The sequence below is a fragment of the Marmota marmota genome, unplaced genomic scaffold, assembly GCF_001458135.2.
Source record: "Marmota marmota marmota unplaced genomic scaffold, marMar, whole genome shotgun sequence".
NCBI lineage: Eukaryota > Metazoa > Chordata > Mammalia > Rodentia > Sciuridae > Marmota > Marmota marmota.
The window spans coordinates 644492-698453 of record NW_025999862.1 but is presented as its reverse complement, the minus strand read 5'-3'; the positions used below and the strand labels follow the sequence as shown (position 1 = coordinate 698453).

Here is a 53962-nt window from a genome sequence, read left to right as displayed (position 1 = left end):
TCCTCCTCCTCTCCTCCTCCTCCTTCTTCTTCATGCTAACAGCAATTTTAAATGTTTAGTTGCTTGTGTGAAATTTTCTGGTTTAAAACTTTATTTTAAAAATTCATTTGAAAAGTATTCTGAAAGGATATTATTTTGACATTCATTTTATGGACTAAGACTCTCTAAATCAAGGCTACTAAGGACAAAAAACAAGGAAATAAGAAATTTTTGCCATTCAATTATAGAAGATCCCTGTAATTCTATAGCTTATAATATTTTCCTTCATAACTTTTTGTTATAAAATCCCAAATAGTTGAGTTATGGCTTCTGGCTAAGCTCAGGATGATGGTCCAAAGGACATGAAAGGAATTAGTTTTGGTTATATCATGTTAATATTGTATAAGAGAATGCGTCTTAGGCGCTTTGGAATAACATTGTATTCTAAATAATGAGTTTACTCCTTGAGCATGAGCCTAATTTATTAGTGTATTTTAAGAAGATATTGTTCCCTAGTGATTTTTTAAAGCCCTGGAATCCAAGAGCCACCTCTTAATAGGCTGTGGAGTCTGGCCCTGCTGTCCCTGGCTACTTTTTAAAATGTTAATGGAACCAGGACTTATATTCACCAGTGCCAAGAACTCTACCTCTTATTCCTAAGAATGCCTCTGTTTGACACCCAGAAGACAATTCCATGCCTATTTTTTTTATTATTTCTTTGGTTTTTTTCATATCCAAAAAATAAATTCCTTAGGTCTCTTTGATCTTCCGTAGCCAGTTCCCTGACCAACCTACAACTAAAAGCTAAAGGGCATAGTCATAAACACTCTCTGAAAACATTTTAAGCCACACTAATAATAATAGACTCCATGTGAAAAAAATAGTAGTAATATGGCTTTAACTTATAAAAAATTTAGTTATCATATATTTGTGTATCTTTTCCATTCAGATGTGACAGTGGTTTATCAAAATGGGTTACCAGTGATATCCGTAAGGCTACCATCCCGGCGTGAACGCTGCCAGTTCACACTCAAACCTATCTCAGACTCCGTTGGTGTGTTTTTACGGCAACTGCAAGAAGAGGATCGGGGAATTGACAGAGTTGCGATCTATTCTCCAGGTATAGTCACCTTCGTTTTTAATTTTCACATGCTCTCATTTCTCCCCACACTATTTCTAGACATACAGACACAGGTCACTGCAAAAGAATATCATACTGTTAATTTTAGAAAGCTTTTTGCTTAGCAAGTGCCAGAAGACACCAATTTTTCTCCCAGTAGTTCTCAGGGTATAATTATTCAGTTTTAGCAAATGTATATGCACAGGGAGTCTCATTCTAAAGCAACTCACACGTAATGCCATGGGCAAGGATGAGCAGTCAAATCACATTTTATGTTATGGAGACCTTTCTCAGTACCTTAGGCATTGAATAAATTTTTCTAATAGTTGAGCCCTCATCCCTGGAGAAATATTAGATCTTCTTTTTAGATCTTCTTATGTTTTTCACATAAATAGAGCATATAATTTGAAAAGAATATAAAATAAGTCACTAAAAATTCCCATTTGATATATAATATGTTTAATTAATTATTTTTAAGTGCCTTAAATTTTTTTCTTTTGAAAAATTCAAAACCTACAGAAAACTTGAAAAACTAATATAATAAGTACCTATTTACCTTTTACCTGGTCAGTTATTAACAACTGCCACATTTCTGTTTAAGTATTTTAAATATATGCCCAATTGATCTAGTAATGTAATTAATAGACCAACTTGGTGTACTTGGCTCACCCTATCATCCATCCCTGCTGAATTAATTAGCAACGAATCTTGAGTATACAGAAAAGCACCATATGCTAGAAAACATTGGCTTTTTTAAAAATTAACTTAGCCAGCTTCCATCATAGACAAATGTAAGAAGTCCATTTAGCTTTCTCAGTGACCCTAGATTTCCAACTGACATCTAAAATATATAGTCAGAAATTATTTCACGTGTTAATACAGTTGCAGTAAAAATGTTTTGTTAAATCACTTTTGAGACCTATGAACAAAGAGCTTCAGACAATCTAAACTTTGACCATAGAGCTGGGGTGTGAAGCAAAAGATTAACTGGAGTTTAGAAGAGAAGAGATAATTTTAAAAACCTGCTTTGAGGATTGCTTTTTCCTGACCATTCTTGAATAATTATGGACATATGACAAATTTAATTTCAAATTTTCACAGATGGCGTTCGAGTTGCTGCCTCAACAGGAATAGACCTCCTCCTCCTTGATGACTTTAAACTGGTCATTAATGACTTAACATATCATGTACGACCACCAAAAAGAGGTAAAAAAAAAAAAAAAAACGTAGCATTCATAAGGCAGGAAGGGTGTTGGGGAAGAACTTTATTTTATGTGCTTCCATGTTCTCTTAAACATTGTAACTGGCATTAATCTCTCTCTCTCTCTCTCTCTCTCTCTCTCTTTTTTTTTTTTTTTTTTTTTTNGTGTCTGAGGCACCACTGATCTCTTTCAACTGAGTGCATTAAAGTAAGAGAACAGTTTGAATTTCTGTATTTAAGAAGGATGCAGTCCATTCTAATGAGTAAGTAGGTTCCCCTTCCCCACATTGTAACTCTTTAGAGAAGGCTAGGTGGAGGAAAGAAATTGAAGGCAGTATAAAGGCTTTGAGTGTCAGATGATGAAGATTAATACTAGGGATTTTATATACATGGTTTTTGCCAAGTAGCTGAGATTGGCTTTGAATTTACAATCCTCCTGCCTCAGCCTCCCAGGCCTCCCTGGGACTATGGTGTGTGCCATCTCACCCAGCATTCATTTCTCTCTCTCTCCCTCTCCCCCATTCTCTCATTTGTTTTTTTCCCTGTTGATGGGAATCTTGGAACTAAAAATACCCTATGAGTGTCATATAAACTATAATTTCACATACTTATACCAGACACTGAGGCCAGAGGCTTATTCATATAGAGTTTAATATAGCAACATTCCATGATTTTGTGAGATTGGAAGTTTGTTGTGGATCCTTAAGTGTTGATAGCCTGACCAAAGTTGGAACAAGGAAACATATCACAACAGTAAGGCTAGCAGCTCCATAATATTCTTTTTTTATATTTTATTTTAATTGTAGTTGGACACAATACCTTTATTTTTATTTTTTTTTTTATGTGGTGCTGATGATTGAACCCAGCTCCCTGCATGTGCTAGGCGAGCGCTGTACCACGGAGCCACAACCCCAGCCCTCCATAACCTTCTTTTAGTAATCAGAGCTGTATTTAACTGGATTCCTCTCTAACCACTGCAGGACGAGAGGAGTAACCTATCTCATTTAGATGGTTTCAAAATGTAATTAAACCTAAAATGGAAGAAAGATTCTAGAAAGGATCACAAAAAGCCCTTCACCCAGTCTATGCCAAAGTAAAATTAACTACCTCTCTCCTATTCTTAGAAAAAGAGAGAACATATCCTATATCACTAGAAGATAGAATGTGTGTGTGTGTGTGTGTGTGTGTGTGTGTGTGAGAGAGAGAGAGAGAGAGAGAGAGAGAGAGAGAGAGAGAGAGAGAGAGAGAACAAGAATGAACCCAGGGCTTTCTACATTAGAAAGCATACTTTTTGTGCTAAGGAGAATCAGTCTGATTGGTACCACTAAATCCCTTCTCCTATTTATCCATCCAGAGTATACTGAAGACCTTGTTTCTCTCTTAATGATATAAATTATTTAAGCAAAGAAGTTGAGTAGACAAACCAAATACCAACAATAATGATTGCCTCATTAGAGCCCAAATATCCAAAATCCTTCCCAAACCACATTTGTGGCTGAAAAAAAAAAATTTCAGTGCCCGTTATATTAGCATGTCTCCCCTGTCTTTCTGTACCTTAATTATCCTGGAATCAATAGCCTGTACAGTAACATTAATAAACATCTAATTGCCTTTTAGTGAAGCATAACACTAATCATCCAGAGTGCTATTGTTAAGCTGTTTTCAGATTTATTTTCCCTTTTTCTATAACTTCATCTCTAAGTATGTGGGCAGATTTTTCAGGGCCAAGGATTTGTGATTATTATTCTCCTCCACTATGACAGTACCTTGGAACCATTTTTTTCCTGTCAAGAAAACCTGACAAAATAAATCATAAACTCTTGAGTCTGCCAGCACTTTACTGATGCATAATCAGAAAGATAACAACTGTATATTCAGCCAGGCCTCGTATTGGACATCTGTGAGCTATCATGTAGTTTATTATTTTCTCTTTTTTCATTGTTATTAGAGAGTATTGCTGTTACACATTAATTTTTTTTATTTGTTTAGAATAGATAATATACTTATAAGGTTCAACTCCCAAAGTCTAAAAGGAGTTTGGGGAAAAGTCACCTCATTTCCATTCCCCAGCTACCCATTTTCCTCTGCATCATAGAGCACTGTTCTTGGTTTCTTAAGTCTCCTGCCAGGACACTGTATGCATTTATAGGCAAATACGAATGCATGTTTTTCTCTTTTTATGCAAATAGTAGCATACCATACATACTGTATCAGTCAGGGTTCAATTGGAAAACAAAACTACATGATTATTATGGAATAAAAGATTTAATCTGGGAGTAAGACCTTGTACAATTGCAGATGAAGATGAAGAAGTAGGAGTTGGAAAGGAAAGGAAGAACTTGGACAGTCAGAGAAGGTCAATAATTTTGAAGCAGTGGCACAGGTGGGCAAATCAAAACATGACAGGGAACCTGGAAATCCAGGCCCATCCCATTTTTAGGGTAGAACTGTTGGAGCACAGAAAGAGAAATTCTTCAGTGTTATCAAGTAGAACTTTCTGTGGTGTTGGAAATGTTCCATTTCTGCATTGTCCCTCAGTCACATTTAGCCACTGAACCCTTATAATATGGCTAATGTAACTAAGGAACTGAATTTTTATTTAATCTTAATTAATTTAAATAGCAGCATGTAACAGGTTGGGGAAATGTTAGTCAAAGAATACAAAATTTCAGGGCTAGGGTTGTGGCTCAGTGGTAGAGTACCCGCCTAGCATGCCTGAGGCACTAGGTTCGATCCTCAGCACCATGTAAATGTAAAATGAAGATATTGTGTCCACCTAAAACTAAAAAATAAATATTAAAAAAAATACAAAATTTCAGTTCGGAGGAATGAGTTAGGACATCTGCTGTACAACAGGGTGACTACAGTTAGCAACACTGTATTCTCCAAAACTGCTCAGAGTAGATTTTGTGTTTTCACCACAAAAAAAAAAAAAAAAGAAAAGAAAGAAAGCCACAAAAAAGTATGTTAGCTCAATTTAGCCATTCCAAAATGTATACATATTTCCAAAAAAAGTATGTGACAAATATATGTACATAATTATTAGTTGTCAATTTAAGATAAATAATAAGTTAAAAATAAATAACTAGGTGTGGTGGTGCATGCCTGTAATCCCAGCGGCTCTGGAGGCAGAGGCAGGAGGATCACAAGTTCAAAGCCAGCCTCAGCAACTTAGCAAGGCCCTAAGTAACTCAGTGAGACCCTGTCTCTAAATAAATATGGAAAAGGGCTGGGGATGTGGCTCAGGGGTTAAGTGCCCCTGGGTCCAATCCCGGGTACCAAAAAATAAAATAAATAATAAATTAATAAATAGCAAATGTGGCTAGTGGCTACCATATTGAACAGGACATCTTTAGAAGTTTGCCTTTCAATGTGGCCCTGTTTTGCTGCTAATCAACAGAAGTAACAGTTGAAAAAAAAGAGATGGATACAGAAGAGAGGAGAACAGGCACAGCTGATATCTGCAGACACCTGTGCATCTGTCTCACTACTAAACACCCTTCAGGCTCTATTTCACTTTCACCTCCTAATCTCCCCTGAATTTCTCTTTTGGTTAACCCTGATTCAGGACAATACAGGGAAGGATATTGCAGGAAACATAATACCAATTTAGCAGATTTACCATGTTTAAAAACCATTAAACTGCAAGACTTGGTGGTACATGCCTATAATCCCATGATCCTGAGACAAGGGGATTGCAAGTTCAAGGCCAGCCAGGGCAAATTGGTGAGATCCTGTCTCAAAATAAGAACAACAACAACGAAGTAACACTGGGGTGTAGCTCAGTGGTAGGGTATTAGCACGTGTAAGGGCCCAGGTTGTATCCCCAATACCACACAAACACACAAAATAAATGAATACAAGAAACAATAAACTATTTTCTCATCTAATGGTAGATCATGAAGGTCTTAACATACCAGTACATAAAGAATTCTTCATGCTTTTTCACAGTTGCCATGTTGTACATTGTATGAACATCACTTTTCATTTAACTGTGTATTTCATAATTTACCAACAAATTTTTGTGTTGTTTTCATGTTTTGCTACCGTCTATAAACAGCATCAGATAACTTTGAATTTATGTGAGGAAGTATATGCATGCATACATGAGAAAATAAATCTGTTATCTCTAGAAGTCCTATGTCAAAGAGTATATTGATCAACAGCTTAAATTTTAAAGAAAATGATTAAAGGTGCTGAAAGAATCAAAAGAGAAAAATTTTTTTACAATCTTGGAGTGAGAAAGAACTTTCTGATTATAACATATATATACACAAGAGACCAAAGAAAAAAATTGACAGAAAAAAATAAATTTCATAGTAGAACTATGAAAGAATTAATTTTTAAACTAAGAAGTCTTCAGTGAATGATAGTCTAACAGAAACTTAGCTTTCCTTGTGACACAAATGCCAAAGCTGATTTCATATTTTACAGATCCTCAGCTAATGGTTGTTCCTAACTATCTGGGCATTTTTAACATACCATGCTTCATTAGGAAAAGGAGAAGAGAGAGTTTGTTTCATTGGGTTCCTTCTTCTCTCCCTCCTTTCTTCTCTTAGATTTCTAAGCAGATATGGTGTGATCATAGCACTAAAAGTTAAAATGGAAAGAAGGGGCAGAGAGTAGGAAAGACACTGCATACCAGATCTTTTCCCACCTGCTCCAGGTGCTCTGTGAATATCATTACTAGACCTTTTTAGATTTTTATTTCTTTCCCCTCTGTAGTGAGGAGATCAGTACAAAAGTTTTCTTAATCTTATCTTTCTAGGATTCACATTCCTCATTCTTATATCGTGGACATCAAGCTTACTCATGCTGTCATCTGGAGGATAACATGGGAAAATATTTGTGAAAGGGTTTTGTTCACCATAGGTAATTTACACCTCCTTCAGGAAGTGTCTTTTTGACAGGGAACTAAGCAGTGGGAGAAATACAAATATCTGTATAGAAAGTATAGTAAAAGCACTGTAACTCAGCTCCAGGTCTGGGAATCAGGAAACACGGACTCCACCACTTCCCACCAACATTCTGGATAATTTCCTCTTCTAGTAACTTTGGAAAGTTCAAATCATATGTAAATGTAAACTGCAACTGTGGTATGAAGAAGACCCTGTTGACTTAGGTGACCTCTGCAACTCAGAGTATTCTTGCTTTTGTCCGTTCCTGTTAGTTCAACATACATTAATTGAAGCATGCAAGATGCTGTACTAAGTGCTTTATCCCATTTTACCACTTCAGCTCTTCTCTAGTTGAATTTTCTACCCTTTTTCAGATTTTCTCATTAATTGAATTTATGTGATAAGTGTCCTAAAGGACATCCCTGAAGAATATTTGAAATATTTGGTTAATTCTGACTGTGGCTTAGAAGAGGGCTGACCTTATGCTATGGCTAACAAAACGTCACATTTAAAGCTAATAAGATTCTTAAACAAAAACTTTGTATTTGGCACTTTTTTAAAAATATATTTGATAGTTTAGATTGAGTTTTTATTAGATATTCAAAACATAACTTTTAGATTTCTGAAAATATACTACTCACAGTAGAGAATATTGAATCAAGGAATTTAATCCTTTGCTCTTTCAATTATTCTTATAACTTCATGCCCTTTAGATATGAGGCCCATACACCTGTCTCTGTCTTTTTCAACAGGAATGTATAAAAGTTAATGTGGCAAGAGGAAGACGCCTGGGGGTTAAGATTATTAGGGTGAAATTATTTTCATTTTTACCTATGTATTTGCTAATTTGAAATACTGTATAATTTTCTCAGAAATTTCTAAAGGAAAAAATTAATTAAAATGGCAAGATTACAGATAAATTATAGATCAGCATTTGTATATTTGTGGAAAGGTACCCAGAACTGATCCCAGGGCCTTGTGCAGCTATGCATGCATTCTACCACTGAGTTGCATCCTCAGAACTTTTGTATTTTATTTTTCAGATAATCTCCATAAGTAGTTCAGGCTGGCCTCAAACTTGCAATCCTCTTGCTCAGCTTCCCAAGCAGCTGGGATTACAGGTGTGTGCACTGTCGCACTTGACTATAGATCAGCATTTTAATAAGCATGATCATCAGATTGATCCAAAATCTCTCTATTAATTTTTGCTGGGTATGGTGGCACATGCCTGTAATCCCAGAAGCTCCGGAGACTGAGGCAGGAGAATCTCAAGGCGAGTTCAAAGCAACAGCGAAGCACTAAGCAACTCGGTGGGACCCTATCTCTAAATGAAATGAAATACAAAATAGGGCTGGGGATATGGCTCAGCGGTCAAGTGCCCCTGACTTCAGTCCCTGGTGCCCAAAACAAACAAACAAAAATCCCTATCTACTAGTTTTTAACATTTGTTTTAATTTTGCCTTATCTAATGAATTTTATTATTTGTGGTGCTGGGGATCAATCCAGGGCCTTACACTAGCACCCTACCACTGAGCTACATCTGCCAACCTGAAGATTATTATTATTGGCATTATTTTTCTTAATATTATCCTTAACTGTAGCCACATTTGTAGTATCTAGGCTTCTAAGAATAATGGTGAGGGGAAGGGAGGGGACATGGGATTAGAAATGATGGTGGAATGTGATGGTCATTATTATCCAAAGTACATGTATGAAGACACGAATCGGTGTCAATATACTTTGTATACAACCTGAGATATGAAAAATTGTGCTCTAGGAATTTAATTGTATAATAAGTATATCTGTATATATAATATGTATAATAAGAATTGTAATGCATTGCACTGTTGTAAATTTTAAAAAAAGAATAATGGTAAATAGCACTTTCAAAATATTTGAGTTACCTAAATATGAATTTACTTTCTAGATTTGGGACAATTCATTGTTTAAAAATAACTGTTACTTTCCTTCAGTTTAACACTGAAGGTAGGACATCTATAATGGATGAATCTTCCTTGTAATCTTGTCATGTTTTTAATTTTTTTAGTTGTAGATGGACACATACCTTTATTTGATTTATTTACTTCTATGTGGTGCTGAGAATCCAACCCCAGTGCCTCACACATGCTAGGCAGGCGCTCTACCACTGAGCCCCAACCCCAGCCCCCTTGTCATTTCTAAGGCATACTTTTTTTTTTTTTTTAGAGAGAGAGAAAGAGAGAGAATTTTAATATGTATTTTTTAGTTTTCGGCAGACACAACATCTTTGTTTGTATGGGTGCTGAGGATCGAACCCGGGCCGCCTAAGGCGTACATTTTTAAAGGAAACTTAACCCCTTTCTTTCAGACCTCTTAAGCCATGAAAACGCAGCAACGCTGAATGACGTGAAGACGCTGGTCCAGCAGCTCTACACCACGCTGTGCATTGAGCAGCACCAGCTAAACAAGGAGAGGGAGCTTATCGAGAGATTAGAAAACCTCAAAGAGCAGCTGGCTCCCCTGGAAAAGGTGACCATGGAAATATCAGACTTTTCACCTACAAATACGCACATGTGTTTGTTTTTTCTTCTGAGTTTCCTGTAATTGAGTCATTATCTGTCAAATTAGCCCATTAGTTTATAAGGCTGAACCTTAAAAGTTCATATCAAATCTAAGAAAGGAATGGGAATAGTTTGGAACCTCGATAATGGACTTAGAGCTCTGAGGTCTCAGTGCACTGCCTTTAATCAGATTTACCATCTTTGAAACAAGGATTGCAATAATTTCTTAGTATAGTGGATAATGATTTTAGCCAAATTACGAATGAATATTGTAAGGAATATTATACAGCTCTTAAAATGATTATGTAAATCTAATTTGCTACAGAAAATATTAATGATAAACATGAATGATACGCTATGGAAAGTAAATTCTAAATTAATGTTTGTACTCTGATCTAATTTTTAAATGTGTTATGCATATAGCTATACACAGTATATATATCCATATTCACAATCAGAAGGAATGCTAATAGTAGGAATATGACTGATTTTTCTTAATACTTTTTAGACTGTTTTACAAGTTACCCTTAATTTTTTATGATGATGTCAGTACAGTCATGGTTTATTTAATGATAGGAATAAATGTGTCTCTAGGTGATTTCATTGTGAGACCTTGTTAGAGTGTCCTTACACAGACTTGGATGGTCTAGTCACTCACTCAACATGGCCTCTTCATGCAGAATGAGCATGAGATGTGTGAGGCTGCTGCTGATGTAACTGTAGAATTCTTTATAAGTAGGAGGAATGGCTCAAAAATAATGATTATAAAAAATATAATCTAGTAAACACATAAACCTACTGGTAACAGTGCATTATTATCATCAGGTGTACACGATACATGATTGTATTGCTATACTTCGTACAACTAACAGGGCAGTAGGCTTGTTTACACCAGCATCACACACACATCTAAGTAACGCACTGTGCTGTGGCGTTACAGCAGTGATGCTGTCACAGAGGATGGGAATTGTTCAGCTCCATTATTTCCTTGTGGGACCACCATCATGCATGTGGCCCATCCCTGAAATGTTGTATGGCCTGTGACTATTTTCATTGATAAGGAAGAGAATAAACGCTTATAATATTGTGCTTTTTCTAATTTCTTACAAATGTTTAGCATATGCCATGAATTGTACTAATTACTGGCATTCCCTTATTTAATCCTCAGAATGACTCTATAATAAAGTTAGTGGTGTTTTGCAGATCAGTGCCCTGAACCTACCCACTTGAATCCAGACTCCATGTTCTGATGTACCCTACTTTTGTGCCCCTAGTATAGCACTTGAGTTAAAACCGATAAGAGGTTAAATCTTATACACAAGAGTGAGAGACCATTTGGTATGTTTTCATTTTACTCTTTCAAAGAAGATAATCCTGTAGCTGGATGAAGAGCAGTTGAAGCTCACCCCTATATTTTCACTTATTTCTAGGATGAAATTTAAATAAAATACAAAATCTTAGTTGTCCCTGTAAGATATTTTATTCAGTGAAAACTATAGTTGCGATTTTACTAGAATTGAGTCTAACTTGTGTCTTGATTATAAGCCTTTTTTCTTTAGCAGGCATAGAATAGTTTATAAAAGACTTTTAAATTGGTTCCATGTCAGATGACTTACAACTGAGCATGTTTACCAACAGGTACGAATCGAAATTAGCAGAAAAGCTGAGAAGAGGACCACTTTGGTGCTATGGGGTGGCCTTGCCTACATGGCTACACAGTTTGGCATTTTGGCCCGGCTCACCTGGTGGGAATATTCCTGGGACATCATGGAGCCAGTCACCTACTTTATCACTTATGGAAGTGCCATGGCAATGTATGCATATTTTGTAATGACACGCCAGGTAAGACTCCTCTTCAGATAACTTTCTTATGAGACAGTAATAAAGTCTTGATTGTGTCAGTAGCTCTCTTTTCTCTCACATTTTTTTCCATGACTAGTTCTCTTTAAATACTCATTTATCATGTATGCACACACATATGTGCATGTTTGTCACTTATGTATCAGGCACTACTGTTGTTGGTGTTAAAGCTAGAGAGGTAGGTATGTGGCATGGCCGTAGCCCCTCATGCAGCTCACAGGTCATTAAGATAGCCGTATATACCACTGCATTCAGAAAAATAGACTCTAATAAGAATGGAATAGGGGAGCAAAGGAGAAGAGTGGCCAGTGTGGATAACTTGTTCACTGTGTTGGGCTTGATTTTTTTTAATGTGTCCTATAATTAATTGAACAGTTGGATGTCACACACTTTTATTGAGCTCTTGGAATGGAGAACTGATGATGAATAATCAAATACTTGAACTAAACCCTGAACTACTTCTATGTATATTAAAGGGTAAATGTTTTCTTGTTCTTTTTACTTCATGGTATGGAGGTGAAAATTAGATACTTAATCACTGCACACTCTTATTCTGCTCTTCATCAGCCAAGGCTCGTTTATTGAATATAGGAATCCAATCCAAACCAAATTTTCATTGTCAATGTTAGTTTAAGTATCTTAGAAAATTCATAGTGTCACTTTGGAAAATATGAGAGATAAATCATCTTTTTTTATTTTATTTTATTTTTTGTGCCTGAGGCTGGAACTCAGGGCCTCCCATGTGCTTTGCCACTGAGCTATATCCCCAGCTCCTGTTGACTCTTATAACGGTATCTGTGATGCCATCACAAATCCAACCTGGCCTTCCCTTGAATGACAAGCATTTAAGATAACTCAGGCACGTGAGAAGTGTCTTCCTTTCCTTATGTGCCGGGAGAAAGCTGAGGGGTGCTTCTCAGATTTTTCAAAGCTGCTAGTGAACATTGGCATTTTGGTTTTGTGGTTAGATCAGTGGTCATGAGCCTATTTATGTGGCGGAAAAGGAAAGCATGAGAATGTTATTTAACCTTTCTGGGCCTCTCAACTTGTCTAGTGAAGACAAAAGAAAGTAAACTGTTCATATGCCTCTAATGTTGGCCCAGAGCCTGACACATCTAGTCCCTTCTCTGGTTCATATTGTCACTGGATGAGCAAAAGTGAACAGCTGCATCATTCCTACCTAATCACAGTCTAGACAGGCTCCTGTCTGACTCCACTCTCTCCTCTTCAATCTGGGGATTCATGGCTGGTTGCTGTCTGTCCTTTTCAATGACTCTAAATTCCTCTGTGTCTGTTCTGTGTGTTCTAAACAACCAAATCATGGTCTCTGACCCCCCAAGACGTCCTGAGTTACCTGCAGCTTCATTTCCACTTCACACCATTCTTTCAACTAGAAAGTTCCCCTGTTGATTCCTTCCTGCCGTATTCCAGGGTTCACTTAAATGCTTATCTTTCGTGGACTTTTGACTCTTCTCTCCAGTTGACTTCTGTCGGTCCTTCTGAATCCCCGTGTAACACCATGCCTCCCATTTCACCCATCTCCTGCCTTCTTGAGCAACATCTTTTCCCTCATACTGGATTACGCTGTCTTTTGAGGCTGGGCACTTGGTTTTATTCAACTTTTATTTCCTCACCACATAACATGGCACCTTACACCTAGAACACTCTGAGTGAATTGAACATATAAAATAAACGACAGCCACAAACTAGAGCTTTTCCAGTTATCCCTTGAATGTAGAGAGCACCTTTGATACATCTCTTGCTAATCAAGAACAAAATGGTATTTCCTTGTAGACTTTGCATTTCCTTGATTACTGAGAAAAGATTAAGCATTCTTCACACTCCTGTGAAAGGCTCATGCCTTTTACTTGGTCTTACTGTGAACTACCTTTTCTTGAGGTTGATTATGTGTCAGGCATTTTATATCAGTACATAAATATGTACATAAACATTTCGTCTCAACTTTATAAGTTTGTACCCCCATTTTAAAGATGAGGAATTGAGACTCAGTGAAGATAAATAATCTTTCCAAATAGTATGTGTAGTTGAACATGAAATAAATGACAGCCACAGGACCAGGAACTGAACTCAGATGTGTCTTGCCCCACAGGCTGTTCTTTCCACTCAATTATCATGCTACCTTCTGTTAACTTTATTTATGAGTGGTTACCTCTGAAAACCATAATTAATCTGAATCTAGAAATCAAATAGAAACATGTTGGAGAAATAATTACTGCTGATTAAAAGCTGTTTTGTAAATGTTTTCTTGAACTAAAGATTAATGCAAGGTATTGGACTTGAACACATGTCAGCACTTTTTTTCTTCTCATTATCATGTGGTAGGATCTTTATTCAATACCTTATCTTTCCTATTAGTTAAATGTTCCACTTCTGATTCCCAAAACATTGTTGCTGCCCCCAAGTGACAAGTTGCAAAATAGCAGTAGTAAACAAACAAGTTAGCCACTTACTCAGTTATGAACCAGGAATCACTGACCAAATAAAATGTAAACATTTGTTTCTTATGTTAGATATTCTTTTACCTAACTGCTATTGTAATTAACACCATGAAGCACAGGGCCTGTTCAGTAACATTAAACTTCTATACTGTTACACTGACGTGCTTCATTTGTTAGCAGCCTAAATATATCCCAATAGTATATTAAGCTACAAAAAATATATGATGGCAAGTTCCTTGAAATAATGAAACGCAGTGGAATATGGAGCACCTGAGTACCAGGTGGAAAAGGAGACTGACAATAAGAATCGACAATCAGCATGCAGGCTGCCCACCCGTCCCACATACCAGCCTGGTCATTTGCAACAGAGGGGATGTTGCCTCGAGGGGGTGAATAGTGGTTCTTGAGGAGTAAAAACATCTCAGGTGTTACAGTACATAATAAGATATACACTATAATTTTAGTGTTAAATATTCTTTGGGGAATGGAACAAGCAGGGGGAAAAATGTCTAGAAAAAGAGTCTGGGGGTGGGCAGTAATGAAAGACAATGTTAAGAAACAATAGGCTGCCATTTAATATCCTTCTTCTTTTCAGTTTCTTCAATCATCATTTGTATTCTGCTCCAGTAAACCACCTCCATGGCCATCCAGAACCTTCTTTCCTGGACTGTATCACTATGATATAACCAACATACAACTTTGTGATCACAATTTCTTATCTTTCTGGCCCTTTTATTCCCTCCCTCACTCCTTTGACCTCATCCAGACTTTTAGGCTACTGACATCTTTATCTCAACTTTTTACCACAACATACCCTTCCCTTTCTTCTTTGGACCTATTGCCAGTCTCTTTGTACCCTAGAATCCCTGTCCTTTGCCTTCCTGCTGTAAGTACTCCATAGACTCCTAACTTGGGGTGCATCAGGCCCTTTATCCTGTACCCAAGCTACTAAACATTGCTAGAGAAAAATCATATCATAGTGTAGAATGGGCCACTGCTTGTGTTTATTTTGTGTGTGTGTGTTCCCTGTTTTCAACCTCTCCCATTCTGACTCTCATAACTAAGCTGTGTCTTTTTGCACAGAGTCAGATAGTGAAATTTCTAGAATAGATTCTAACATGTAATTGCTCAGTTAATGCCTGATGCCCAAAAGAGAGAGCATAGAATATATTTGAATAAATTTAGCTTATATTTCTATTTACATCCTAAACAAAGACAGGTAAACAACCTAGTAACAGCAATTTAGATGACAGTAGAGGGCTTTGCCTCAAGTGCTTAATCCAACAGTTATTCCTCAGTCAGTGTTAGTGATTCGGACCTCAATTTTATCCATTTTTAAAAGGCTTCCACGGACTGTTTTTCTACTCTTCAGTCTAAATTTATCCTCATCGATAACTAAATATTGGGCTGGGGTTGTGGCTCAGTGGTAGAGCACTCACCTCGCATGTGCAAGACCCTGTGTTCGATCCTCAGCACCACATAAAAAATAAAATAAAATAAACAAATGAAATAAAGGTGTTGTGTCCAACTACAACTAAAAAATAAATTTAAAAAAATAACTAAATATTTGCTGCTTCATATGAGGTAACCACACAATCCCATCAGGATAAGTTATGTTAGACAAAACATAATCCACGTCTGCCTGAAAATAATAGAGACTAACAAAATGACAAAAACAAGCAGCAAGGATTAGAAGAAGAGGAGTCCCAAGCAGGCGGGCATGGTGTTCAGGTGGGCCTTTCCCTCTGGGGATTTGATTAGATTGAGGAGAGTGTTATGGAGAGACAGGGACCTGAGTCATACTTGATAACTGTGTTGGTCAGCTTTCTTTTGCTGTAGCCAAAATACTCGACAAGAACAACTTAGAGGAGGAAGGGTTTATTTTGACTCCCAGTTTCAGGGGTTCAGTCCATGGTAGCTGACTTTATTGCTCTGGACCTGAGGTGGAGGGGAGCATCATGGCAGAAGGGCATGGAGGAGAAAGGCAGCTCAGCTGGTGGCAGCTGGGAAGCAGAGAAGAGGAGGAGCCAGGGGACAAGATATGATCTCAAGGCCATGTCCTCAGGGACTACCTCCTCCACCCACGCCCCACTGCCTACAATTACCACCCAGTCAGTTTATTTGAATTATTAATCCATAATGGATTAATCTACTGATTAGGACATAGCTCTCAAACTAATCATTTCACCTCTGAGCATTCCTGCATGAACACAGGAGTTTGGAGAGAGGGGCACCTCATATCCAGACCATAATAATAACCTAGAGGGACCAAAGCCACAGAGCCTAGTGTCCAGGGCTCTCTTAACATAGGTCAAACACTCTTTCTTTGGTTTGGAACCTCTGCAGGCCCCACTGCAGAAGGATAAGCCTGTTATAGGCCCTTTTAGAAACCATGCTGCCCCTTTAATTCACTTCAGTCCTATAAATTAGGTTGGGGTAGTTGCAGAATACTGGTAACCCCACAGGGCTAGTGCTCACAGGCCCCAGGCAGAAGAAGCATAAACATCCCTGAGAGGAGATTACATTATCCTAAAGTTTAAGTTATTTTACTAATGACTTTGTAAATGCAAAGTTACACAGTAAAAAAGCACAAGGAAATTTCTACAGAAACAATAAACATTAGAATCAGACACAGATGAGGGATTAGATATTGGCATTTTCAGATATAGCCTTAAAAAGAATTATACTTACTACATTTAGGGAGCTGAAAGTCAAGGTTGAGCATGTTGGCAAATAACTCAATTTTACTTTTAAAGAAAAAAATGAAAATTCTAGAAATGAAATATAATAGATGGATTTAATAACAGATTAGACCTAACTAAAGACAAAAAATAGAGACCTGGAGTAAGCCAGAAACTATTCATATATGTATAGGAAAGTATTCAAAATGATGTATGGGAAGACAAAAAGATGTAAAATACAGAAAAGGCATAGGATATAGTGAAAAGTTCTAATGTAGATTTAATTTTATTGGAGTCTTAAAGAAGAAGAGAGAAAATGAGAAAAAACATTTTAAGAGCTAATGGCTTAAAATTTTCCAAAATGCTGAAGTACATCAGTTTACAGATTTAAGAATCCAGATAAACACCAACCAACATAAAGAAAAACAAATCCACATCTGGACACATCAATAGCAAAACTTCAAATACCAAAGCCAAAGGGGAAATCTTCAAAGCAGCTGAAGGATAATAGTAAAGCTTGTTTTCAAAGGGCTGCGCCGACTGCCCAGCAGCACTGAGCCCCAAGACGGCGCAGAGGCGGCTTCAATGTGTTGGGAGCAGATGACTAGGAGAATTCTGTGCTCAGCAAAATACGTCCTTTCAGAACAGGGGTGAAATAAAAGTATTTTCAGACAGAATCTGATACCATCAGATCTACACTAAAAGAAACACTAAAGGGTGTTGGAAGCAAATATTCTTCAAGCAGGAGGATCTCACAGATGAAAAATGAGAGAAACAGGAAGGCAATAAGAATGGCAGGTCTGGGAGTGGATCGAAGGGAATATTTTTTTTTTTTTTAGTTGGACACAATATCTTTTTTTTTTTAATATTTATTTTTCAGTTTTAGGCGGACACAACATCTTTGTATGTGGTGCTAAGGATCGAACCCAGGCCGTACACATGCCAGGCGAGCGTGCTACCGCTTGAGCCACATCCCCAGCCCCACAATACCTTTATTTTATTTATTTATTTTTATGTGGTGCTGACGATCGAATCCAGGGTCTCACACGTGCCAGGCAAGCACTCTACTGCTGAGCCACAACCCCAACCCATGAATATTAAATGTATAAAACAATTACAACTGTGGAATTTAAAGTACAGAGAGAATGAAGATATTCAATGGAGCAAAGGAGTCCAGAAGTGTTCTTAGAAGCATATTCATGCATACTAACTCAAACTGAGAAACAACCCAATAGTCTATCAATAGCAGAATAGATAATAAACAGTAATGTGCTCATATAATATAATATAGCATGGCAATGGAAATGAATACATCATATCTACAAAAGAGGAATCTCAGCCTGGTGCAGTGGCATAAGACTGTAGTCCCAGCTGCTGCGGAGGCTGAGGCAGGAAGACACTTGAGCCCAGGAGTTCAAGGTCAGCCTATGCAACGTAGCAAGAACTTGCCTCAAAACACACAAAAAAAGAGAAAATATTTAAGAATCAATACAGAACATTTCAGTGTCTTTATATGAGTGTTTGTATTGAATCTAATCAACAGTAAATACTTACTTTGTGAGGATAGTATGCTAAGGACTAATAATTTAATTTCTCCTTTATTTTTGTAGGAATATGTTTATCCAGAAGCCAGAGACAGACAATACTTACTATTTTTCCATAAAGGAGCCAAAAAGTCACGTTTTGACCTAGAGAAATATAATCAACTCAAGGATGCAATTGCTCAGGTAAGTTTTGAAAAAATTAAAATAAATCCCAACCCCATCTTCTATGACCTTATTATTATCCATAACCACAGTACTTCACCTGGGTAAACTGAAAGAGTGATCCAACCAACTTCTTCCTGTATAAATTACTCCTCAGTTAATAAAAATGACTATTTTAGCAACAAGCACCTCTGTAGGTTTTACAACACAAATTGCTGAAAAGATGGTGCTGCCTACCCTGCTAACACTTACACACGGAAAGTTAGGCTTTCCTACCTTTTAAAAAGTTTGTTTCTTTCTTTTTTTCCAGGGCTGAGGACCAGTCTCAGGGCCTTGAGTGTGCTAGGCATATGCTCTGCCCCTGAGCTAAATCCCCAACCCCAAGTTTGTTTCTTTTGAATGATTTTTCAACTAGAACTCTCTACTTTTCTCTCTTCTTTTTAATATTTCTACAATAATTGACACAAAGACCACAATGTGTGATAATAATGGGGCAAACATAAAATCCAGATAAGAAGAACTGTCAGGCACAGGTCAGAAGTTATTAAACTAGAACTTGCTTTTTAAAAAGAATGATGTATTTTATTTTTCACAGAAGCTACCTCTTGAAACTTCTGGGTGCACCTCCTTCAATCTGATGTCTTTGATTTGGGTGAATAAATTCTCACTCCTAATCCTCGTTCCTTTTCCCTGGAATGTTTTGTGGCCTTCGCAGTTTTTCATCAGTCCTTAGAAGGCCTTCCATCCTCTTCAATGCTTTTGTTACACTCCTCTGGACCTCCTCTGCCTTTTTTTTTTTTTTTTTTTTTGTGGGGGTCCTTTATGGTGATGAGAGATGCTTTGAATAGACTTATTCCATCTTCCTGCTTCAACCTTACTGCACTGTATTCTGTTGCTGCTCTGATGGTTCTCAACTGGAGGGGGTGCTGATCACATCCCTGGAGCTATTACAAATACAGATGCTTCAGTGCCACCCCATGTTTATTACTCCAACTTGAGGATGAGGTTTAAGAATGGGGGAGGTTTTGAAAGTGCTGCAGTTGATTGCATTTTTTTGTTTTAAAATTAACTAAGTTAAAAATTTAAACTGATATTAGCGATATAGAGTCTCTGGATAAATAAAAAATCTTGGAATTCACAAAAGACTACAGAAAAATGGAATGAAAATGTATTCATCAAAATCAAGTAACCCAAGTTAAAGTTTTGGATCCTTGCAAAGTTTGTGGGTGGGCTTATCACTGGACAATCATCATCAAACATGTATATTTTGATGTTCCCCAGAGCATCTGAGTCCTGCCCTTTTAGTAGCACTGACTTTTCTGGAGGCTTTGTGGACAGCTGAGACTGCAAAGGACTTGTTTTGGATTCTTTGTTGTCTTCTGATTTTCAGAGTAATTGGGATGATGTCTTTGACTCATAGTAATGGAGGAAAGAGTCTCCTTTTCTCAGTAGGCAGTAATGTCACTGAAAGTTTCACTAGTCAGTTTTACTTACCTTTTGTTTCTATTTTAGGCAGAAATGGATCTTAAGAGACTGAGAGACCCATTGCAAGTGCATCTCCCCCTCCGACAAATTGGTGAAAAAGATTGATCTGCAAAGAGCCTGTGAATCCCGGCAGAAAGAACACCTGTTTATAACTCTTGCCTTTTTAATTAAAGCATTGCAGGTGGAAGCTGGGAGCCATGTGGGGGTAGAGGGTTTTTACCTTTAATTATAAAACAAAAAGGATCTTAGAGAAAAAAAGAATGTTAAAATCTGAGGATCAGGCATCATGGAAAATAAGCTCAAAGGGCTTAGTGAATATTGTCTTAATCAAGCATCTTAATTTCTGAATGAAAATGATGCATTTATATAGTTGAGAGATTCACAAAGAGAAAACAATGCTGGGGGTGTTGGTTTCTTGAATCTTCTTCGCAGGGTCAGCAAAACAGTAACACACCAGCACCCCACCGAGCTCTATTTTTTTTTTAATTTAACATTTCTTATTTTTGACATAAATAAATATACCTGAAAAGCAAATCCTCATGATATGTGGGTGGCAACAGAGTCTGAGCCCATATCATTAGCATTTATTTTAAATTGAACCCAGTCTCTGCAAAGTTACTAGGAATCTCTTCCTCTAGTCCCCCTTTCTGACCAACTACCTGTTGGTTACACTAATTTTATCCAAATGATGATTGGAACTGACTATGACTGATAATTGATACTTTGGATTTCCCTTAATACCTTCTTAAATGTCTATATATCCCAGTGCTCTGGATCAGTATCTAGAAATCATTGGCAATACTGCATGAAGTTTCTCTGTTTTGTTTTTTACAATTAGTCTTTCAGAGGAGGAAAAATTTCCCTCTAAATACCTATCCCTCTCCCTCCACAACTCAGATCAGAGGAGGGTGTTCAGCTGTATTACCAAATCAGGAAGATGTAAGGTTTACAAATTGACTAAAAATCATGGCTCTTTAGCTATTTCAGAACCAGAATGATCTCATTGCTGTTAATCTGCTTGTATGACAGTTCCGGGCCGCCCAGATGGCACTGCTGTGTCTGGGGGCTTTATTAATCTTAAAAGACACACTTCCACACTGTTTGTGAGCTCTCCCACCTCCACCACCCAGTCGTTATAAATCAAGTGTGTGGATCTCAAAGGGTGCAATTTATCTTTATACAGGAATACATTTCTATGGCTTCCTTCAGCCTCCCCTCTCCACCCTATTTTTTCTTATATTCAAATGAGAGAAAGAAAAATTGATCTTATACTCTATCAAAATGTTTTCTACCGCATTTCCAGATGACATCTGCACGTGAAGAGTAAAGGAATCTGTGTGTGATATGATGTTTTTAATGACTGTGAGGGCAGGATGGCCAGGAGGATGGGGGCTCGCTACACATCTGATTGTCTTTCTTTCACATGACTCATCCCTCCTCATGTGACAAGAAGTTTCTTTTTCTTCCTCCTTTGGGATCATTGTATATGAAGAGAAAACCTTTAAATGACAAACCCAGACTCCAGGTGCCTTGCAGAGGTCAAAGGCCAGACTGCTGCTCCCGCCACCACCCTTCACTGGCATGATGGAATGAAAGGATGCATGCCTGCCCCCAGCCCGCCTCCAACTTCCTTCCCTGTCCTTCAGCCCCTCCCTCATTTATTTTTGTTGTGTGGATTATTTTTAAACCATTTATCCTGTTTGTGTCAGGGTTTTTAAGAAGAAACAGCACAGTGCAATGAGCAAATCCTTTTGGGGTGTGTGGGAGGCAAGGGAGGGAGGACTCGGAGAAAAGTCCTTTAAACAAATAGCAAAATATTGAACATGTGTAAAATCCTGTATCATTTATGAAATATGTATAAAAAGCAATGTACCTTCTGGAACAATAAATACTTATTCAATTTTTGAACGATAGTATCTCATTCTTTAAAACAAAACCAGAAACTTATTTTCCTGTGATTCCAGGTGAAAAGCCTTTTACTTCTAAAATTAGTTTTATAAAAAATTCCATTACTAAATTAAGCTTTCTTCTTAGACCCTTTATTTCAAAAACAGACATTTCATTGACTCTTTCTTTACTTAAGATGGTCATTTTTTTTCCAGAGCTACCAATAAATCAAGTGATTTTTATAATCACTAACAAAGTGAACAGGACATGAGGATGCAGCTCAGGGTAGAGCGCACGCCCAGCATGCACAAGACCCTGGGTTCCATCCCCGGCGCCATGAATAAATAAAGCCCACAAAAGTGTTGAGGCTGTTCTCCTTGGCCTCCTCATCTATAGGAAAAATCTCCATTCTATCAGAACACCTTGATTGCCCTAGAATCCAGAAAGTTATTCAACAATAAATGAAGATTAAATATTTTTAGAGATTGTAACAAGAAGTTTACCACAATAACCAGTCAGGATATTACATGCTGCCAAAGCCATGGAAGGTCTGTCTAAAAAGCATGTAATAAGTGATTGCTTTAGTGCAGCATGTGGAAGGACTGGAAGGGCCTGCATAGCTGTGGTCCTTCCCCCAGGAGCTTATAGCAACCTAACACAGACAACCCTGAAACTGATATGAGGTGCAAAGGGATAAGATTGAAAATGTTAAGCTATTGTTTTTATTCAACAAATAATATGTATATATACTTTACACATTCTGTTAAACTTTACAGGGGATTTTTTTTTTTTTTTTGGAACAAAAACAAATGATTCCTGCCTCTAAGGAGCATAAAGTGTATTTTAAGACAGTGAGCAATAAAAAACAAAACTGAAAAATGGGCAAAAGACTTTGAATAGACATTTCTCCAAAGAAGACCTACAGGTGGGTTTCTGGAAGACAATACGATGGTTCTTCAAAAAGTAAAACAATTACATGATTCAGCAATGCCTTTTCTGAGTATATGCCAAAAAGATTTGAAACCAGGAATTCAATCAGATATCAGTACCTAACAACAGTATTCACCGCATCCCAGAAGGAGCAACCAAAGTGTCCATCAGCAGATGAAGGGATAAACTAATTGTGGCATGTGCATGCAATGAGTTATTTAGCCATAAAAGAATGAAATTCTTGCCAGGCATGGTGGTGCTCGCCTGTAACTGAGGAGGCTGAGGAGGCTGAGACAAGAGATCACAAGTTCAAAGCCAGCCTCAGCAACTTGGTGAGACCCTGTTTCAAATATAAATAGGGCTGGGGGTGTGGCTCAGTTGTTATTGAATCCAGACTCTGGATTCAATTCCTGGTGCCAAAATAAATAAGAATAAAATGAAATTCTTATGCTATAAACATGGATGAACCTTGGAAAAATTACACTAAATGAAATAAGTCACAAAAGGACAAATACTTTATAATTCCACTTTAAATGAAGTATTTAGAGTCATCAGATTGATAGAAATACAAATGGTGGTTGCTAGAGTCAGGAGAGAGAGGAGTGTTAATCAGGAAAGGGGTATGGAGTTTGGTTTGGGGAAGATGAAAAAGTTCTGGAGATGATGATAGTGATAGTTGTACACAATGTGATTGTACTTAACACCACTAAACCGAACACTTAAGAATTACCCATAGCAGCACAATTCACAATAGCTAGACTGTGGAACCAACCTAGATACCCTTCAATAGTTGAATGGATAAAAAAAAATGTGGCATTTATACACAATGGAGTATTACTCAGCACTAAAAAATGACAAAATCATGGCATTTGCAGGGAAATGGATGGCATTAGAGCAGATTATGCTAAGTGAAGCTAGCCAATCCCTAAAAAACAAATGCCAAATGTCTTCTTTGATTTAAGGAGAGCAACTAAGAACAGAGAAGAGAGGAAGACCATGAGAAGATTACCATTAAACAGGGACAAGAGGTGGGAGGGAAAGGGAGAAGGGAAATTGCATGGAAATGGAAAGAGACCCTCATTGTTACACAAAATTACATATAAGAGGAAGTGAGGGGAAAGGGAAAAAAAAACAAGAGAGAGAAAAGAACTACAGTAGATGGGGTAGAGAGAGAAGATGGGAGGGGAGGGGAGGGGAGGGGGGATAGTAGAGGATAGGAAAGGCAACAGAATACAACAGACACTAGTATGGCAGTATGTATAAATGTGGATGTGTAACTGATGTGATTCTGCAGTCGGTATACGAGGTAAAAATGGGAGTTCATAACTCACTTGAACCAAATGTATGAAATATGATATGTCAAGAACTGTGCAATGTTTTGAACAACTAATAATAAAAAAAAAATAAAAAAGAATGGTTACCATAGTGAATTGTATATTTTCCACAATAAAAAAAAAAGTGAGTGAATTTTCACTGGAGATAGATTGTGGTGTTAAATCTACTACTAAATGTGGTAATGTAATTTTGATGACAGAGTGTCACTTTTTTTTTTTAAATATTTTACTTTTTAGTTGTAGTTGGACGCAATACCTTTACTTTATTTATTTTTATGTGGTGCAGAGCACCAGGGTCCCACACATGCTAGGCGAGTACCCTACCGCTGAGCCACAACCCCAGCCCCAGAGTGTCGACTTTTAGAGCTGGAAAAAGTAGAAAGGTTCTGAGTGTGAAATCCAGAGCAGCTGCAAGGCGTCTCCTGGGAACTGCTGGAAATGCAAGGTCTTGGGTCCCTATTGAGTCAATCTAGAAATAAGGTCAGCAATCTGTGTTTAACAGGCCCTAATAGTGATTTAATGAGAACTATTGATCTAGACAAACCATTGCTTTAAAGAGAAGGAAACGGAGGCACAGAGGGAATACCTGTCACAACTCATCTGTCAATCCTGAAATCAAATATCAGACTGGCTGGAGGACTAGTGAGTGTGGTGTCTATAGTAAATAGAAGAGACCTAACCTGGGCTCCTGACTCATGCTAATGAGGTTTCCTGCTTGTCAGGGTGTGGTGGTAATCACATAGATGCTTTCAAAACCAAATAGGTTGAATTTTTTTATCTATCTGGGAGAATTTCACAGAAAATAGAAACTTCTTAGATTTTGGAATTCCGTTGCACAAAAATTAAGTGTTATTCATTTTTATCACGGCCAACAACTTTTTTAGCTCTTTGCAAATGGGTTTCCAACCCTCTGAGTTCAAACTTCTTGTCTTCGTGTAATACACTTCGTAGTTATTTCCTTAGGATAAATGTGTGGGTTAATTTAAGGAATGCTGTTGAATATAAAGTTACCCCTCACAAATTTTCATTTGCAGATGTTTTGGAAATGCACCCCACACTGAGCAACACTTCCTCTGAAATGCCTCCGCTCCCGTGACTCCATTCTTGGGCTTCCTCCCATAAATCTGCCTAGTTGGTCTCCTTGACAACATCCTGTTCTGCTGCCCACATCTGGAAGTTAGGCTTCCCCGAGGCTCAACCTCACTTTCCAGGGTGATCTCACCCACTCCCATATCTCAGTTACCATTTATATATGGTAGCTCTCAACTGGCCATTCTAGCTGATATCTCTCCAGCGGATTGCTTAGCCACCTCCCAACTGATCTGTTTCTATCATTGCCCTGTGTGCACTGACTTCCTTCAGTGTCATCAGAGTATTTTTGTTTTTAAATTATTTTTTTTCTTTTTTTGGTATCATGGATTGAACCCAGGGACATTTATTTAACCACTGAGTCACATCCCCAGCCCTTTTTTCTTCTATTTAGAGACATAATCTCACTGAATTGCTTACAGCCTCGCTAAGGCTGGCTTTGAACTTGAAACCTCCTGCCTGAGTCTTCAGAGCCACCACACTGGCTGTTTTTAAATTCTAATAGTACATATTTTAGAAAAATTGGAAAATATAAACAAACATTAACATTAAACACAAGGGTGAGGAGAATCAAAGATACTGTAAATAAACCATCAGCCAAATCCAAAATGTGAGACATTGCAAAGGACCAACAGTTGGGTTTCTTCAGCAAATGGTATGGGGGCAAAGGGAGGGAAGACTGTTATCCATTAAAGGAAATTAAAGAGACACAATCAAGCACAACATACAGTATAAATTATATAAGCAGTAAAAATATTTGAAACTACTGGGAAATTTCAAATATGGACAGGGTGTTAGACATTAAGAAATTATTAATTTAGGTATTGAGGAATAATTTTCATAGTTGTAATAATGTCATCATGACCGTGTAAAAAACATCATATCTTAAAAATGCATACAAGGTATATAAATAAGATTTTTAAAAATGTTAGTAATTATTGCAACTGGATGTTTATTATTCCTTTGAATATTTTTAATACATTTGAAAATTCTCATCATTAAAAAAAATGAAATGGCGAGTCAACTAAAAAGGGAAAAAATTGAAATAAGGGGGAAAAAAAAATCCTACCATCCTGGGAATTCTTGTTTACAGAACCAAAGGGCTATCTGGTAAAAGTCCTTGACTCCAGCAATCAATCCTGGCAGCAAATCTCGGTTTATCTCATGCACACGTCCTCTGTTTCTCTGCAACTCATATGAAACACTCAGATGGCTTCTCAGGGACAGGAAACTGAGATTTGGCCTTTTCTGTTAAAAGCACTGAGACTTCAGCAGCACTGCCCTGCAATAAAACAGTTCCAGAGTCACCAGCTGCTGCCATCAAACCACAGCTTAATGAGCTAATGCTCAAGTTACCTGCGTTCCAGCACATCAGTGAGAAAGTAGCTAACTGCAAATTCAGATCCATGGGAGCCCCCTGGTAGACTCAACTGCTCGCAGGGACCATTTTACCTTAGTTACTGTCAAAACCTGGTGATTAGCATGGCACCTGGCCCCGAGGAAGCACTATGTTTTAATTGAATTGATGTCTTTAGAGGAAAGAACCCATAATAATTTGAATGCCATTGAGTTCGGGGGAGGGGGGAAATGCTATGAGATTATAAAAATAAGTTTGAGGACCACTTTTCAAAGATAGTATTCCTTTCCTAGTCACTAAAAATCTAGTTATTAGAAGTAAAAGCCCAGGGGAAGGGGTATGAGAGAAGGAACAAAAGCGATCCAAAGTGTCAGGCCAAGGTAAGATTAAGAGAGAAGAGGCTGAGGACATGGCTTTGCAGTAGAGCCCCTGCCTACCATGTGCTAGGTCCTGAGTTGGATCCCTAGTACAAAACAACAACAAAAATCTTGTTTTCCTCAGATCTTTGTTTAAAATAGTATTTTTTTAAAAAAGCAAGCCTCTTCCTACCCTTCTTTTTATCCTTCCCCTTCACATTGTCTTCAGGAATCATGCTTGCTAACAGGTGTCCCCACACTGGACTATCAGGGAACTCACAAGCTTCACCTGCAATCAGTATGGTATGTCTGGGGACAGGTGGCATACAGCTCCCTCTATCCCCTCCCCTTTGGTCTAAAAATGAAACTCTATAAGTTTAGACACTTCTAAAGAACTTCCCAGAGTATTGTTAATTTAATGAGTAACTCCTAAATTTTTTTTTCACTCCTGTCTTAGTGTGAGAATCAGTGGAACAAATAATACAGAAGCATTTGAAGTCTTTTGGAAAAAAGACATTATGGAAAAATGATGAATTACTGCTTATATGGGTGAAAACACAAGTTAAACCTTGTTTCTTTAGATGTTTTGAGACCAGAGATGATAACAAAATTGACATAGTGTGTCAATTGAGCATGTCTCAAGAGAATCCCGGATCTGTCACTATTTTTTTGTCAGCTCACTGACCATCTGACCACGACACTTCCTAATGACCAGTTCCAACAACCCGGCCTTCTCCCCTGCCCATGCTACTGCTGCGACATCATGAGATCAATTCCTAAAAGTCACAAACTTCTGCGCGGGAGGGGATGTCGCTCATTCAGAGTTCCCCTCTGGATAAGATGCTGGAGGTTTCATTGCAGGGAATTCTTGAGAGAAAACAATAGGAGGATGAGGGACATGAGGGTTGTGTTTTTCTCCCCCTCAAGAAAAATATCAATAAAGTGACCCTGTTGACAGCGTAAAGCAGTGCTTCAATCTGGGGTCAAGGCCAGAGCAATGGACACCTTATCCCAGTTATCCTCATCCTCTTCCTCCGATAAGGCCCCAGCCCATACTGTGATAGTCTTTCTTCAGAAGAACTTAGAAGTCTTTAAAAGAAAAAAAAATGTGATTGAAAAGGGGCCAAAGGAAAACTGGTAGGAAGAGGACTTTCCAGTCTGTTTCTGGCCCTCCATCCAGAAAGATGCCTCAGGTCCTGCTGTTCACCTGCCTCTTCATCACAGTCATCCCTCTGTGGACCCTGGGTGAGTTTGGTGTCAAGAAGTTGGCACAATGTACTTTTCGTTGTTGCAATTTGCTATTGTGTACAGGTTGTTAAGAACTAGATTCCAGCACCTCAAATACTGTTTCTAGAATCATGTCAGAAAAGTCACTCATAATCTGTGAAAATTTACTTTCAGAGACTTTCTGTTACATGTTCCATTAGCCTCTTACCTGGGCACCCAGAATTCTCATGGGCCTGTGGTCTCCAATACTTCTCCATGAACTAATTATTTATTGGCATGTATGTAAGAGGAATTATAACCTCTGTTTTCTAGGCACTTTTATAGTTCTAACTTGAAGAGTAAAAAAATGATTTTTAGATTTGAGAATAGAATTTTCCTTTAATGAATGCAAGAGACTGAATGCTCTGTTCTTTGAAGGGCACAGATCTGATAAGACAAACTCATTAGTCCTGACCTTTGAAAATACATAGGACTTTTTGCACAGACTAAGCACCTCTTAAAACTGCTTCTGTCCTCAGACTTGGCCCCAAATTAGCCAGCTAGGCAAGGGAAAGTCTCAGTTCCAGCTACTGACAGATTTCTCCCTTATTTCTTTCTCCAATAACATGAGTTCTAACTGGAAGAGAGGGCAGGAGGTGGGATGGAGAGAACCAACCTCCTTGGCACTCTTGTGTAGCTCAGTATTCCACAATGGTTTATTTCTTTGAGGCCACTTGTGCCTTGCCCTGGCATCTTTAAGGATACACATTAAAATCTAGATTTGAACAAGTTAGCAAGGCCCTAAGCAACTTAGTGGACCCTGTTTCAAAATAAAAAACTAAAAAGGGCTGGGTGTGTGGCTCATGGTTAAGCAACCCTGGGATGGATATCTAGTTTAAAAAACAAAACAAAACAAAAAACTATGTTTGAGGCATGAAACTGAAATTAGTGTAGTATCCTGGATGGGATCCTGAACAGGGAAAGATGTAGGTAGAAAATAAGGAAATCTGGGGAAAAAAATATATGGACTGGAGTTAATAACGGGTTCTCAGTGATTCATTAATAGCGAAAAAGGCACCACACCACGTGAGTGTGTTGTGTATGTGTGATGGAAACTGGCTGCAGAGTATATGGGAACTCTTCTCACTTATTCTGTAAATCCAAAAATGTCCCTCCGAATAGACTTGAGCTCGCTGTCGTTAAACACGGGGTCTGCTGTCAATAACTGGCCAGGAGTTGCTCAGCCCTAAAGGGCGCCACGCAGCAACTCCCAATTTCCTTCCCCCCTCCTGGTTTACCCTCCCTCTGGCACCTCCCCTGTCCTCCCCTCATCCCCACACCCTTTCCAGACCCCGACCCTCACCCCAGCGCTTCTAGGATGTCGGACTCAATGCCAGAAGCCAAGTGTAGGGGGGACCTTTGGGGCTGCAGGGGCCGCTTTTCCTAGAGACCCGGGGAAGAGGCCAGGCTGGAAAGGACAGGGGAGGGGGAGGGGAGGCTGCAGGGGACGGGTGGGGACTGGGAGGGAGGGAGAAGGACGTTGGGCCAGGGCTTCCGGACCTATGGTGAGAGGGGGACGCTTTCGGCCTGGCTGCCTGGGTAGCACACCCCGGGCCCCGCCTGCCNGAGAAGCGCGAGGAGGCGGGGGCTGCCTGGAGCCCGACCCCCGCGCGGGAGGCAGCCCCGGGCTGTCCATCAGGAGGCCTCGCGCTGAGGAGTCTGCACCCCATTGAGGATCAGTATGCAAAATACCGAATTCTGACCCCGAAATCAGGCTGAAAACTCGAAAAAAAAAATTGAGGGATTTAACACCAGCGGCCAGATTATTAAAGGACTGAGTTATTGTCTTCAAAGGGGATGGAAACGTTTATGTTAGAAAGTGTGGCTGGGCGCAGTGGCCCTCGCCCGTGATCGCCGTCACTCTGGAGGCTGAGACGAAGGCAGCCTCAGCAATTTAGCGAGGCCCTGTCTCAAAATAAAAAAGGTCTGGGGATGCAGCACAGTGGTAAGGGGCCCCTGCTCTCAATCCCCAGGGGGGAAAAAAAACCCACGCGTGAGATAAATAAATAGATATTATTTTATAGAAGATAGTGGGTAAATTTCTTTTCATGCCACAATTACCCTACCACAGGAAAGGAAGTGCACTTTTAGCAGCTCAGGAAATCACAGTTCACTTTAAGGGAAAACTTTATAAATCATGGAATAGTCATTATGAGAATTTCTGTAGAAGCCATTAAAGGTTGAGTGTCTAACCATTTCTTATAAAATTACAGCGAGGGAACTGAGTGAGATATTTCTATGAATTTGTAATCATCTATAAATTTGCTCTGGAAATCTTGCTTGGCAAGAGAGCAGGCAAAAGGAATTGAACCCAGAACCTCGTGCATGCTAGGCAAGGACTCTACCACTGAGCTACCTTCTTAGCCCACTGCTTTTTTTTTTTTTCCCTGAGTGTGTGTTGTTGTCTTTTTTTTTTTTTCCTCGTTTTAAAAGGAAGAGAATCTAAGGACATTTCTTAGCCTCCAGGGACATTAAACTAGAATCTAGGGCTCCGTTGCAATACCTCAGGGACATTTTAAAGAGAAAGTTGTTCCTGCCATCTGCAATTCTGCAAATGTGTTATTTCCAGAAAACGCAATATCCCACTTATTTTTTTTGTCCCAAACTGTCACATTATCTGTGGGAACCACTTGCCAGTACACTGTGTATTTCAGAGCAGCTGATATGTGCCGGAAGCCTTTTCCTTTTCACTGGAGTGAGCTTAGCACATTCTTTATCAAAGTCAAATTTCCACTAATGCAAAATTGTATCTATAGTCTTTTTTACACATGGCCATCCAATTTTTTTTTTTTAATTTCCAAAGAACACTGCGATACAGCCTCTCCTTGCTGGATAGCTGAGCTGAAATGTGCTTTCCCATAACTGTTTGTTATTGTAATAAAATACCTAATTCCTCTTCCATAAGACAGTTCCAGATTTTTAAAAACTGATGTTTCTTCAATCTTCTTTTTTCCCCCACACTGTAGTTCCCAGCTTCTTCTCCAGGCTCTCTTCTAGAACTGGTCAACTTCCTCTGGACAAATTAGTCAAATTAGTCAATTAATTAAAAAAAAAATCCTCCAGATGTGAACACAGTGCTCAAAATATGGTCTTACCATGGCAAAGTTCACTGAGTAGAATTCTACCCTCCCCTATCTGAACGGTTATCCTTCCATCAAATGATGATTCTGGATAAAAAGCATACTTGGCGCCTGCCGCCTGCCGGTGGCGCTCACCTGTAATCCCAGCAACTCAGGAGGCTGAGCAGGAGGACTGGGAGTTCAAAACCAGCCTCAGCAACAGCAAGGCACTTAGCAACTCAGTGAGACCCTGTCTTAAATAAAATGCAAAATAGGGCTGGGGATGTGGCTCAGTGGTCGAGTGCCCCTGAGTTCAAAGCCCAGTACTAACTCCCCCTGCAAAAAGCATAGTTTGACCTAACACTCACATAGTTTTGAAATAATGTTGCAAATCTATAAATGTGTGAAGCATTTTTAAATCAAGTTGAGGAATCATAAATAGTTACTTTGGGGGACTTCAGACAATTTTTTTTCTTGAATTCAAAAAAAGTCAAAATGTGAATCCATGGGGCTGGGGTTGTGGCTCAGTGGCAGAGCGCTTGCCTGGCACATGTGAGGCACTGGGTTCAATTCTCAGCATCACATGTAAATGAATAAATGAACAAATGTATTTTTTTTTTAAATGTGAGTCCAGTAAGGTGGACTTGGGCAGTTGGGACTATTCTGAAACATCACTAGGTGGCTCTGAGGTGCCCTTTTCCTTCCCAGCCCTAGATCCTTGTTCCGCTTACATCAGTTTGAATGAGCCCTGGAGGAACACAGACCACGAGCTTGATGAGTCTCAAGGACCACCTTTGTGTGACAACCACGTGGATGGGGAGTGGTACCGCTTCACGGGCATGGCAGGGGATGCCATGCCCACCTTCTGCATACCAGAAAACCACTGTGGGACCCACGCGCCTGTCTGGCTCAATGGGAGCCACCCCCTAGAAGGCGACGGCATTGTGCAACGCCAGGCCTGCGCCAGCTTCAAAGAGAACTGCTGCCTGTGGAACACCACGGTGGAGGTCAAGGCTTGCTCCGGAGGCTACTTTGTGTACCGTCTGGCCAAGCCCAGCGTCTGCTTCCATGTCTACTGTGGGCGTGAGTACTGCCCGGCTGCTTTTTCCTCCCCAACAAGGCCAAAGTGGAGTCAGAGAGGAAGGTGCCACAGGAAATCCAGTCATGTGACAGCAGTGTCCGAAAGTCTGAACAATGGCTGATCTGAGACCAAAGATACCTCCATATTGTGACCTTCCTTCCCTCCCCTTCCTTTAGAGATGGGGACTCGCTAAGTATCCAGACTGGTCTCAAATTTATAGTCCTCCTGCCTCAGCCTCCTGAGTCACTGGGATTATAGGAATGAACATGCCGCCAAGCCTGGCCCAGATTGTGATGTTTGAGATCTATTCCTAGAATTTCTGAAAAATTCCTGAAAGAAATAGGAAGGGAAAGAAACCATGATTTTGAACAGTTCTGGTTCATTTTGTCTTTATTCCCTTCAAACAAAACATTAGAAAATGAAGTGTTGATTTAGGTCATTGAAATGGTGGACTTCTGACCTTTCTGAGTATGGAGGACCCTTTTAAAGGTGTCTGTGTAGGTCGGCTGATCAATCAACAGATAGATGTTCAGACCTCCATACGGCAGCATTGTACTTAGCATCCGTTGATTTGTTAAAATGATATATAATGGGAAGAAGCCCCTTGAGGTCAGTAATATTTTTAAGTGAATTTCTGTCTTATTAATACCACCCAAATCTTTGTACCTTTTAAAAATTTGCTGTGTTGGGGGATGGAACCAGGGGCTTTGCACATGCTAGGCAAACACTCTACCACTGAGCTACACTCCAGCCCCATATAAGTTTTTAAAAGTACAGAGTAGGACTTAATATTTACTTGGTCTATAACTCATGCTCGGTGGCATTTTAGATTTGCAGAAAACCTGTGACCACCCACAGGCCTGACTGAATTGGGAGTCATTGATCTAAATGACGGAAGTGCCATGAGCACTCTTTCCTTTGAGTTATGAAAACCCTGAGCCAGGAGAACTTCCTTGATGGTGGTTGGGAACTTGTGCCCATGGCTGCTTCCTGACTCCTTCCAGAGTGAGCATGCTCTGGTGGTAGCACACGCCTGTAATCCCAGCAGCTCAGGAGGCTGAGGCAGGAGGATTGCAAGTTCAAAGCCAGCCTCAGCAACTTAGGGAGGACCTAAAGCAACTTAGAGAGACCCTGTCTCTAAATAAAAGATAAAAAAGGACTGGGGATGTGGCTCAGTGGTAAAACACCCCTGGGTTCAATGTCCAGTACAAAGAGAAAGAGAGAGTACGCTCCAGTCCTCACCTCTCACAAGGGTGATTTTATCCTTCCATAGATTTTTATGACATCTGTGATGAGGATTGCCATGGCAGCTGCTTGGACACCAGCGAGTGCACGTGCTCCCCTGGAACCGTGCTGGGCCCTGATGGCCAGACGTGTTTTGGTAAGAAACTATCAGGAGGGAGAAACAGGATGTTGGGATTGAAGGGGTCAATCAAAATCTCTCCCTGCCCCAGAGCTCCATCATTTTCCCAGTGTGTCTCTGGTGTTTGCCTTTCTAGCTCAGGACTAAAGCTCAAGTCAAATTTATGCTGTGATTAGCAACAGTTTGGAATTCAGCTGCTATAGTAGCCCCTAGCCCCTGTGGCTATGTGGGACCTGAAATGTGGCTGGTGTGACTGAGATGGGAATTATAGTTTTATTTTAATTTAAAAACTTATGCTTGGTTTAGTCATTGGAAAACCAAAAGTGTCTGGGATAACTTGAGTAACTTTTATCTGTATTTACTAACTATAAATACAGATTAAATATTTCTGATGAAAATTTGGCATCCAAATGGAAATATGCTATAAATTCATTTCAAAGTGTGTTCCAAAAAAACTTGTATTATTTTCTTATGCTTCCAGGGTTTCTTCAGGCAGATATAAAAATACAAATAAATATGTTTGTTTTAGCCTAGCATACATATCTCATCTTTTTTTTTAAGTTGGACACAATGCCTTTATTTAATTTATTTATTTTTATGTGGTGCTGAGAATCAAACCCAGCACCTCACACATGATAGACGGGTGCTCTACCGCTGAGCCACAACCCCAGCCCACACATCTTAAATGTAACAATGTGTCTGGGACATCTTTGCCCATCAAAGTCCCAAGTGCCTACCTGGGGCCTGTAGGCTGCAGAAAGATCATGAATCATCTAAATAATAGGCAGAGTTTGGGGCTCATGTGTACATGTCAATTTTAGTTTTTATTTAGTTTCCAGTTAACAAAACTTATTTAGTTTCCATAACAAAATTTGTTATCACATTTTTAGTTTAATTTTTAAAAATTTGTTTTAAATGTAATTACTTATTTTAAATTAGATAATTTTGCCAGTTGCAGTGGCGCGTGCCTATAAACCCAGCGGCTTGGGAAGCTGAGGCAGGAGGATCATGAGTTCAAAGCCAGCCTCAGCAAAAGTGAGGCACTAAGCAATTCAGTGAGACACTGTCTCTAAATAAAATACAAAACAGGACTGGGGACATGGCTCAGGGGCTAAGTGTCCCTGAGTTCAATCCTTGATACCCAACAATGAAAAAATAAATAAATAATATAACATAACATAATTTTTTCAGGCAGAGAGAAGACTATAAGAAAATAATATAGGGGGCTGGGGATGTGGCTCAAGCGGTAGGGCGCTTGCCTGGCATGCGTGCAGCCCAGGTTCGATCCTCAGCACCACATACAAACAAAGATGTTGTGTCCACTGAAAACTAAAAAATAATATTAAAAAATTCTTTCTCTCTCTCTCTCTCTCTCTAAAAAAAAAAAAGAAAATAATCTAACAGACACACCCATACCCAGACTTAAATATTGCTTCCTTTTTTAAAAAAATATAAGTATAATTTTGCACATGGAAGCCATGCACTCTGTCCCAGTTCCTCCTCAGCCCTGGCCCTCCAGGGAAAATCAATGTTTTGAAGTCAGCATGGGTTCTTCTGGCCCCAGTTTTTGAGGCTTTCATCCTTTATGCTTGTATCCACAATGCTGTACTGGATAGGATTGCTTTGTGTTCCTATGAGAACCCTGCCTTGTGCCCTAGGGGAGATTTTCTCTGGGGTGCACCTTAGGAAGAGATTCATGGTACACAGAGTAACTGGCTGTAATTAACAATCAACCCCAAGTGACAATGGCCTACATAAGTAGAAATTTAGTTTTCCCTCATATTAAAAAAATCAGTCCCTAGGGCTGGGGCTGGGGCTTAGCACTTGCCTGGCATGTGTGAGGCACTGGGTTTGATTCTCAGCACCACGTAAAATAAATAAAGGAGTATCAGAAATTTTTAAAAATTTTTTTAAAAAAAATCAGTCCCAAGATAAGTGTTCCAGGCTTGGAACAGAGGCCTCTAAGGAGACCAAGCCCAAGTGTGGCCACATCCATACCCAGGGAAGCTGCTGGCCTCTGCCCACAGGCAGTACAATGAAGGTGGAAAAGAGGAGGTCCTCTTAAGATTTTCCTCTTCTGACCGTATGTTTCACTTCTACAACTTTTATGTGTTGATTTGTCTTTATAACATCTATTTTGGTTACTATCCTTTTCTTTTATCTTTGGACATTTAAAAAAAAAAATACTTGTGCCGTGCATGGTGGTGCTTGCCTGTAATTCCAGCGGCTTAGTTCAGGAGGCTGAGGTAGGAGGATCTCAAGTTCAAGGTCAGCCTCAGCAATTAAGCAAGGCCCTAAGCAATGCAACAAGACCCCATCTCTAATAAAATACAAAAAGGGGCTGGAAATATGGCTCAGTGGTTAAGTGCCCTTGAGTTCAGTCCCTGGTACAAAAAAAAAAAAAAAAAAACTTGTATCATAGGTTTCTGGATTACTCTGTTATCTCTGGTTAAAAGTTTCCTGTTATTATTTATTTACTTACTTATTTATTTTTGTACTGGGAATTGAACTCAAGGGCTCTTTACCACTGAGCCACACCCCCAGCCCTTTTTATTTTTTATTGTATTTTAGGGTCTGGCTAAGTTGTTGAAGGCCTCACTAAATTGCTGAGGCTGGTCTCAGACTTGCAGTCTTCCTGCCTTAGCCTCCCAACTCACTGGGATTACAGGTGTGTGCCACCACACCCAGCAAAGCATCCTGTTATCTTGCCTATTTTTTTTTTCATGGTATATCATTCGTAGTATTTTATGGCAAACCCATATTCTGTTGTAATTATTCTTTGGTGGCTCTCAACTCTCCTCCCCTGGTTTGAGGAAGTCTACTACAGAGCAGTTTTTCATGTGCCCTGTCAGGCATCACAGAAGCTTTACCAGTCCAGGCCAGGCCAAAGCTTACATCAGTCTCTTGACTTCAAGATCCTCACAGCATGTGGGAAGTATAAATCCATTCTTCAAAAATAGCAGAGCACTGACTTTGGGTTTCCATTGTTTGTGAAGAATTTTTCTCCCTTAAAGCCTCGGGCAAAGAATCTCCTTATTGCTTCTCTTAGCTACTTGGCAAAGTTCTTCTACCTTTGATTTCATTGAGAGATGTTATTAATCCATTTTCTGTTTCTGTGAGGAGATACCCAAAGCTGGGTAACTTACAAAGAAAAGAGGTTTATTTAGCTCACAGTTCTGGAGGTTCAGGGCATGGTGCTGGCATTGGCCCAGTTCTGGGGAAGGCCTCATGGCAAATGGCATCATGGCAGGAACATGTGCAAGAGGGAGAAATCACATGGCAAGACAAGAAGCCAGGGAGCAACTGGGGTCCCATAGGAACCACATTAATCCCTTCCAAGGACAGTGCCCCAGTGACCTAATAATCTCCCACTAGGCCCTGCCTCTTAACCTTGGCACACCAGGAACCAAGCTTCCAACACGCCTTTGAGTCGATACCCTTAAACCACACTCAAACCCTAGCAAGGGGATACCTTTTCTGAGGTCCTGGACTTAGCAGCATTTCAGTTTCAGCTCATCTCCTTTCCTGGGCCAAGGCCATGCCTCCTGTTACTTAGAGAGTATTTACACCCCAGTCCCTGACTTCTGTCCTGCATCCAGGTCTGTTATTCCTGGGGGCCATGCAAAAGCTTCCTGTCTTAGAAGAAGGAAGAGGTAGGTATTTGTTACCAGTGGAACTTTTTCTTTGGTGTGTGGTAAAAGTCAATATCTTTCACTGGAATCTTTGAGAGGTTAACGATCATTGCTCAAGTATAATGTAAGACTTTTCCAATTTTAAAGATAGATTTGGAGGGCAGTTCTGATCAAGTTGCAACAGAAGACTGTCTCACAAAATATTCTATAGGATGTTTTCTTCTGCACTGATTTAAAGCACAATTTCATGATTTAAAACACAAATAGATTTATAAGTTTGTGTTTATTTAGCAACTTTTCAGGAACTCATGGGAAAAAGTGAGATATACCAACACAAATAGTAGGTGTGTCCAGGACACAATAGCCTCTTCATTTCCCCATAGTTTTTCCATTATGAGGAAGAAGTTGGCGGGTGGTAATTAGACACCTTCCCCTCAGCAGAGGACAGATGAAAGAAGGACTTGGTTGGGGAGACCAGGTTGATAGAGGTGATGAGGGAGGACCACAGTGGTGGGGTTGTGCACCTGACATGATGGTTCTGGAGATTCTGTCAGGAGCTGGGGATCAGATCACAGAGCCCAGCAGCGTGCAAATGGTGCGGTTTCTATTCCACAGATGAAAATGAATGCGAGCACAACAATGGTGGCTGCAGCGAGATCTGCGTGAACCTCAAAAACTCCTATCGCTGTGAGTGTGGGACTGGCCGCGTGCTAAGAAAGGACGGCAAGACTTGCGAAGGTGAGAGTGGGTGAGGACAGGGCCCTGGGAGCCGCTGGCTTATTCCGTGACACTCTGGGAACATGCCTTAACCTTAGAGGAGAGAAACCCTTTGGCCGTGTGCAGAACTGACCAAAAAGGCTCCTTACCATGGGGGATGCCGACGCTGTGGACAGAATCCAGTGATGGTTTTTACTCCAGGATTTGACAGGAGGGAATTTTGCAAGGAAGCTACGTTTTTACCGGGGAAACAAAAATAAGGTATTTCATGTTTCTCAAACTTGAATGTGCCCATGAATTGCAGAGGATTTTGCTCAAGTGTGATTCAGTAGGTCTGGGATCAGGTCATGATATTGCAATTCTGAATAACTTCTAGGTGACACCTGTGCTTCTGGTCCAAGGAGCACACGTGGAGTAGCAAACCAGTGGAGGCGAGGAGCATGAGAAAGGGCTCATAGGCTGCTTCTCAGCCTTCCCTGCTGCTGAGAACCCGCCAGCCCCCAGCAGGCCTCCTCCTGCAGGGCTGGGATGGGGCCTGGGAGTTCCCGCTAACAGATTCCACAGGTGATCCTTACTGTCTTGGAATTCAGAAAACTGGCTACGTGAAGCCATTTCCCTCCTGTATGCTTTGGTTTTACTGGAGATTAATATGACTTTTGGAAATAAATAAAACGACCTAATTTCAACAGCAGAGATGCTATGTACAGGTTATATGACAAAGTAAAAAAATCCTAATAATGCATATCAAAAAATTGGAATGAGAATTATCTATTATTTCTTATATTGAAAATAATTATACATATTTATGGGATGCTGTGTGATATTTTGACAATCTGTTGTTATGTGAGACTTACATACTTCCCTTCTCGAAGGCACATTTACTTTTGTAAATGATCACAGCTAAAATTTCATTACTTCTGCTTTCATAAATCTGAATTCTCAAGACACTGTTAGCAGAGAGTATGGATGGGGCAATAAATGGCTTAGTTGTTATTATTTACAGAGGATATATGACTTGTCCCAAGAATAATTGAACTTGTAGATTAATAGAGCTGTGGTACTGCTTACAAGAATTCACTTCATTCTTGCTACATTCAAAACAACAAAATACTAACCCAGAAGAAAAAATTATGGCTAGTGCCCAAAATGTATTTCATGCAACAAAGTTTACTTATTAACTAAGGGAATATAATTGAAATATTAAACTGCTATCCCTTTTAACAAGACTAAATGTACTTAAAATTTTATTGAGGAAGGATAATGTCCTAAATTCTCCCTAAATCTTAATTATTTTATGCCATATTTTGTCTATATTTGAATATTCATGAAGTGGTCCATGAGGAACATCTGTAATTATTCATGAGCACTTTATTGGAACTATACAGTTAATCTTCAATAATCCTAAAACCTAATAACCATAACTGAAAAATATTTTAGCAAAAGATAAAAATTATTTATGAGTCACACTTCAGAATTAATATGCCAATTTGTAACCCTTACATTTTAGTGATAGTCTAAATATTTGCTTCCTTAGTGGGACTATTAAATAATTTTACAACAATGAACAGCCCTTTTAAGTTTTAAAATAATTCTGATTTTTTTTATTGTAAAAGTGTAGGAAAAATATGGAGGAGTAAAAGGGAGATAATTAAAATGATCTACAACTCCCCTTGCTAGATATGCCTGTTTTAAACACTTTGGTATATCTTCTTGAGAGATTTAAATCCTTTAAGGCAATTCAGATTTTCAGTTTATTTTTTGCTTTGCATTTTTAGGCCTGAAAGTATCCCAAGTGAACATTTTAGGGTGACCCCCTTCGTCTTACAAATATTGAAATTACAACTTAGAGAAATAAAATGATTTAAGAAAGGTAATTTGGTCAGTGGTAGAGCACTTGCCTAGCATTTATGAGGCCTTGAGTTCAGTCTCCAGTATAAATAAAACATTAGAAGTTGTCTAAAAATAGGAAAAAGGACATTTTTGGGGGGAAAAAGTTTCTACTAATGTTGATTTTCATATCTTGTAACATATTTTATGCTTTCTTCCACACTGTTACATAAAATTTCAGCTATTTCAAAAGACCATAAACAGTGCTTATATTCTTTTAAAATATGCAGATTTATAAACAGGTAAAATATGCAGATTTATAAACTTAAAATACCTTTTAAGTTTTGAAAAGATTAATTCATTGCAAATTTATTTTCTCTATACAGTTTCACAAAAATTGATTTATTCCAAGTTAATTTACTCATGTTCCAAAGAATTAATTTTTCTAAACCATCATCAAACTAATAGTTTTATTTATACCTATAAATCAGTTTACATCTTTCCCTGTGCCTCTCAGATAATTTGAAACATTTCTTTCGATTATCTTAACTTAGAACAGGGGTGAGCGATTTTTTTTCTGTAAAGACCAGATATTAAATATTTTAGACTCTAAGGACCATACACAATCAGTCAGAATTACTCAACTCTGGTCTCGTAGGGAGAAAGCTGCCATAGACAATAGGTTTGTTTTTTTTAATTGGGCATGGTTGTTTGCCAATAAAACTTTATATATAACAGCACATCACAGAATAGACTTTGACAACCCTTAACCTAGAAGATAATGTCCACAAAAGTTATTTTCCTCTAAGTTTAAAATCGCAAGGTAGTTTCTCCAGTTTTCAACTGAGCATTTTTCCTTTTTGTCTATTTCTAAAATGCAAAACATTAAAAGAGATTTTTTTAAAAACACCTCATAAGAGGAACATTGTTTTAGTCAGCTCTCTTGCTGCCGTTGACTAAAAGTCCTGACAAGAACAATTATAGGAGGAAATGTTTATTTGAGGACTCATGGTTCCAGAGGTCTCAGTCCATAGATGGCTGACTCCATTTCTTGGGGCTCGAAGTGAGGCAGAACACCATGGCAGAAGCAGATATGGCAAAGGAAGGCAGCTGGGGACATGGCACCTGGAAACAGAGAGCCAGCTCTCCTCATCAGGACAAAAGATAAGCACCAAATGCACACCCACGGTGACCTACCCCTCCAGCCACGCCCTCCCTGCCTATACTCCCTACAGTTCACCCCTGAGGGGATTAATGTACTGATTAGGTAAAGGTTCTCATAACCCAATTGTTTCACCTCTAAACTTTCTTGCATTGTCTCACACATGAGCTTTTGGGGGAATACGTCATAACTAAACCATGAGAAATATCAACATCAGTTTGGTTGAAAGGATTTAGTATATTTCCAGGACGTTTTTTTTCAGTGCTGGGAATTTCACCCAGGGCTTGTGCCTGCTAGGCAAGCACTCTGCCACTGAGACACGTCCTCAGCTTCCAGGGCTCACTTTTATAATGTAGTGTCAACCCAAGGTCCTTTACCCCCAGTGCTCTTGTCCCTAGAGATTCTAGGAGAGGGAGCATGATCCAGCCAACCCACAGCAACTCAAATCCACTTCACTGGCCTAGTTGAATTTATACCCTGTAACACCCCCAAAATTTCAAATTGGGTATATTAAATGTTACAGCAATTAAAAAAGAACTTTTGGATCTTACTTCTACAATTCATACCTTTACTGTAACCATGACTAACCATGATGTGAGAAACACATCAGACAAAACCATCTACTTTTTTTCTTGGATACTCAGGATTGAACCCATGGATTGAGTTCATTGTACATGCTGGGCAAGTGCTCTACACTGAGCTACATCCCCAATCCATAGACAAAACCAAATTGAAGGATATTCTATGAAATTCCTGGCCAGCTTAAGAGAACAGAGCTGTGGATATTGCAAGATTGCTCTTTGTAGTTATAACATTAATAAACAGGTGAGTTTCTGTCTCAGCGCCAGGCTCCTTAGAGAAGAGGATCACCTAACGTTTCCTTTCTCCGTTTCTACTGCAGACATCGAAGGATGCCATAATAACAATGGTGGCTGCAGCCATACTTGCCTTGGGTTGGAGAAGGGCTACCAGTGCGAATGTCCCCGGGGCTTGGTGCTATCTGAGGACAACCACACTTGCCAAGGTAGTACATGGGCAGGCTTGACCTCTGCTCTGACTTAGACTTCCTCCTCCTCTGGGCTCCCTCCTCAAGTGTGTCAGATTCTCATCTTTCAGGACACAGCCCTTTGAGCGGTTGTATGTCTGGGTCGTCATTCAGGAAGCTTTCTAAAAAAAAGATCTCTAGGAAAAGATTTCCCAAGAGCAGACTTTCCTTTGCTGTTTCCCTTTGATTTTTTTCTAATTTTTATGCCTAATAATACAGCTACACATTTGGAAGTTGAAGACATCAATGCAGCTCTCTTTTCTAACAGATAATAGAGTCGAAGCTGAGTTGAACACACCCCAGAGAGTAGGTTCTTCTCCCATCCACAGTTCTCTGGAACTATTATCGGAAAATTTACTTCTTAATGTCCAGAATATTAATATTTTTAATCTAGCAAATAGTTAATTAGCATCTATTTCTTATTTTTTTAATATATATTTCCCATTGTTCTGGTGCGTCTTCACATATTGGATTCTGATAATACCCATTAAGTATTTGTAGGATTTGGAGAAATAAACACAGAAATGTTGAGGAAAAGTAATCTTTTTAATATTAAGCTGAAGTGGAGTTTACAGTCAGAGTTTATGGTTTACTGAGCAATGCAGGGACAATTTGGAACCCTTCCTCAAACGCACTAATACTGTGTTTATTACCTCTGTTTTATGGGGCAATAATTAACAGTAAAATCAAAGCAGAGTCATTGTGTCATTTAAGCCTGTATCAAAGCAGTGCTTTTCTGTATTGCCAGTAAATTATGTTGGTGCTAAAAGCTAACCCTCTAGGTGTTTCATTTAATGGAGTTATGCTAGCCACATATTGAACCAAATGTTTGCTGAAATGACACTTGAATATGATATTTCCTATTTTGAGGAACAATATATTTGAGGAGCATTACTTGGCCATTACCTTGGGAGTTAAGAATCCTGGTTTTATTCACCAACTTGTTTTGAACTTCGTTGATTTCAGAGCAGGTGATGTGGACATCATTTTTTCCCAGAAACCTTCCTTACCTTTCCTCCCAATTCAGGTTTTATTTATTTATTTACCAGGTATTAAACCCAGGAGCACTTAACCACTGAGCCACCTCCCCAGCTCTTTGTTTGAGACAAATAAATGGTCTTGCTAAGTTGCTTGGGGCTTTGTTAAATTGCTGAGGCTGGCTTTGAACCTGTGATCCTCCTGTCTCTGCCTCTCAAGCCTCTGGGATTGCAGGTGTGTGCCACCGAGCCCAGCTGGGTCACGGTTTTAACAGCAGCCCTCTTTCATGCAGTCCCCGTGTTGTGCAAGTCGAGTGCCATTGAAGTGAGCGTCCCCAGGGAGCTGGTCGGTGGTCTGGAGCTCTTCCTGACCAATACCTCCTGCCGAGGAGTGTCCAATGGCACCCACGTCAACATCGTCTTCTCCCTCAAGACATGTGGCACCGTGGTCGATGTAGGTTCCCCCCTGTAGGCACTTGGGAAAATGCCAAAAGCTGGTTGGGGGGTGGTTGGCAGAGGGATACGGTAGGGCTTGTGTCATAGATGAGACATCTCCACGCAAAAGAACTGAGCCCCAAACGCCTATGTCATTCAATTAATAAACACATTATTGAACACGTGCTATGGTGCTGTCATGGTGAGAATATGGAATTAAGAGTTCTGCCATTCCTGTTCTCAAGTAGCCCTCTGTCTCCCATACATGCAGGTATTTTCCTGCGTGCATCAGCACCGGTGGCACTAGGAGGCTGGCTCTATCCCCTTTGAGCAGTCATTTTATTTGAAGAAAGTGATTAATTGAGATGATGGTTCATTTGTGATGTGGTGAATGAGTTCAAGTACCAAAGCAGGTGGAGGTAAAAGGTTTATACTTTCATCCAAATATTGCACACAGTTCTATGCCAGCAAGTCTGAGAGGCATTGAAATAAGATGCCTGTCTCATAGGAACTTGTGCAGCTGCCCTGAGATGACAACATATAAAATATAAATAAGAGATGAACTGTGAGATAGATGACAGGGACTCTAGGAGTCCCGTAAGGGAACAAGTGGGACTTGGATTAGGGTGGAAATGTGTGCAGGACTCACTCAGAAGCAGAGGACAAGAAAGAAGCTTTTAGGTGGGCACCAATGAGAAAAGTCTGAGAGAGGGGAATATTCAAGCCTGTGCCGAGGTGACCGCTCAGAGCTGCCTGTCTGGCAAGGAGTTCACACATGGTCCCGCTTTAGGCAGGTTGTGTGGATTCTTTCTGTGGATAATCAAAGTAAATGCCACCATCATGTTGGCAGCACTCTCTGGTGCATGGCAGAGAGGATGGCATTGGAGATGAAGATCTGAAAATCATCTGCACTGATGTGAGCGCCTGCACCTGGGCGTGGATGAGTCCTGCACAAGGCTGTGCCTGCAGCAGGACTGCCAGGTCCAGAATTCCTGAAAAAATAACTTGCAGATGCCACCCTTTTCTAAAATACCAGAGCTTGGAATTTGCTGAATCCACATGCATCAGGTTTTATAGGCAATGCTCCAAAGGAATGTGTGCGTTAATCAAGAAGTAGCACATAAAACTCTCAGTCAGGCTGTCTCACTAATAGGGCTATAAAAAATAAAGCCTCCAGTTCAGACAACCAAATGGTGTGTTTTGATATAAACAGATGTTTGGAGAAAGCTAATGTGAGAAGTGGGGCGGGGGGAGGACATCTCTGTAGAAATAAACAAAATCTCTTCCTCTCCTTGCCCTGGCCTGGCTCAGGTGGTGAATGACAAAATCGTGGCCAGCAACCTGGTGACAGGTCTACCCAAGCAGACCCCAGGGAGCAGTGGGGACATCATCATACGGACCAGCAAACTGCTGATCCCGGTGACCTGCGAGTTTCCCCGCCTGTACACCATCTCTGAAGGATACGTTCCCAACCTTCGGAACTCCCCCCTGGAAATCATGAGCCGGAATCACGGCATCTTCCCGTTCACCCTGGAGATCTTCAAGGACAATGAGTTTGAAGAGCCGTACCGGGAAGCTCTGCCCACCCTCAAACTTCGCGACTCCCTCTACTTTGGCATCGAGCCCCTGGTGCACGTGAGCGGCCTGGAGAGCCTGGTGGAGAGCTGCTTTGCCACCCCCACCGCCAAGGTCGACGAGATCCTCAAGTACTACCTGATCCAGGACGGGTAACTATGAGCCCCACTCTCCAGCAGTCCAGGCTATCACCAGATGTTTATTCGTTCAGGAGCCCTTTATTAACATCTTGGAGGTGAAGACATGGGAAAGAAAGGAGAGCACAAAATGATATTGGGCGCCGTGTCACACGCCTGTAATCTCAGTGGCTCGGGAGGCTGAAGCAGGAGGATCACAGGTTCAGCCAGCCTCAGTAACTTAGTGAGACCCGGTCTCAAAATAAAAATAAAAAGGGCTGGGGATGTGACTCAGTGGTAAAGTGCCCTGGGTTCAGTCCCTAATACAAAAAAAAAAAAAAAAGAAAGAAAGAAAGAAGAAAGAAAAAAGAAAAAGAAAAAACTCCAAAGTAACTAACTGGTACCATTAACCAAAACAACATGCAGAATAGCAATTTGGAAATATAAATATCGAATTTGATGGAACAAAATAGTATATTGAATAATTTTCCATTTTTAATACCTGCAGGATACCTAGGAGGGGCAGGTCAGTGGGCAGCTGGATGTGTGTATCAGGCTCAGGAACAAGGTCAAGACTAAAAGGAAGACAGGGAACAGCTCCGTTGATAGCTGGGACTGTAGGATCAGAGGAGGCTGGGTGTCTGTGAGGTGGGTGCTGAGCCTGTTGGGGTGGCTGAGATCACATGGGCAAGAGGAGGTGAAGCTGACACAGGAGCCAGGAACCTTTCCACCCAAAGTCAAAAGAAATGAAATGAAGCCCAAGAGCAAGAACACACAGGCAAGAATTTGGAGTTTTAATTCAAGGACAGGGGGAACAGCACTAAGGGAGAGAAAAATTTAGGCTGCCTGCTAACAAAGGAAGGGACCTGTCTTGGTGCCATCCTACACCTGGTCCCTGTGGTTGGTTTAAGAATTGGAGGGTGGGGGCTGGGGTTGTGGCTCAGCAGCAGAGCACTTGCCTAGCACATGCTGAGCACTGGGGTTGATCCTCAGCACCACATAAAAATAAATAAATTAAATAAATGTATTTAAAAAAAAGAAGAAGAACAGGAGGGTGAGAAAACACACTGCAATCGGGGGAGGGGGGGGAAGAGTAGGAAGAGATAGTTAGTAACAGATTATGAATTAAGGCCTGACAGTGTATCCTCCATTTTGCCCCCATTCTGGTCCTTGCCTGTCTCAAAGCAGCAAGAGTATACTCCTCTCTTAATAAGGATCCTCCTGAGGATCCTTAGTGAGTGCTGTAGGTACGTTGAGGTATCATTGAAAATCTGAATGCTAACAACTATTGCCTACTTTTCCCTGGAAAATTACAATCACACCCCAAACTCATAATGTTATCTCATGAGTTTCTTCCTCCTTCTAAATGTCATTTGGGACAAGTCTCACACGGGGTCAGGAGCTGCTGCTGCTGCCCAGCATGGGAATGGTCCAGTAAGTGCCGCACAAGTGAGCCCTGGGTTCTTCCCTGTACTATTGGCCTGCAGGCTCTTGGAAGTTTCTAGTGCTTTAGCATCTTCTCATCTCTCACCACAGCCTTCACCTGCTGCTTTCAATCCCTTGCACAGTGATTTTTCAACCCTTGGTGCTTATTAGGATCAACTAAGAAACTTATTTAAAAAAAGCAACACCCAACCCAATCACCAGGCCTCTCTCTCTCTGCTACTCCTGTTGTCTTAATTCCAGCCCTGGACCAGGAAAATGGCTTTCTACCCGCCCCTCAAAAACCTCAGCTCCACGAAGTCCCCTGGGAATCCATTGGAGAGGAAACTATGATCTCATCACAGCCCTCCTGAAAACGTTTTAATGGCTCCTTCTTACCTTTGGTGGGTAAATTTAGTTGTTTTCCAGGAGGGCTTTCAGCCTCAGATTCCTGCAGCCTTGTTGGCTCATTTTCACAACAGGGACAATTCATCATTCTGAGCAGCCTTGGGAGGTCAGTCATGGCAGGGTCTGTGATGGAGGGGATCTGTAGCCGTTTGGATTTCTTGTCATATTTAAGTGATTCCCAGAAAGTTTTAAAATGAAAGCAGAAGCATCATTTTTTTCTTTTCTCTCTCTCTCTCTCTCTCTCTCTCTCTCTCTCTCTCTCTCTTCCACACACTTAGTGCTGATTAAGGAGGACTTTTGCTCCTTTTTAATTTTTTTTAACTTCCTTAATGGAGTGTTCTTCAACTACAATGAGTGGACATGTTTAAAGACTATAGTTTGTTAGGTTCCAGCATAAACACTATGAAACCATTCCTGTAATCAACATCATGAACATTTCTCATGCCCTAAATGTTTTCTCCTGCCCCTCATATATTCTTTTAAAATTTTTTTTTAGTTGTAGATGGACACAATACCTTTATTTTATTTATTTATCTTTATGTGGTGCTGAGGATGGAACCTAGTGCCTCATATGTGCTAGGCAAGCACTCTTCCGCTGAGCCACAACCCTAACCCTCATATATACTTTTTAAGAAAGTAACAATCATTCACATACTGGGGGCCGGGGTTGTGGCTCAGTGGTAGAGCGCTTGCCTAGCATGTGCGGGGCCTTGGGTTCAATCCTCAGCACCACATAAAAGTAAATAAATAAAATAAAGTTTTTTTTTTAAAGAATGCTTTACCTTTAATAATAATAATAATAATAATATATGTGAAATTTGCTTATATATTTGTTATTTAGACTTTTTGTTTTATACAGTTCTAAGAATTTACCCTATTTATTTTTCTAACCCTTAGCAAATATAAAAGAGAATATGTGTGTGTGTGTGTGTATGTGTGTGTGTGTGTGTGTATCAAAAGAAAAGGGCAAATGTGAGAATTGAAAACCCATATGGTACGCAGGCAAATAGCACCATGATAGGGAAAAGAGGGATAGACCAGGAGGTAACCCCACTCAGCAGGGCTGCAGCCCTCAGCCTCTGACCTTGGCCTCTTCCAATTCCTGCTTCTGCCAGATGGAGTTACTGGCAATTCACACTGGCATTCCTTGTCGCCTCCTGATGTGGCACGTGCTGTTTCCTCTGCCGGGCATCTTCCCACCTTTTCTTCTATCTGATTCTTTTTGGCCCTTCAAGATTGAGCAGGGGTTTACTTCCTCCTTGAAGCCTTCCCCTCTGTGTCCCATGGTGATCTAAAAGCCCTCTTTCCCTTTCCCTTTCTTTCTTCCTCAATGCTTAGCAGAATTGGTGGTGGTGGTGGGGCATCATTAAATATTTGTTAAGAGAATTATAAATGAGCATACCAGTAATTTGGGGCTAGTTCACAAACCGAAAATAAACATAATGCACTTTACTTCTATTCATGAATTATTTGGTGATAATCATTTTAAAAATTATTCATTGCCTTTAGCTTACATTTAAATCAGGCCAGTTATCTCCTGAGGAAGAACATGTCCAATTCACTTCCCACTGATTTTAGTTGGTACACCCTCTGAGAATGCAAGACAATTTAATGCTAGTCTAAAATATAATTAGAAAGTGAATTTCAGAAAAAGAAACATTGGATTCTAAAGTCAAGTGTTGAACAACGTTTTCATAAATAACTATTTTGGCTTCTCCTATATCACTTTCTTTTAGGATATGAACTTGGAGTTGTCAGAACTGGTATTCTCTAATTATAGCAAACAATAAATCAAGAGTAGAAATTTGTCCTGGATTCTATTCTGTTATATGATATCATTTTCTCTTTTAAATAAGGATAATGATATTTAAAAAATTTTTTTAGTTGTAGATGGACACAATACCTTTATTTTATTTATTTATTTTTATGTGGTCCTGAGGATTGAACCCAGGGCCTCATATGTGAGGTGCAAGTGCTCTGCCACTGGGCCACAACCCCAGCCCAAGGATAATAGTATTTTAGATAAACAAATGGAAGACGCTGTAACACTAACAATAGTGTTACTATTGTTAACCTAGATATCTAGATACTAAGCTAGCATGGGCTTTTTTTTTTTTTTTTTTAGGTACTGGGGAGTGAACCCTGAACCACTTTACCACTGAGCTACCTCCCCAATCCTTTTTATTATTTATTTATTTTTATTTTTATTTTCAGACAGGATCTTGCTAAATTGCTCAGGGCCTCATTAAGTTACTGAGGTTGACCTTGGACTTATGATCCTCCTGCTTCAGGATTCTCTGGGATTACAGGCCTGCGCCATCATGCCTGCTGATATTACTCCTTTTTATTTTTATTTTTTGTGGTGCTAGGGATCAAACCCAATGCCTATGCATGCTAGATAAGCACTCTGCCACGGAGCTACAGCCCAGCCCCAGCATTGCTCATTTTCATGTCCCTCTGCAGCACTCAGCAGAGGGTCTTGCACAGTTAAGTGTGCAAATAATACTTACAACATAACTGGAAGAAGGTAGAAATTACCTTTACCTCAAGAAAATAAAAATGAATAGATATAAGAAACAGCAGAAACCAGATCATCTGTTTAGATCCTCTCCAACTTGGTGGAATAAAGTATCAGTAGTAATATAAGTCGAGATTCCCTATTTTCAACAACTGTATGAAATTTTTCAACAGCAGCAAAACAGTAGTTAACAATGAACTAGATCACAGTCCTTAAGCATATGGAGCTGGAACCTCATTTCATAGACTTTTGTTTCTGATACCCACTTTTTTATTGGCCTGGTATCAAACTATGAGACACCCATTAAAAGACAACTATGCCCAGGTAAAAAAGGGTCCCTTTAGCATTTAGAATGGGACAAACAACGCAAATGTGATCCTTGGCTGTAGGAGAAAGCGCTCATCTAAAGATGTGACTAAAATCATGACAGGGAGAATCCGTCATGCATCTTTTCCCCAGCTAACCCTGAGGTGAACCCTCAAGCCCTTCACCTTGAAGCTCATCATGACATTTGGAAAAAGAGGAATTAAGACAACTTGAGGTGAATGACTTCTCCCCAGTAGTTATTCCTTAAATTAAATATGTACCAGTTTTTGATGCTTGGATTGTGCCATGTTCACTTTTTTGGGAGGGGGCGTAGCAGGAATTGAACTCAGGGCCACTTGGCCACTGAGCCATATCCCCAGTCCTATTTTGTATTTTATTTAGAGACAGGGTCTCACTTTACTTTTGCTGAGGCTGGCTTTGAACTCGCGATTCTCCTGCCTCAGCCTCCTGAGCCGCTGGGATTACAGGGTGCGCCACCATGGTATCCCCTTTAGTGGTTGGTGTCTTTTTGAAATAAATGTTATGTGTGTTGCTAATACTTAAACATATTCACCCCCCAGGAAATGCAGGGGCCCATTTGTAGGCTCATCAGACGAAGGTATGGTCAGACTCACTCAGCGAGCAGGGCTGTGCCTGCCGAGGCCTCCACAGGAAGGGAATGACATTTTTCCTTCATTCTCAAAAAGCTGAGTGCAGCCCAGCCCGCTCCACCCACTTTCCTCCCCCTGGGCCAAATGTGTTGGCAGGATTGTTTTTCCAGCTCTGTGGAAATGCTCCCGTCTTACGTGCTGTCCGTGCTACTTCCAGCTGCGTCTCTGATGACTCGGTGAAGCAGTACTCATCCCGGGATCACCTCGCCAAGCACTTCCAGGTCCCCGTCTTCAAGTTTGTGGGCAAAGACCACAAGGTGAGCCGAACACTTCTATCTTGTCACCCCAGAGCTGAGCTTCCTTTTTGGTGTCCCAGTGTGTGATATTCTAAGATCCCTGAGAAAATACAGGGAAACTGGCCACCAAGAAGCTTAACACCTCCATGCATGTCACAAGTGCCTGCCCCCCTGCCCCAGTAACTGTGCTTCTTCAAAGAGAATATACTATAGGATGGTAGTTTGAGATCTGGGGAGCAGATGTGGATGAAGAAACCAGAGTGTGGTCAACTGCAGGCAAAGGAGGTGGACAGGAAACTCCAAGAGCAGATAGGGAAATGGGAAGTGAAAACAGTAGAATGCCAATTTCAAGACACCACTTTATATGTATCAAAACTATAAAAATTACAAATTAAAACACTTGGATGGTTATAAGGAGAAGTATACAGTAGCCCTACAAATTGGCACACTTTCTGGAAAGTTATCTGATAATGTATAAGTATAACCATTAAATCATCATATTCTTTTATCTAAAAATTCTAATTCTAATGGCAGTTTCTCAAAGACAAAACCAAAACAAAAGGTTTGTGGTTTGGTTGTGTTTGTAGACATCATTTTAAGGAAGGAAGGAAGTCCACAAACTAAGCTGAGGGTATATAAATTTAATTCAATATTAAGCAGTTATTAAAATGATAAAGATGAGAAAAGCAGACATGAAAAGTGTCATAGGGATTTTTATGTGCATATTGAATATGCTACATTAAATATATATATATACATATATATGTATATATACATATATATATATGTATGTATACACACACACACAGAGGGATAAAGGTTAGAAGAGTGTATACCAAAAAGGCTTTAGTGTGACAACATGGAATTTTTTTTGTCATCATTACAGTAGTTGAAGTCTTTAAGCTAAAGGAAGCCAGAGGGCCAGGTGTGGTGTTTCATGCCTATAATCCCAGCAGCTCTGGAGGCTGAGGCAGGAGGACCACAAGTTCAAGGCCAGCCTCAGCAAGGCCAGACTCTATTTCAAAATTAAAAACATAGAAAGGGCTGGAGATGTAGCTCAGTTAAATGGCACACCCCAGTATGGATGGATGGATGGATGGATGGATGGATGGATGGATAGATAGATAGATAGATAGATAGATAAAATAAAGGAAGTCAGAAGGTGCCATTCTTTCTCATGCCTCCTGTATGTGTGTCCCTGTCCTTCCTGAAGGCCTGCTGAAGTGGTGCCTAATCCTCATCCCCTCTTCCTCTGGGCAGTGAGCCTCAGGCAGCTTCTTATAGAGAAGTCTTAGGTCACCAAAGAAGCGCAGCAGCCAGTGTTTTTCCCAGACCTTGATGTGAAGAATGAGACGTTGCTTCACAAAACTCTCTTCTGCCCCAGCCAAAAACAGAAGTTACTGGTGCGGGTTTTAAATTATCCATGTGACTCAAATTCCAACTTCACACATTATCAAATATGTTAACTGGAAAAGTTTCTTATTAAGTCTCAGTAAAATAGGGATGGGGTCATGTCTAGCTCAGAGTGTCCTATTAGGACTGAGATGACATTTGTGGACATTTAGTGTTGTGTCTGGCTTCTATGGGTCCCTCACAGGGGCATCTGTTTTCTTTTTCTTTTTCTTTTTTTTTTGGGGGGGGTGGGGGGACCAGGGATTGAACTCAGGGGCATTTGACCACTGAGCCACATCCCCAGCCCTATTTTGTATTTTACTTAGAGACAGTTGCTCAGCACCTTGCCATTGCTGGGGCTGGCTTTGAACTTGCCATCCTCCTGCCTCAGCTCCCAAGCTGCTGGGACTACAGGTGTGCACCACTGAGCCTGGCAGTGGCATCTATTTTTATTTAATGAGGCTCATTATCACCTTTTCAGGAAGTGTTCCTGCACTGCCGGGTTCTTGTCTGTGGGATGCTGGATCAGCGTTCCCGTTGTGCCCAGGGTTGCCACCGGAGAGTGCGGCGTTCGGCAGAGGAAGGAGAGGACTTGGAGGGCCTGCAGAGCCATGTGCTTACTGGTGGCCCGATCAGCATCGACTGGGAGGACTAGTTGGTTGTAACACCAGAGTCCCTGATTTGAGCCACACTCCTCTCTGGAACTTCTCCCCACAACCTCTGAGAACATTCCAGAACCTTCTAGAACACCTGCGTGCTTTTAACTGGGTACTGTGCATTTACACAAACTCCCAGAATGGACTCACTAATTCTGCTTCACTAGGTTGGAAGAGGCCACAGCGCTGCTGACCAGTGTGGCCTGGGTGGGTCTTCCTAATGTAGAAAGCTAAGGACTCCACAGAGAAGGCTCTTCCATCTCCTTCGTTTCTTTCCTACAATAAAATAACTCATGTATGATGTAATAGGACCACTAAAATCAGAACCTGGGTATAATGTTTCAAGTTAGAAGCTTAAAACAAACGAGTTACTAAAGGTATGTCCTAAATACCCAAAGACTCCCTAAATAAATAAAAATAATTATACCCCGAAAACTCAATTCAAACAGAATTCAAATAGAATAGAGGATTTGGAAGCTCATCAATAAAACAGTGTGTGATAAGAATATGTTATTTAGTTTTTCTCTTGCATAATATTTTCTTTTGATGTTTTATATTGCCTTAAGTGAAATATTTTTACTTAATAAGTGTTAATAAATTTACCAACAGGCATTGAAGTGGTTCAGTAATTGAACTATAAACAAAATTAGTTTAGTACTATATGTCCTGAGAATTAGTATTCTATGCCCTTAGGTCAGTAAGACAGTAGAAAGAGGTATAAAATCATATCATACTTTTTTCTACTTTCATAGGTGCTTGATAAATTTTTTTGAAATAAACATCACAAACTGCATCAAGTCCAATTTCTTGCTTTGTCACCTAATGTTATGACTTATGTTAAGATCAAGAAAAGTGTTTCTTCTTTTTCTTTTAAAAATAGCTACAGCTGGGTGGGGCTGTTCAGTGGTAGAGTGCTTGCATAGCATGTATGAGGCACCACATATAAATAAGTAAATTAAAATAAGGTATCGTGTCCATCTACAACTAAAAAGACATTTTTTTTTAAGTAGCCACAGTGGATAATTCTTAATGGAGCTGGTAGAATTAACAAAAGGAAGCTAACGGAGTAAAATGCAGATCAGAGGCAAGCAACCTTTCCTCTCAGCGGACACTTGGTAAATGTTTTAGGTGCTCTGGGTTCTCTGTCACAAATACTGGGCTCTGTGGTCACCGTGTAAGAGCCGCTATGGACAATGCAACATGAGCATCAGCTCAG

General features: G+C 39.9%; 2 protein-coding genes across 2 annotated transcripts in view; both read left to right on the top strand.

Annotated features, from left to right (window-relative positions):
* The window catches only part of Mcu (mitochondrial calcium uniporter), a gene marked incomplete at its 5' end in the record, with an annotated part of 98632 nt that extends 76795 nt beyond the window's left edge, over positions 1 to 21837 (top strand). Inside the window, 6 exons of the mRNA XM_048808798.1 lie at positions 929 to 1099; positions 2201 to 2305; positions 9546 to 9706; positions 11377 to 11580; positions 18349 to 18465; positions 19957 to 21837. Of these exons, the coding sequence (XP_048664755.1) occupies positions 929 to 1099; positions 2201 to 2305; positions 9546 to 9706; positions 11377 to 11580; positions 18349 to 18465; positions 19957 to 20034 (836 nt within the window). The remainder of the gene's footprint in view (positions 1 to 928; positions 1100 to 2200; positions 2306 to 9545; positions 9707 to 11376; positions 11581 to 18348; positions 18466 to 19956) is intronic.
* Positions 21838 to 27848: 6011 nt separating this feature from the next.
* On the top strand, positions 27849 to 53543 carry Oit3 (oncoprotein induced transcript 3). Its single transcript, XM_015500508.2, has 9 exons — positions 27849 to 28127; positions 31916 to 32290; positions 33562 to 33669; positions 37899 to 38021; positions 41891 to 42013; positions 43305 to 43465; positions 44758 to 45173; positions 50620 to 50719; positions 52572 to 53543. The coding sequence occupies exons 1-9, from the start codon at positions 28067 to 28069 to the stop codon at positions 52743 to 52745; spliced, it is 1641 nt and encodes a 546-aa protein (XP_015355994.1). The 5' UTR covers positions 27849 to 28066; the 3' UTR covers positions 52746 to 53543.
* Positions 53544 to 53962: the final 419 nt, after the last annotated feature.

Bases quoted from the DNA above. Each gene is read 5' to 3' on its own strand.
- Oit3 (XM_015500508.2), top strand. From the start codon at position 28,067: ATGCCTCAGGTCCTGCTGTTCACCTGCCTCTTCATCACAGTCATCCCT. The intron at 33,670-37,898 runs GTAAGAAACTAT...TCTATTCCACAG, and splicing joins TGATGGCCAGACGTGTTTTG to ATGAAAATGAATGCGAGCAC. The intron at 38,022-41,890 runs GTGAGAGTGGGT...TTTCTACTGCAG, and splicing joins GGACGGCAAGACTTGCGAAG to ACATCGAAGGATGCCATAAT.